The sequence below is a fragment of the Stegodyphus dumicola genome, chromosome 12 (assembly GCF_044657685.1).
Source record: "Stegodyphus dumicola isolate Sdum_Otavi_A_Nest chromosome 12, ASM4465768v1".
In the NCBI taxonomy this organism is placed as follows: domain Eukaryota; kingdom Metazoa; phylum Arthropoda; class Arachnida; order Araneae; family Eresidae; genus Stegodyphus; species Stegodyphus dumicola.
Window position 1 is genome coordinate 6,968,679 of NC_140779.1, and position 72,089 is coordinate 7,040,767.

A 72,089-nucleotide genomic window follows, 5' to 3' on the forward strand; every position below is an offset into this window, starting at 1 on the left:
GTAACACCTTAAGCCTAATCATGCTAAAAACCCTGGGCTCTGCAGCGGAGCCTATGGAGTTACGGAACAAATGACGGACGGCTCCGTAGCGGAGCCAACGGGGCGCTAAATATTAGAAAGTCCTCCACGAAGGCCACCCTCCCCTTAGGCAGATGGCTCTCGATGCTTTGGCGTCATCACATAAACTAACACGAAATCTGAACTATTAGGCACTTCAACATACCGAACTAAAATTGCTTTGTTTTAAACCGTGTGCAGATATTTCTTAAAATACTGTTACGAATTTGCTATTTAAAAAGCTAATGTTAGTTCAATTATAAATTAAATGGTTTTATTTCTCGCGCAGTGCAGCGCGTGACGAATATTAAAAGAAAGCTAAGCCGGAAAATTGAAAATACAAGAGCGCGTGCATTAAATAAATAAATATCTCTTTTTGATTTCGAGAAAGTACTGGAAAATTCTAGCGCGTGATTTTAAAATCTTATAAAAGGAGGAAAACATCTCAGTTTGTAGGAGTTGCTTGGTTTGTTGTTGTTTAGAAAACTACTGTTGTTGATTGTAGCGAATTCGCGGATTAGCGTTCTTTAGCTGTTTTGAATTACGTTCTATTGGACATTTGAGTAGTTAAAAGAAAACTACTGTGAGATATTGTAATACTGCATGATAATTTGAGAAAATTTAAGCATTTTTGTTGTGATAATAATAAATTTTTGTTCATTTTTCATCGGACTTGTGCATTCATTTCATAACGAACCCGTACGCACGCAACAATACTATTTAGATTTGATTGGAGGGCAGAAGTGTTTAATGTAAAGATGATATGCATACTTACAATGGTCTTGTTCAATGCCAAATTATGTACAAAACTTGAGTGCCGACGACGGTTAGAATATTCTCGGTTAGAATATTCTAAGCATTGGTAAAACGCGCTACTATAGCTCCCTCATCTTTGATTTATTTTCGTTCTACTAAAAAGCCCACCAGCGGTCGAGCGGTAAACTGGCTGAACACTGGTAGTTCGATTCCAATTTCGAATCCAGCGAACGGGCTGGCTGCATGCGTATTTTCGTCGTTTCTTCCATGTGTAACGTGTATACGAGCCAGTTTCCCTTAGAAAGTCCTCCACGAAGGCATCCCTCCCCTTAGGCAGATATCCCTAGTGTGCTTTGCCATAACTACATACACCACACCGTTCTACTAAAAACTAATTAGTTAACTAAGATGCGTTTGAAACACCGTATTCTGAAGGTGTTCCTGAAGTTTTGTGTTTTTAGCCCAAAAGCAGCGTTAGTCCAAATGGGTTATTAATCTCAAAACAGGATTTTGCGTTGAATCACTATAAACGGCGTATTACTTTTCAAATTCTTGCCAGCCCACCAGCAGCCGAGCGGTAAAGACGCTGAACACTGGTAGTTTGGTCCGAGGTTCGAATCCCGCGAACGGACTGGGTGCATGGGCGTTTTCGTGGTTTTCCCCATGTGTAACGTGTATACGAGCCAGTTACCCTTAGAAAGTCCTCCACGAAGGCATCCCTCCCTTTAGGCAGATAGCCCTCCTGTGCTTTGCCATAATTAAATAATCCAATGCAATCCAATCCAATCCAAATTCTTGCCAGCAAATATTATTGCCCTCTGTTATTAAATTTCTACTATTAGCTCACACTCTCCCTATATCTTGTTCAATTTTTCAATCGTTAATAAAATACTTTTTATTAATCCACTTAAGTTCAAATACATTTTTTTAAACTTGTAGTGGATGGCACTTTATGTTAATACAGTTTCTTCACATATAAAATTTTATTTTTGTATTTTAAATTTTTTTTTTTTTTTTTTTTTTGTATTTTAAAAATTTTTCTTTGTTGATCTATGTAGGAATTGACTTTTAAATATTTTTTATATTACATGTTTTTTTTAAATTAAGTAATTAAGAATCTTCACGAATGTATGAATGTTTTTAATGTGAAAGAACGACGGTATTTAGAGACATAAAATTTTGAGTAACGTAGTCATCCATCCGAATATTGGCATCTGGAAGCCGGAATGTTAAATTTCGAATTAGTTTTACTACCTATTCCATATTTTTAAAAACGTTAACGAAATTTTGATTAAGAGACGCAACGATTTGAAAGCGAGACAACATTGTAGGGAATAAAACATTTTTAACTCGAGATAGCGAAACCGTATATCGAAAATTCTAGTGGTATGCTATTTTAAAATATTTTGTAATTTTGTTGTTGTGTTGAATTTTATGTAGCGTAAGTTCGAAGAACGTGATGTTTAATAAAAAAATCTGATGTGTACACCACATGTCTTCCTTGTACGGAATATTAAATTATACGCATTTTTTCTTGCATTTCATTTAAACTTATTGGATTGAATTAAATCTACTTCGCCGACAGCGCGTAAACCACAATAGAATAAATGCATTCTTTAAAATTCACTCTAGTATTTGTTTACCATAGCGACACTCTGGTGCTAGATTCACTTAACAGTATTAATAATTCTATGACAGTTAACTTATAGAATAATTATGTAACGGAAACTAAGTTAACTGTTATATAATCCAATAATTATATAACAGTTATCTTATATATTTCGTTCATATTATAACTCATAATGCACAAAATTTATATCATTTAAAGAATAGAATTATCGAATCGTTGCCACATGTTCTATTCAAATACTATAATAAATCTAGAATGGTGTATAAAAGAAATTAAGCAAACAAAACAAAAAAGAAACAGTTTTCCACAGACGATTGTGTATTTCTCATTTAATTAATTCAGTTCTCACTTCGCGATAAGGCAAAAATACATAAAAACTCAAAATATCTGCATTAAATATTACGAAGTAAATCTCAAACGCTTATTTCCTCGAAAAATCCCAGAAACGATTAAGCATGATTTAATTGGCAATGATAAATTAATGCTTTACCTTTGTTGTTGCGAAGCTAAGTTTCTCTAGATTGGCAACAAATCCACTAGTCTGCTGTTTCAAATGTAAACAATGGCCGCCATAAGAAAAAGGCTTAGCGGCACTTTAAAATTGTTGATAATTCTAAACATATTGCATACAGATTTACTAAAGGCATAAAAACAACATAATTCAATCATTTTTAAAGCAAAAAATGTACAATTTACAAACATATAAGAGTAAAGAAACTGAGATCACTGAGCCGGGAAACAGAGTGGATATACATATAAATATATTTATAAACGTTTGGCGTGGCCGATTGAAACCAAAATACGAGGTGCACATCTACATGTTATATCAGTCCTGTATACAAAATTTCAACGTTCTGAGGCTACTCGTTTTTGAGTTATGCGAGATACGTACGTACATATGTTCGTACAGACGCCACGAAAAATTCTCTTCAGAATTCATATTAAAGCAGTTTTATAATTTTTTTTGGAGGAAAAGAGTGTTTTATTCTGTCCTTATGTACATATATCACGGAAATACATCGTTAAATTGCATTGGAAAGAGGTCAAAATGGGATATTTTTGTTGAAATATGCTGCCTGAAACTTTTCGCGATTACAATACTTCCTTTTTACTTCGTACAAGGAAGTAAAAACAAGTTAACACATAAAAGGAGAGAGAGCAAAGAGAAAAGGCCAGATTTGGAAAACCGCAAAAAAAATCGTTTTCCACCATGACAGTGCGAGGCCTCACACATTTTAGCAACATGTACGAAATTGTTGGAGCTACGTTGATGAGTAATGTCACATGCCCCATATATCCCCGACCTTCCGCCATCGGATTATAATTTTTTACGAAACTTCTTAAATGGTATGAAATTCAGTAACAAAGATGTCCTCAAATAACACTTGGTTGTGATTTTTCTGGTAAAGGCCACAGTTCTATAAGCGCGGAATCATGAGGTTACCAGGAAGAAGGCAAAATATTATTGAACATATTTGAATGATTAAATTTAATTGTACGCTAAAATACCGGTATTACCTTCTTGGCAACCCAATAGAATTAAGTTGATATTTTGCAAGAGCTGTAAAATTTGATTCATTTAAATTTCAAATTCATTTTGATTCATTCAAAAACATTGATTCATTTAATAAATCTAGTTTTAGATATCACGGCCTATTCTTCTACATATCCAGATGAGTATTTAATGAAGAGGTCTCACATTTATTCCCCGTTGATTCTTATTTTCACAAGGAAATTTCGCAGTAAATACCTATAGAGAACTTATTATTCCATTACTAATTCAGACGTCAAACAACAAAAATCAGCGTTATATTTACAAAATTTTCACAGGACTAGTTTCGATGTTTTTACCGAACCACCATCCTCAGCTGCAAAACCGCAAATGAACAAGATAGGAAAAAATGATTAGATAAGATAAGAAAGCCTGGACAAGAATAAGCATGTGGCGCCATCTCTTGATGAAACCAGAACTAAAACATAATAGATTTTGTAGAGAAGAAGAACTGGATTTTCTAGAGGCATTTCTCATTCATAAAAATCTTTCTGTTCTAGTTAACGATCCTAATTCCAATCCAAATTTGCCTTCGGCCTTTAAAGAAATTATGTTTTAGTTCTGGTTTCACCAACAGATGGCGCCACTTGCTTATTCTTGTCCAGGCTTTATCTTATCTAATCATTTTTTCCTATCTTGTTCATTTGCGGTTTTGCAGCTGAGGATGGTGGTTCGGTAAAACCATCGAAACTAGTCCTGTGAAAATTTTGTAAATATAACGCTGATTTTTGTTGTTTGACCACTGAATTAGTATTTATTCGGCGTGTTATTGTGTCTTAAGTATTATTCCATTTTTTATAACTTATTAGAAATATAAAATTTATTGCATTATGCAATGTACTCCTTAAATTTATGTTTGATAAAAATGCTTCGGATTAATTTGGATTTAAGATAAAATGATAATTTCACATTTTGCAATTTCGGACATTACGTTCCTTGCAATACTTTCAATCCACTGCACTTTGTGAAGAATTACATTATGAACATGATTCACAATAAAAGTTTTATAATAATTTTAAGAACTTTATAGTGGATTTTCTCCCTCCTTTCTGCATGCCTTCGTGGTATAACGGTTAACACACTCGGCGCCTATTTGAGAGGTCCAAGTTCGAGTCCCGGCGACAGCATTTTTCATGTCTCCTGCTTCCAAAATGTCCTGATGTTTCTACGGTGGCGCCCAAGCTAATAGGGGGACCGAAAAGTAATGTCGTTTTTGCGCATGTCGACAACAACATTTTAAGGGCAGAAGTGGAAGCAAATCCATGTCAAACACTCTTAAGGTCGACCATCCAAGAACGTTTAAAGCAGAATGGAAAAATAAGCAAAGCAGGTGTGTGAGTCCCCCATAATCTGTCCAAAAAAAGCAAAGCCAATCTATTCATCTCATGCAACGTATTGCTTCAACGGCACCATACAGAACCGTTTTTGATCGTTTGATTAGTGGAGACAAAAAAATAAGTCCTATATGATAATCCAAAACTCAAAAGGCAGTTTTAATAGGGGTTACAAAGGGTTTACATCCCGGAAATGCGCTTCTGCGTGTTTGGTGGATTATTCGCGCAATTGTTCATTTTGAATTGCTGAAACCTGGACAAACTGTTAATGCAGACCTTTTTTGTGAACAATTGGATGGAGTGAACCAATCTTTAATCGAAAAATATCAATTGTAAACAAAAAAGGCGTCATTCTGCAACACGACAATGCAAGACCGCACTGTGCAAGACGAACCCTGGAAAAAATTAATGAATTGAGGGGGGGAGGAGGTACTGCCATACTCACCCACCATACTCGGCCGATATCGTAGCATTGGATTTCCATTTATTTGGATCCTTACGACATTATCGTAGTGGCGAAAAATTTGAAAATTTGATAATGTCCAAAATGTCCTCTCGAGACATTTTACTCAAAAACCAATTGATTTTGATCGGTCCGGAGTTGAAAATCTGCACATTCGATGGCAAAAGGTTGTTGATAACGAGGGTGATTATAATTATTGATTAAAAATAAAAACTAGTTAAAAATGTATTCGTTTGAATTTAATGTAAGAAAGCGACAATGTCCAAAATGTCCTCTCGAGACATTTTGCTCAAAAACCAATTGATTTTGATCGGTCCGGAGATGAAAATCTGCACATCAGATGGCAAAAGGTTGTTGATAACGAGGGTGATTATAATTATTGATTAAAAATAAAAACTAGTTAAAAATGTATTCGTTTGAATTTAATGTAAGAAAGCGACAATGTCCAAAATGTCCTCTCGAGACATTTTACTCAAAAATCAATTGATTTTGATCGGTCCGGAGATGAAAATCTGCACATCAGATGGCAAAAGGTTGTTGATAACGAGGGTGATTATAATTATTGATTAAAAATAAAAACTAGTTAAAAATGTATTCGTTTGAATTTAATGTAAGAAAGCGACAATGTCCAAAATGTCCTCTCGAGACATTTTACTCAAAAATCAATTGATTTTGATCGGTCCGGAGATGAAAATCTGCACATGAGATGGCAAAAGGTTGTTGATAACGAGGGTGATTATAATTATTGATTGAAAATAAAAACTTGTTAAAAATGTATTCGTTTGAATTTAATGTAAGAAAGCGACAATGTCCAAAATGTCCTCTCGAGACATTTTGCTCAAAAACCAATTGATTTTGATCGGTCCGGAGATGAAAATCTGCACATCAGATGGCAAAAGGTTGTTGATAACGAGGGTGATTATAATTATTGATTAAAAATAAAAACTAGTTAAAAATGTATTCGTTTGAATTTAATGTAAGAAAGCGACAATGTCCAAAATGCCCTCTCGAGACATTTTGCTCAAAAACCAATTGATTTTGATCGGTCCGGAGATGAAAATCTGCACATCAGATGGCAAAAGGTTGTTGATAACGAGGGTGATTATAATTATTGATTAAAAATAAAAACTAGTTAAAATTGTATTCGTTTGAATTTAATGTAAGAAAGCGACAATGTCCAAAATGTCCTCTCGAGATATTTTACTCAAAAATCAATTGATTTTGATCGGTCCGGAGATGAAAATCTGCACATGAGATGGCAAAAAGGTTGTTGATAATGAGGGTGATTATAGTTATCGATTAAAAATAAAAACTAGTTAAAAATGTATTCGTTTGAATTTAATGTAAGAAAGCGACAATGTCCAAAGTGTCCTCTCGAGACATTTTACTCAAAAACCAATTGATTTTGATCGGTCCGGAGTTGAAAATCTGCACATTAGATGGCAAAATGTTGTTGATAATGAGGGTGATTATAATTATTGATTAAAAATAAAAACTTGTTAAAAATGTATTCGTTTGAATTTAATGTAAGAAAGCGACATTACTTCCCTATTAAAAGTGGTGGATGATGATTCTTCACCACCAAGGATTTGACGATTCGGTCCCCTAATCCCCAGTCACCCTTTAAAAAGGAGATTAGATGGGGTATTTTCTCCCTCCGTTCGGCATGCCTTCGTGGTATAACGGTAGGACACTCGACACGTGTTCGAGAGGTCCAGGTTCGAATCCCGGGGAGGGCATTGCACATTTTCCCTTCTCCTGCTTAAAAAAAATCTAATGATTCTGCAGTTTATTTGCATCGTTTGGGCCAGCTGTAAGAATGAAATGCCACGTGAAATTTAACACATGGAATGAAATCTAAGATTTGTTTCTTTCCCAGCAGCATCAAAACACAAATTTGATTCACACAGTTTGTAGTAAATAAACATTTATTAAAAAAATTGGAAAAAGAGGTTTTGTAAATGATAGTTCACTCTGTATGATTTCAAAATTCGTATTCATTACAGGAAGTTGCTCTAAACCGTATTATACTTGACATTATCTAAATCCATCTAACAGTTTCACGAGAAAGGACACCTTAATTATAAATAAATGATCGCACAATAAGCTTATATTTATGAATACAATTTATTAGAACGAAATACGATTAGTCTAGAATAATTATTTCGCAAGCGTTTAGGAGGCAGAAAGGATAAATCCTTTTTGATAAATTATTTGAGATGAATTAATTAGATTGATAAATAATTATACTTATCATTTTAATTGTTGTCCGATAAATTTAAGCTATTCTTCAGAAACCATATATTCTCTCGAAAAATTTCTTCAGATGTGAAATGCTATGTTTAAACTAGAAACTTTTAAGTCGTTGGGAAGATTGTATTTTTTACAAGCAGTGACAGAAGATATGGAAACTTTCAGGCGTAAACTTCAAATCAGTAACATGGGTAGATCGAAATGTCGAGGTTATTTAAAGCATTGACAATTCTCGGGTATTTTGCGATTTTTTTATAGGATTGGATTGGATTGGATTGGAATGGATTATTTAATTATGACAACGCACACGAGGGCTATCTGCCTAAAGGGAGGGATGCCTTCGTGAGGACTTTCTAAGGGAAACTGGCTCGTATACACGTTACACATGGGGAAAATCACGAAAACGCCCATGCAGCCAGTCCGTTTGCGGGATTCGAACCTCGGACCTAAATACCAGTGTTCAGCGTCTTTAACAGGAGGTAAGGCATCAATTAAATTTTAATTGGGTTAAAGCCCATACTGGTTGTTTGGGCAATGAGAAATATTGGACAATATTGAAACTGTCGATGTACAAGACTCCAGTAGAAGATGGATTAAGTAGTAAAAGAAGATGATGAAGTGTGACATTGTAGATAAATGGCGAACTCAACGGGAAAACTCTGGTAAAAATAATATGTTCATGAAGATTTTTGTTCCTAAGGAAAATATGAATATTAACAATGACATTGACTTGAATCAGTTAATTACAGGTCATGGGAGATTTCCCTTTTACTTGAAAAGATTCCATGTTCAGGATAATGATTTATGTAAAATATGTACAAAAGTAGGAGACAATGTCCACTTTATTACAGAATGTAAGTTTCCCTTAGAAAGTCCTCCACGAAGGCATCCCTCCTCCACGAAGGCAAAGCACACGAGGGCAGATAGCCCTCGTGTGCTTTGCCATAATTGAATAATCCAATCCAATTATCCGAAGTCTGGCTTTTTAGAGACATGAAAAAAGCAAGTTAAATTTCGACAATCGGTCCTGTAAAACGGAAAATAAGTCCATTTTTATTTACTTATTTTTTTGGTGCAAGATGTACAGAAATTACAAATAAGGTTGTAGAAAGGAAACTATGCTTTTAGATATTATCACGATAAGGCTGGTATTTTGTGCTTTGAACAGTAATAAATAAAGTAAAATCTAAAACGAAAAGCAAATGGGAATTCAGAATCGATTCTAGTTAACGTTTTCGAAACATTCACCAATTTAACTGATTTATTTGGACAACATTTTACCAGCCAAACATTTTCCATGCAATTTTTTTTCTCATGCATTAGCTACCAAAGAAGAGTTTCATCTAAACGATCACGATTTTACACTTAAAAAAACAGTCAGCTGATTATAAGCATCTCGTAGGATTTTCCATTTAAAAAAAAAAAGAGAGAGACTGGCATAAGTTATATCCCACAGAGGTCCCTTGTTTTACCGAATGCGATTTTTAAATGCGTCACGTCTTTAAAGGAGAAATAATAATAAAAAAAAAAAAAAAAAAAAAAACACAAAGTGAATGGGAAAGCAAGATACAGGAATGATAACATTTTGTGTTTATCCAAAGTATTTACTAACCTTAACAGCTTCAATGCTCAAAATAAACCCGGTAAAAGCTTTCTATATTCTCTTGACATTCAGGATAGATAGAAACAAGAAAGGAAAAACGATCTTCTTTGTCAATTTTGAACGCTCCTGTTAGCAGTATCTTTTGAGCCTACACATACAGAAAAAAAGCTTTCAGAGAGACTCACAGCACGATTGTAATGTATTTCTTAAAATATCATTAGTAATGTAAATTATTTCTTGCATATATGTGTAAGCAAAATAATATAAGTTGTTTATTAATACAATTACAAATAAATGTAGAATATGCAAATAATATTGTTACGAAATGTACAGGATATATTTTTAAAAAATTAATAATCAAAAAATGACAAACATTTTATCTTACAAAAGTCTTCATGCATTTCAAAAAAATCTCGAGATATTAGTAAATATTTTCATTTTTCGTTAAATTAATATTTAGTAGGATATCCTTTAGCACCCACAACAGCTTTTAAACGTCTGGGAATAGATTTTGCTATTTTTTTTTTTTTTTTTTTTTTTTTTTTTTTTTTTTTTTTGTAATTTCTGTATCACTGTTCTTCCATTCTTCTATAATGACTGTTTTGAGTTCGCTTTTCATTTTGATGTCGTGTTTACGTACTCTAACCTCCAGTTCTTTCCAAATGTGTTCTAAGGGGTTTAAATTTGACGACTGAGGTGGTGTTTTCAAAACCTGTGGACAATTATAAAGACACCACAAGACAACGTTGAGAGCCGTATGCTTAGGATCGTTATCATGATTAAAAATAAAGTTGTTTCCAATACCCAAATTTTGGGCTCATAATTTTAAATTGTCTCTTTAAATATTTAAATAAAGGGAATGATTCATTATGCCATCAATAAATACCAAACTAACCCAGTCCTGATGCTGCCATGCACCCCTCCCCCCACACATAAGAACACCTCCACCGCCATGCTTAAGGGGGCTCATACACCTTAAACCCCTCATGATCTTCGAAAATGAGACTGTTGCAAGAATTGGGATATTTTATTTATTTTAAAAGCAATTACTTCCAACCTTTTACAGCTGACTACATAATATAGTTGCTTTGGAAACTAGTAACCAGAAAGTTTGTGTTGCCACAAATATTTTTGTAATTTAATCCTCTTTGTGACAAAATATTTTGCCATGTTTCCACCTTGCGCGCACGATATTTTAAAAATGGCTGATGGTACATATTTGAAATTGGATGGAATTCTTTATATGGGCACTATTTTCTAACTGTACCAAAAACATGATAAATATTTTAATATTGAAAAATTTTATGGACGAAAACATTACGAATTTTTTTAATAAAATACATTTTATAAACTCAACTCCAAATAAAATAAAAATTTAACAAGAAATTTTTAGAATTTTAGGTTCACAGTAGTTTCCAAATGTTATAAAAGCTATATATTAAATATGGAATTAAATTATGCAACAGAATATTTTAAACTGTGCGCGCAAGGTGGAAACATGACGAAAAATGTTGTCACAAAGCGGATTAAATTATAAAAATATTTGTGGCAACACAACCTTTCTGATGACTATTTCAGAAAGCAACTATATTATGTAGTCAGCTGTAAAAAGTTGGAAGTAATTGCTTTTAAAATAAGTAAGTTATCCCAATTCTTGCAATAGTTACATCTTATGGGTTTTATGGTGTATGAGTCCCCTTAACTGTTCCAACTAATTTCTTAGAATGAAATTCTTCATTTTTTCGTCTCCACACAGTTATTTGACCATCGGAACCAAAAATATTAAATTTGCTTTCGTCAGCAAATAGGACATCATTCCAGTACGTTGTACGTTTCGGATGTATTTATTATTATTGATTTTGCGAATGAAAGCCTAAGCTTTCTGTTTTTCTCACTAACAAAAATTTTTTTACGGGCAGAACGCCCATGTAATCCAGCTCCTCTGAGAACTCGTCGAACAGTTTCAGGTGAAATTGAAGTAGAAAACTTTGCATTAAATTCTGCAGAAACTTTCACAGCACTCAAAAGTGGGTTTCTCACAAAATCTCTCATCACGTTTAGTTAACTTTCTCAGTCCACCTTTTCTTACCTTGATTTCAATCCGATTTTCTTCGTTAAAGCGTTTTATCACATACTGCACTGGAGAATGGGATGAATTAACTAATTTAGCGATATTTCGAATTGATTTACCACTACTATGGTGAAAAATTATCAATTTTCGAATGCTGTTTGTAATTTCTTTACGACTGCAACCCATGTTTCAATAATAAATAGAATATTATGAAGTAAACAATAAAAAATTAAAGCAAACGATTTTTTAAATGCCACCACAACGCAAAAATTTAAAAAAAGCGGCAAACGGTAATTCTAATTTTGATTTTATCAAAAAATATTTCAGTATACGAAGACTTTTGTGAGATAAAATGTTTGTCATTTTTTTATTAAATTATTAAAAATAAAGTTTCGCTATATTTTAAAAAATATTTCATGTAATTTTGTTACGAATAGATTATAGTTACGAATAGTTACGAATAGAATAATCTTATTATTAAAATCTCATTCAGAAAGTTTACTTTTTATTAATGCACTGAGCACTATTTCAATGAAAATCATAACTGTACGAACATTTTTGGGAGCCACTATAGTATATACATATACTTGTATACTTTTGGTGTGGCCGATTGCAACCGAAAGAGGGGAATCACATCTACATGTTACAGCACTCCTATATGCAAAATTTCAACTTTCTGAGGCTACTCGTTTTTGAGTTATGCGAGATACATAGAGTGTCTCACAAAAGTGATGGGACACTTGTGCTTTACAAAAGGAAACAGCAATAAAATAAGTTAAAAAAAACATGTAAAATTTTTTGTGGGTGTGTTTCATACTTAAATTTAGTAACAATTATTATATAACATAAATTTTTCTCAAAATATTAAAATATTAATCTAATAAAAATACAATTGTTTAGAACGGAGCAAAAAATGGCTCACGTAAGTGATGGGACACTTACTTTTCCATCAAATATTTATCCAAAAATTTTACTTTTTAAAAGGTTTTAATATTTTGTTGAATTTCTTTTTACTTTTAAAACATGATTTAATCTTCTTGGGTTTGATTCGACTAATTTTTTTTGTGATTTCTGGAGTGATTTTACCCCATTCTTCTTGAAGCACCGATTTTAATTGTTCTTTTGAAGAAATGGTGTGTTTGCGAATTCTTGATTCCAATTCTTGCCAAATATTCTGTATGGGATTCAAGTCTGGAGATTGTGGTGGTGTTTTTATTATTTCAGGACAGTTATACAGCAGCCAGAGTCTAACGTTCAAAGCAGTGTGCTTGGGGTCATTGTCCTGGTAGAATTTAAAATCGTTATGAAGGTTCAATTTTCGTGCTGAAAATTTAAAATGTCAATATATTTGTACTGATCCATTATACTGTCAATAAAATCAAGATTACTAACTCCAGCGGACGACATACACCCCCATACCATAACTCCTCCTCCACCATGTTTTACTATTGGCACCAAGTTCTGTTTGCGAAATTCTTCCCTGGGTTTCTCCACACCAAGATTCTACCGTCAGAACCAAATATATTAAATTTACTGTCATTAGCAAATATAACTTCATTCCAGTAATCAGAATTCTTATTTATGTTGGATTTTGCGAAAGCCAGTCTGAGTTCTCTATTCTTTTCACTTACGAATAATTTTTTCCTGGCTGCTCTACCGTGATATCCAGTAGATCGAATTACTCTTCTAATAGTCTCAGAATTAACAATTACTCCATATGATGCTTGTAAATCAGCAGCAACTTTAGGAGCACTCATTCTTGGATTTTTTTTTAAATATTTCGAACGATAATTCGCTTTATTCCATTGGATAGCTTTGATGGTCGGCCAGGTCTTCTTTTATCCTGAATCATATGATTCTTTTTATATCGTTTAATGATCTTGAAAACTGTTTAATGACTGAAGTTAACTGTTTCAGCAGTTTCTCTAATAGATTTTCCACGTTCAATATGCAAATTAATAACTAATTTTCGAATTCCAGGCAAAGTTTCTTTTCGTTTAGCATTCATGGCTGCACAGAGCTAAAAAACACAAAAATTCCAAAACAAACTGGAGAGAAATACTTTAGACGATTTTATAAATTATTGGCAATTGCTTTTGAGTAAAAATAAATACCCCAAATGATATTTTTATTGCTTACTTCAGACGATTTTTGTTTCATAGTACGTAGTGTTCCATCACTTGCATGTGAGCCATTTTTTGCTTCGTTCTAAACAATTGCATTTTTATTAAATTAATATTTTAATATTTTGAGAAAATGTATGTTATGTAATAATTGTTACTAAATTTAAGTATGAAACACACCCACAAAAATTTTTACATATTTTTTTAATTAATTTTATTCCAATTTCTTTTTGTAAAGCACAAGTGTCCCATCACTTTTGTTAGACACTGTATATACATAGTACGTACAGACGCCACTAAAATATCTTCAGAATCCATTTTAAATCAGTTTTATGATTTTTTGTGGGAAAAAGAGTCCCTTTATTCTGCCCTGTAAAAAAGATCGTTAAAATTACATTCGATAGCGGTCAAAATGGATAGTCTTTTTGAAATATGATACCCAAAATTTTTCTTGATTAAAGTATTGATTACAATATTTCCTTTGTACTTCGTGAAAGGATGTAAAAATTGTCAGTTTCCAAGACATTATCTTAATTAAAACGAGAGCAATTTAGATGTATAAGCACTGATTAGAATGTATTACGTATAGCAATAGCATTGATGACTATATTTAATGATCATAAAACAAAAGTCTATAATTATTTTAAAATGTGGGCGATTTATATGTATTTAAATGCATGTATAAAAATATTGCTGCAGCTCACTCTACGAATATTATCTTTGTTGTTGGGAAGTTTAGGTTCTCTAGATTGGTAATGATTAAGAAGAAAAGAAAACAAAAACGATTTTATTTTGATGTTGAACTGTAATTTTCTTTTATGATTGTGCATTAATTTATGCTGAATTCATTCTGGAATTACCATTTAAGTTATTAAATTGTCTCATACAATGACTCATCACAACATCCACAATATATTGTAGACTTGATACTTATTTTCCGTCTTCACTTCTGGTAACTTATTTCGTAAATAGCTGAAGAATTCAATGTCGAGTAAACAATAATAAACTAGTCCAACTGAAATTTTAACTTGAACATTTAAATAAAGATATCCACAATTTTAATGCACTAAAAAATGAACGACAGGGACATGAATATTTGCAAGAAAACTATCACAATAAAGAAAAGTAGAAAAAAAGTTCTTTAACTTTAGAATGTGTATAATTTCTTCACGTTTTCTGTGTCCTGGCCGCCTCGTCTGCGTTTTTTCCGTAAAGTTCTATCAGACATCGTGCAGCGCCATCTGTCGGTCGTGAGAGATGACATTCCACAATATGTCAGTAATTTTTTAGTATTTATTTCACATGTAAATTTTGAAAATGAGCAAAAGGGATGCATTTTATGTAGTTTCATTGCAATATATGATCATTAAGTATTTTTAAAAGCAGCAATATTGTCAAATCAACTTTTTCTTTCCTAGGAGTGGAACTCAAAATTCAGTTGCTTCATGGATATGCTGATATTGCAGTATGAGTATGATCACACGCAGGAAGAATGTATTTAATTTCTTACAGATTAAGTTCATGTATTTACTAAAGTCAGAATATTTATATTAGAATTTCTTTGTGTTCTTGCATTTTAATTATTCAGTCATTGCGGAGTTCTCGAGTAATTTCATAAAAGTGTTATAACATCTATTCCGAATTCTTTTGCTTGTCTAGGATTATTTTATGACACCTGAATAATACATATGTAAATTTCTTGTTTATATCGCCACTGGTAAAGCCTTTCGGTGCATAAAGTTAAAGAAATCTGAATGCATGTTTTCAGATTTAAGATGACTTTGGTTACCTTTAATGTAATAAAAAGTACAGTTGTTGTTAAAAATTTCGAAATATATGCATCTCAAAATTCATATGCATATTCTAATATCAGATTCTAAAGTTTCAAATTATCCAACAGAAGACTGAAATTTAGCTTTTCTAAATGATTGTAAATTTCGTGATATTCCGAGTCTAAATTTTGAATAAATGTTTTCAAATCAATTAAATTCTAGTAAGAAAACTAAATATTACTAATTCTAGTAATAAAACTAGAATTTAATTTCAGGATGTAATTTATGTAATTTCAGGATCGGGTTTTCGTTCCGTTTTAGAACTTTAAAAATTTTTCTATCTTGATTTTGTTTCACCGAAATGTGTGATGCTGTTCATAAAAGAACTTTCAAATATTTAGTTCAATTTATTAAATATTAATAAAATATCGTTGTTTAAAAACTACGTGAAGATAAACGTCATCGAGCAGTTTTATGTGTTGATTATCGATTATTTTATGTGTCTTTTACAATGTTTACATTTTCTTATGTATATTTTACAATGTTTACATTTTCTTATGTGTGATTTAACAAATATTAAACTTTTTAAAATAATATAATATTTTACACTTTCGTATGTTTTTCATATGATATGTTTTTGGATATTTTAACAGGTAGTGTTTAATATCTCTAGACGGATTTAAATATTTTTATTTTTTTAAATCTTTATGATATCTGTTTTATTTTTAATTAGATGCGGTGTATACATGTTGATTTCAGTTTATATATATATAATTATAAAACATTTTTTTTTAAAATATAATATAATAATGCCTAGTATTTTCGCGCATTACGCTGCTCAAAAATGATCCGTAACGAGACAAATTTAGAACCAATTTTGTGCAAAGACCAAAAATTGAAATTCGTAAGTAATAAATTTCAAATAATCTTATAAATGCCAAGAAGAATTTTGTAAATGTTAAAACCAAAAAATTTCAAACAATCAATACCCTAATTAAAAAAAAAAAAAAAATTATCGAAATTTAAAGAAAAAAGAACATAACAGAAGAGGAATTAAAGGAACTTCAATGCCATTTCGTCAGGAGGAGGAACACTGAAATCAATTGAAATCTTTTATCCACAAAAATTCTTGCTCTTCTGTATCCAGAATTAGCTGATGAACCTTTTCAATTATAATAATTCCCCGATAATTCTGACGCCAAAGCAAGGAAAAACAAAGTAAATTCTAATATTTTTTTTTTTACCTTTAAATAAAGAGAAATTCAAAGAATTGAAAAGGTACGTGAAATAATAAAATACTTTAGTGAAAAATCCAAATCAAAATTTTATCTTTAAACAAAGAGAAACATTATCCAAAAAATTTAAAACGTAATTAATTTCACTTACATTTTCAATTGATTCATTTCAGTCCATTTCAATTACGTTTCCAATTCAAGCATAGATAATGCTGTCTTTGTTAAAAAAATGATTTTAAAATTTATTACTTATGAATTTCAATTTTTGGTCTTTGTGAATTTCTTCTAAATTTCTTCTATGTTTATATGTATGGAAATATGGAATGAAAAAAATTAGTTTAACGAGAAACAATTAAAAAACGACCCTTATAGTTAGTTACAAAAATGTTGTATTCTGTTAATATAAGTAACTGTAATTTTACTCACTTTTAGATTTTGTTAGTTTTTTTTAATCAAAATTTATTAACTAACTTAAAAAAGCTGAAATGCTATAGTTAAAATCTTCGTCATTTCTTTTTGTACTTTGAAATTATTACACATGGAAAATAGCGAACATAAATTTGGAACACATTGTTATTCTTTATGACGTTCTCAATCGCAATGCTTTGTTTTGCCTCGATGTCTTCACTGGTAATCGATCGAAATCAGATTTACTCAGCAAAACGTTCAAGGTCTCTTAAATGAAGTCATCAAACGTCAAAAGAATTCCGACTGCCAAACACAAGAAGATCATACTCTAAATTATATCACACTTAAATTACAAACCATTTCTGACTGTTTTTAAAATCTTTTCACCTTTAGAAGCTCATATAATGCACCTAATGCAGACTGATAAAATTTATAGAATAAAAGAAAGGGTAATGTTAGAAAAGGCTTAACTTCTAATAGAATAATAAGATCCTGTAAAATTAACTTACAAACGTTACTGAAGTTCAGAATCTTATTAAAACATATTATGCAGAAGAATATCTATGTTTCTGGTCTTATTTATATAAAATGAAAACCTTCAACCGGAAAATATGCATGGATTTGACTTCTTAAAATGGAACGATTTCTCATTTATTCATATCATATTTTACGCTAAACCTATATATTAAATTAAAACATTTATCTGGAAGTGTATTGTAACCTTCAGTAATTTTAAATGCAATCCTCAACGCAATTTTTAAATCCCAAGCGTCTTTTTCTACTTTTACAACCGATGACGGAGGAAAATTTCTGTTGAATAACCCCAGCGGGAAAGAAAACCTTATGATTGAGAATAAAAATCCCTATTCTAGAATGTCTGAACGACATTCGTCATCTTCCTTGCAATCACTTCAATTATTAGATCCTTTCCCCTTGCAATATTTCCCCTTTTTGCTCCCTTCCAAATCCCCTGGTCCATTCATTGATGGAAGTTCCTATCCCTCTCCTTCATCAGATGATGAAATCTCTCTCGCCATTTTTTTCTGCAAGTGAGACAACTTCTTCTTGAGATAGCTGGGATTTCTTTTTCCTTTTTATTTTAATTCTATCTCTCTCCTTATCACCCATTTCTATACGAACGAGACCGACGCTTCTGATAGAATGGAATGTGATATCTGACACCTTTTAGAAGTGGAACAGAATTAGAGGAGTAATTAGGTGAACAAGAACGTGATTTCTATATTGAAATGTGAGTGATAGGAAGGATATTTTCCCCTCCAGCGAGGCATAATAAAATTTATGTTGCTTTATAAGAAAAAAAAGAAATGACACGTAAAGCTATTAGGTAGTTCTTCAGCTGCATAAGAAAAATCTTAAAAACTTCAAATGAATCTAATTTATCATTTCTTAAGCACGTCAGCACTCAAACAGAAAACTGCTGTTACTTCTTTATAACATATATTGTATCTGAAGATGTCAAGTGATAGTTGTTATAATGAACGTAAAATTACAAGGAAAACACATCTAAATTGGTCAAGATTTAAAAAAGTTCTCCATTTATTTCGGGGACGGCATAGTTCCCTTTACTTTCAATAGGGAGTTCTTTCCCCTTCCGTGTGGAAGAAGATTTATGTTAGCCGCTCACGAAATATATATTTTCTTTCAAATCTTTCTCAATCTAAAGGCATACTTATGTATGTAACCAATAATATAAACTCTGCTTAACTTAGAAGTCAAACAACCAAAATCAGCGTCATATTTGAAATTTTAACAGTACTAGTTTCAAAACTCAAATGAACTGCCTAAGCACAAATGAACGAGGTAAGATATAGCGATTAGATAAGATAAGAATGGCTAGACAGAAGTGAAGCTACTGGCGCCATCTATTGATGAAACAAGAACTAAAACATAATTTCCTTAAAAGCTGAAGGCAAAGATGGATTGGAATTAGAGTCGTTATCTAGAACAGAAATATTTTTTTAAGTGTGAACGCTTATTTATTTTGACTTGAACTTCAAGAAAATGAAAATTGTAAAATTTGTAATATTAAGGACTGTGATGATTGTTTTTGAAAGGTTCTTTAGTTTGCTGTCATCCGTGGTGTTGATCCAATAATGGGACTTCTTTCTTCTCACACATTATTTTATATATATATATATATATATATATATATATATAAAAGAGTTATTAATTAAATTACAAAATATTTACATAAGATTAACCTTAATTAAAGTCAATTGGAGAGTACACGCCTGCATATTATCGTATAGTCCTATTAAGACATACGGTGAGTGCACGCCTGCATATTATCGTATAGTCCTATTAAGACATACGGTGAGTGCACGCCTGCATATTATCGTATAGTCCTATTAAGACATACGGTGAGTGCACGCCTGCAGTAATCGTGCAGTCACCTCTGACACTGTCCAAACCCTAACTGACTCTCCCCTGCGGCAATCAATCGCCAGAGGGAGTTGTACAACGTTTTCCCTCGAATAACAGGGGGAGGGAGGTATCAGACATTAAAAGGACAATAAAGTTGACTTTATCCAGATCTGTCTAGTAGCTAGGAATATTCTACAGAATCATCTGTTCAACCTGGAAACTGAGTTTAAAAGTTATACAAAATTAAAGACAGATATAGAGAAACTTATCAGGGATATAAATAGCAGGAAGACTGAATTTGAAATTTTAGTTTGAATTACTAGTTTCGTTCTTTTAGAAAGTCCTCCACAAAGGCATCTCTCCCCACAGGTAGATAGCCCTAGAGTGCTTATTAAACCATACTATTTGTGAAAACATAGCTGTTACTTAGTACAGCTAGCTAGGACACAATTTTCATTTTTCGATGCGGGCACAGATTTATAATTTAGCTGATACATGAATATTTGAAGTCGTCGTTCTGTTTCAAACGGAAACCCCCAAACATGGCTAATCCCCAAAGTGATAAGAATGATTTATAAAAAATTCTTCCACTAAACATGCGTGCAATTCCAGTTTATCAGCTGCAGAAGGGACGCTTTCTGATTGAAATCGGCAATATCAGCTTTGCTGCCACTCTTCCTTATAATGAAAAATATCAGTATCAAAACATTCACTCTCGCACATGAACGTTATCAACTGTCTTAAAATAATCTGCTTGGGGAATTTGAGAAATAAAAGGAATCGCACGAAGCTAAGTCAAGACTACACTGGAGATGAGGAACTTTGTAACTTTTATTGAACGAAACATTTTCTGAGACAATAAGGTTTACGCATTGTCGTGATGGCGGAATCACATGGTCACTATTTCACGCATGATTCTACACCCTCGAACACTGAGGCATGTGCACTGAAGACACAATGATCTTAGTTCCTTAAGATGAGGGATCTTGCGGACATCTTGGTCCTCTTTTAACGCCTGAAGATAACACCACACGCTATCCTTAACATCTTCAACATTTCAGAAAAAAGCTTTCGGAATTTCATGCCAAACACCTTCACGTTACACTGTTTCTGTGTATTTTTGCACCTGGCAACAGGTATTAACTACGAAACAACGGATTTTACTAACGTAAATATTTTTACAAAAGTGTTATTAGAAATGAAGAACATTAAACTGTATGTGATGATTTGAACTGCGTCTGCTACGAGAACCAATCTCTTTTCTTGACACTTGTAAACAAGTAAGCAAATATATATATATATATATACAGGAGTGTGTATTTTAGAAATAAATGAATAAACAAAAAATAAATAAAAAAAAGAAAATCTAAAAATTTCAGATTTTAAATTACGTCCAAAGGGGCGTTTGTTTAACATTTTGTGTGTTAATTTTATTTATTAAATATCATGTTCTTCGCACTTAAACCATAAAATTCAGTTCAAGAGCAATGTCGCAAAATAATTTTGAGTTGAGTATATCTAGAATTTTCGATATGCAGTCTCACGCGCTGGAGATAAATATGTTTTTCTGTACAACGTTGCTACCGCTCGCTTTGAAATCCTTGAGTTTGCTAATCAAAAATTCGTTAAGTGTTACAAAATAGGAAATCAGTAACAAAACAAATCTCAAATTTGGGCTTCCAGATGCCAATATTCGCTGTAGGATTACGTCATTCAAAACTGGATGGTTCTAGGCATCTTTGTTTTATCACGATGCGAGAAACAGACATTCATTTATGCAGATTCTTTATTATTTAATTCAAGTATAATACAAGGCGATAATATTTGGTGGCAACAGTTTGAAAAGTGAAATGGACATTCAAAGTGATTCAACGTAAAATCGCAAAACGAAAACAATAGTCTATCAGAGATAAAGCCCCTTTGGACTAATAAATATAAGTGAATAAAATAAATCGAATAACTAAAAGTGAATAAAATAATTTTTTTTAAATTTTACTCAGAACTTATAGATTATTCCTAAATGAAATTCTTCATAAATTTTGTATAAATTTTATAATTATGTGACATAGGTATGCTTTGCGATTAAAAATTTATTTATTAAAAAATGAAAATCTCATAGGTTTCAGATTTTAAATTACGTCCAAAGAGGCGCTTTTTTAACATTTTATTTGTTACCTTTATTTATTAAATGTCACGTTCTTCGCACTTAACCATAAAATTCAGTTCAAGTGCAATCTCGCAAAATAGTTTTAAATTGAGCATACCTTTAGATTTTCCGATACACAGTCTCACGCGCTGGAGATAAAAATGTCTTTTTCTGTACAATGTTGCCATTGCTCGCTTTGAAATCCTTGAGTTTGTTAATCAAAAATTCGTTAAAGTTTTACAAAACAGGAAATCGATAATAAAACAAATTCCAAATTTCAAATTTGGGCTTCTATATGCCCATATTCGCAGTAGGATTACGTTATTTAAAATTCGATGGCTCTATGTACCGTTGTTTTATCACAATGCGAGAAATATACATACATTGATGCAGAGTTTTCATTATTTAATTTCTTCAAATACAATGCAGGGCTCCAATATTCGGTGGCAACAGTTTGAAAAGTGAAACGGACATTTATAGTGAACCAACGCAAAATCGCAAAACGAAAAGAAACGTCCTTCAGGAACAAAGCACTTTTGGACAAATAACTGAGATCTTAAAACATTTATGTTCCTTGCTTGGCGTCAGAATGAATTCTGCAGTCACTGCATTTGCGCCTAATTTCACAGCAATCAATGTAATAATTTACTCAAGACTTTCTGTGTTTTGCACGAGGGAAAATAATATTTCCTATTTCTGACACAAAAACAGTTAGATATTATTATAGATATATTTCTTTTTTTACTTATATGTATTTTTTTAAGTAAAAATAATTATGAGTAATTTAAAAAGCTGAAAACTTGAGCTAAAGCTGCTAAGAAAGAAATCAATAATTTATTATTACAAAAGGTATTTTTATATCATTTCTAAGGAAAAATTTAATTAAAGCTATGAAATATTAGAAAATACTTTAGTAAGTACTTTAAGATTTCCAAGCCAGTATCCAAAGTTATCCGGATTTCTATTGTATTAAAAATTATTTAAATCTGTATAGAAAAATTATTTAACTGCAAAAATTCCAAATGTTAAATTCCAAATCCAAAGTACTGAAAAAGTAGCTATTGTCATCGATAGCAGATTAATTGACTAATTAGAGAAACAAACTATTCTACTATCAATTAACAATATCCAAATTAAGTGAGAGTGTTTCGTCTGTTTTCAAATAAGGTTCAAATTAGTTAGCTTACGATCTAACTCTAATAAAATAAGATAAATGCTTAATTATTAGCTTGCTGAAGCCAAAAAGTGTAAGTAAGCTAATTAGAGTACTTAAGCCAAAAAAAAAAAAAAAAGAAAAATTATCATGAACGAAACCTGAAATAAAAATGGGTAAGAAATTCTACTTAATTTAAGGTATTCTATAAGAACTGAATTAGACGAGATCGTTATTTTAGAAAAAATACTCCCCGACACTCTTATAGTATTGTAAAAACAATAAAAAGACTGTTGATATTTGTACAAATTAATATATATAAACGAAGGCATTAATAGAAAAATGTATACATGAATGTATTATTTTAGATTAAAATTTATTTTATAATCAAACTCAAAACAAAAGCAAAAACAAAACTTTGTTGTTCCATATTCTTTTGTTAATTTAAAATTTGATTAATTTAAAAACGTTAATTTGAAAATAAAAAGTAAAATTAATATATCATTTTAGATTATATATATATATATATATATATATAGTTATTATATATAATTATTCCTTGGGTAAAAGTCTATATATATATCCCAAGGAATAATTAAATGAAAAATTATATAAATAACGTTGAAGGTTATTCTTTAAAAAACTGCAATATTTAAAAAACTGCAAATATTTCCGTCAAAAGATGGAAAAAAATTGTCATAAAAAATAACACAAATATTTGAGTACCTATCACAGTTTAAGTAACAAATTTGTTGAGTCATCAGGTTTATCAAAAATTCGGGAGACCTCCCGATTACGCGTCGGATGTGCTTCCACTTACACAACTAAAGTAAGCCGTGAGCATATATTCTTTAAGATAATTGAACGGTGCAATTAATCAGTTTTAGCAAAATTGATCTCTCTTGAAATTTCTTTCTTACTTTCTATTTATATTTAGTAATATTTGTTTATTTTTGAGATATTATTTTATTTGTATTCAGAAATGCCGTTTTTTGGTCCGGAATTATAACGCTTTCATTAGCACGATTGTGAAGAATGTATCTTTGTTAAATGAAGAATGCATTTTTGTTAAATACAGTACAAAGTCTTTAATCCGGACGTCCATAATCCGGAATTATCTATAATTCGGTCCTTAAAGCTACAAACCTTCTGCGCAATATGTTTTTAAGCATGCGCATAATACGTTTACGCATGCGCGTCTAATGTATAACGGACAGTATAAGCTAGGATAAAATTATCTAATTATCAATTTCAGTTAATGTTGCATATTGCGTTGTTTCTTAATCTTCTAATTGGATCCGGCTTACTTTTTTTTGCACATTGTTAGAGCAATTTTATAAAAAGTAAGCTGGAACTTTCGATTATGTCAAAAAGAGTTTCCAATTCTGGAGCTGCCAAAGGATCTACAAAGCGAAAGCATGTTTCGATGTCCATCAAACAAAAACTGGAATTGCTGAAAAAAATGGATAAAGGCATGAAGAAAGTGACAGAGAGGTTAGTGAAAACGAAAAAACTTTCAATTGACAAGTTAGTCGGTATTCTCGGCACAGCAATTACAAGACTTGAACAGCGGAACTTTGTAACTGAACAAGACATTATGTCTGTTTATAGAATTAAAGAGAAAGTATTGGCACATAAAACGAAGCAACTTAAACAACTAACATTGAAAGAAATGTTTAATAACGTAAACAAATAAATATTAAGTTTTTTTTTAAAATTTTGATACCCTTCAGATCATAATTGCTCTTTATTTCATAAATTAAGGTTTCATATTTTTAATTTTACAATTTATGCATGCCATCTTAGCAGATTTAAATTGATGATCTATAATCCGGAAAATCCCCTAATCCGGAATCGCCGAAGTCCCGACGAGTCCGGATTAAAGACTTTGTACTGTACTCTCTTTATCAACAATACATTTGTCAGAAAATTAAGCTTAATTTCTTGGGTGTATTATTATACTATCTATATTAATAACTAGCGGAAGTACCCGATGACAGTCAAGCTAGATTGAGAGTAATGTAATGAAAGAAGGATACCGCTGTAATCCTTCTCTAATAACGATATAAAAATACGATTCAGAGTCATACATATTTCAGTCTGATGTAATAGGAAACCCACATACAAAATTTTCGTTATTCTAATCAAATGATAGTAAAAGCTCAATTTTCAAATAATATTTTACCTATATTCAATTTTCGTCGGTTAAATGTGACAGAAAATTGATCAAAATGGATCAGAAATCAACAATGAGAACAGCACATTTTTCTTTATATATTAGAGATTTCATAAAACTTACAAATTTGTGATTAACAAACTCTAAGATTTGATAGCGAGCAGTAGCAATATGTTTCGAAATAAAGCATTTTTTTTTAAATCTCCAACGCGCGAGACTGTTGCCACTCTTCACTCGGAAAAATGAGTGCGAAAATGAGTGTTTTCAGAGATTTTAATTAATATCTCGGCTGATTACAAAGTCGTACGAAGATGAGAAAAGTCGAAATGGCATCCTACGAATTTTTGGAAATGGAAATAATGTATTTAAACTTTGGTAATGCTATTATTACTTCGTTCTATAACTCAGAAATACACTCATGTCCAAAATTATGTTTACATGCATAAATTCACGGATTTCTCAGAGACTATGACTTATAATTTAATGAATTTTCGTGGAATCATACATAACATGATGACACATAAATGCAAAGAAAAAATTGAAGATCACCTCATATGATATAAAATTGTAGCATGAAACAATAAAAATGGTAATAAAGTGTGACAAAGAGAGTTAAGAAAAAAAGGAATGATTCAGAAAAAGAATTAAGTCTTACGAATTTAATATGGAATATGATCTCCCCTGACTTGTACACACATATCACAACGTGTTTTAAGGCTGGAAATAACGTTGTTAACCACAGTTTGGGGAATTAATCTCCACTCTTCCAGCAATGCCGTCTTCAGAGCATTTACATCTCTAGGAGGAGGATGTATACGTGCAATTGCTCTTCCAAGGTAGTCCCATAAGTTCTCTATCGGGTTAAGGTCAGGAGAGTTTGGTGGCCAAGGTATTCGCTTAATGGCTTCACTTTCAAGGAATTCATCAACGAGGTTTGCTCGATGTGGACGGGCATTATCATCCATAAATAAAAAGTCAGGTCCATATGCACCCCTGAAAAGTCTTACATAAGGATCTAAGACCTCATCTCGATATATCCGGCTTGTCACAGATCCGCTGCTGAACACGTGTAGGGGCGTACGTCCATCGATCATTATTCCACCCCATACCATCACACCTTCACTACCGAAACGGTCACGTTCCACAATGTTCGAGGGATCATTTCCTGCTCCTGACTCCCTCCAGATGTAAACACGTTTAGAATCACCAGTTAAACTAAACCGCGACTCATCAGTAAAGAGAACATAGGACCATTGATGTTCAGTCCAGTTTCGATGTTCTTTACACCAATTAAAGCGATCCCTCTTTTTCTGTAAAGACAATAAAACAGATACCCTTGGCTTTCTGGCATAAAGGCCTTTTTCATTAAGCCTTCTGTATATTGTTTGCCGTGATGCAACAGTTCCAGTGGCGGCTGCAAGCTCTGAACTTAAATGGCCAGCAGTAGCCTTTCTGTTACGATGGGCAGTTAATGCCAGATACCGATCTTTAGAAGCAGTTGTCATTCGTTTCCGACCTTGTCCAGGCCTCCTTACAACACTTCCATCATTTTGAAACTGTTTCCATAGCTTAGAGACTGTCTGTCTTGAAATATTGAGACATGTGGCTGTTTCCATGATTGACTGCCCTGCTTCTAAACGGCCGATAATTCGCCACTTTACAGATTCTTCCAAATGATACTTCGAAGCCATAAGAAACCGCTTTGAGTCCCTACACACTGAAATCAAACGCTATGTTGCAGAAATTCACTCAAATATTCAGTTTGCGCAAAGCGCTTGATTCACCCTTGGATGACGTAACGCCTAGATTTGCATACCACAAACCGTTTGATTACTTTTGATTCGATAATGCTAATTAGGCTTGGTTTTCACACATTCCCTGCAAATACGGATCACATTGATTCGATATTTCATTGAATATCATCATTTTTGGGTATGTAAAGATAATTTTGGACATGAGTGTATTTTACTAACAAATTTTACGATGCGAAAGCGAGCAGTGGCAACACTTCTCGAAATAAAGCAGATGCTTATCTCCAGCGTGCGAAACTGTTGCCACTTGGAAAAATGAAATCGAATATTAGCGTTTTCGGAGTTTTTAATTAATATCTCCAATTTTAGCTATTTTAAAATTGGACATTGACCTTTTCCAGGACCCAGAAAAGAATGGCAGAAAGTTCGGTGACGATAGCTATATAGTAGTGACTGAGTTAATTGCAAACAAACATACAAACAGACATTCTTCTTAACATCTGTTACGGTGAAACACCGAAATCTGGAGAATGTCGACTTTCACCGGTGAATGTCAACATTCGCATAGTCTCTTGGTGTATGTCCGAAATATTTTCCAAATACTCTTATTTCTGACTTACACCGGTCAATGTCGACATTCACCATGTACTAATGGTGAATGTTGAACATATAACAATATTATATTTTCTTCTCCGTAATTCAGTCGCGAATAAACGCACTCGAGACTTGAAATAAGAACTTAAGAACATGAGAACCTCAAACACACAAGACATTAAAAATGAGAAAAGAAAATAATAGAAGTTAAAATCTTACTTAATTATACAGTACGTTCTAAATGAGAAAATAAAATAACAGTAATAAAAACCTTACTAAATTATGTGATTCAAATCTTATTTATTGCAACAACTTAAACTATTATGGCACTTTATGACCTCTCTTTTCGACTTTCACCAGAGCATATCTGTGATTGTCGACATGCACCGGTGAGGGTCCGAATATACAAGAATGTAGTGCAATATTCGATCTTTCTCCGAAGTATTTGGCGAATGTTGATATTCTCCGGTGAAAGTCGACATTCTCCAATTTCGGTCTTTCACGGTAACATATATATAGATACTGCAGTTTAAATAAGGATTAAATAAAGGTTTTTTTGAACGACTGATAAGCCATCCTTTTCGGTAAGGAAATTTTCCCTAACTGCGAATGTCACATACATCATGTGCGACGGAAAAAGTATTATATCCTTGCTCATTCTTATCTGTTGTTGTTCGTACTCCTCACAACAAAAGTATTCGATGCATTTTTCGCTGTAGGCGAGAGCTCTCATTTGGTTTTAGCGCTTTCCTGCGGAAAGTGCAAGGGCTGGGAAGGATGAGAGAAAAAAGGTTCTCTTCGTTTTCATAAAATATAAAAACTCCAAATATCTCCATCAAATTCATCTTTGTCAGAATATTTCTTTCTCCTCGAGCGAATGTTTTTCCCCAAAAAACTTTTTCTTGCGGGTCCCGGGAGGGTTATTTTTCTTATTAGGGATTTTTTTCCCGATGCATTTGTATGATTTTGAGGACCAGAAAAAGGGATAGATAGCTTGTAAGAGTGTTCTAGAGCAGGTTGGGGGGGAGGGAGGGAAATCTCCTTAATGCGCGTTAATGACAGGGACCGAAAAAAAAAGTCCCTAAGTTCCTTATGTTCCTCTGGGAGCTAGTACGAATATGGACAGAAGTATATCCCTCACAAATGGGAGAGAAAACTGAGCTATATTAGCGACGTTTTTATTACTGTGCTCATGAGTAAGTATTACGTCTTTAAAAAGACGACTGTCGCATTGACAATGGAAGTGTATTAAAGATACTGATATTTCGCTGACTTTTTTTTTCGCATTTTATATTTTCTTCCAGCATACTTTAATTTTTTTAAAATAATTACAGTGCAGTTTTGGAGATGCGATCGAATCATTTGAAAGCCTGTTTATATCAGTTGTTATATTATTGGTGCTTATTTTCACGCCTCTCGTAATTAATGTACATCTTTTCTTTGCCCTGCGTTGGCAACACGCTTTGGAATTGTCGTTCACAGAATTCGGTCGCTAGAATATACCTGACCTATAACTGTGTTAATAATTAACTTAGTTATGTTACAGATTATTATTAGATGTTTATGCACTGGTACTTAATTATTATATCTTTGCAGTTTGATTTGTATAAACTGGAATTCATTGACCATCGGGGATTCGAATAAAATTATAAAGTAGCATTTCGAAATATAAGCAGTAAAATTTAAATAATAAAAATATTTGAACACTCCCAAAGTAATTATTGATAAAAAAAACTGAACACATGCTGCAAGCATGGAAACTAAATTCTTTCTCATTGTTCTAATAACAGATGGCTTCTCTAGATTGCGTCATTCCTAGATCATTCCTTTTTGTACGCCTGCACAATGCTGATGACGTAACTCTGAGAACTGAAGCCTTTTTAATGTAAACCAAAATCAACCTTTCTCTTAACAAACTACCATATTGGATTGGCTTTGTTAGTTTGCAGCTCTATTTTCACTTGGATGTCATTTCAGTTCACTTGTTCTTTGTCGTACTGCTAACTACGCCGTTGTTAAAAATGTGATACTCTATATTAAACTGTGGCTTGCGTGTTAGCCCTTGATCATGTGCGATGAAAAGTATATTTTCGGTAATTGGCTCGTGTCCAGCAATAAAGATTATGTTCAGCCGGCGAGGTCGGTCTGCAAGTCTGTCATCCGAGTAGCGTCTTTCTAATTATGCAGCAGTCTATCCAAGTATTATCACATATATATATATATATATATATCTTCAAATTCAGAAGTAATGACCAGGAAATTGGAAGGCGAAGGCGGATTAAATCTTCATTTTCATTTTTAGCAACATGTTGCGGTTACGCACAAGTCGGCACATTAAGTGCGACTGTTCCAAAAGGCTTACATTTTCGATAACTTTGCATCAAAAAAAGCGGCAGCAGACAGACAGCAGTCCAGCTAAGGCAAAGCGTAGGAAAAAAGTGCGTAGTGTTCAGGATGAAATCTCAAGTTAGAATGAGTTAGTTTTGGTTCTCAATACATTCTGATTGGACAGTTAATATTGCTCTAAAATTACTATTGGCTGTTTGAGTTTTAGTTCAATTTGCATCATTAGAATTACGAAAGAATCATATGATATAGAATAGTCTCGAAATGGCGCACTGCAGAGAGGAATTACTATTTTTAGAATGGGGAAGGGAAATTTGCGTTGCTAATTTAATCTTTTATATATTCTTTATTTTTCTTACATATATGCATATGCGTTTGGGGCGGCGGAATGCAACAAAAAGGGAGGTGCACAACTATGTGTTATAGCAGCCCATATACAAAATTTCAACTTTCTGAGTTTACTCGTTTTTGAGTTATGCAAGCTATATACGTTCGCACGCACTGACGTCGCGAAAAATATCTCTTCTGAATCCATTTTACAATCCGTTTCTGAAAAAAAGAGTCATTTATTCTGTCCATATGTAGAGACAACACGCAAAAACATCATTTCGGAACAAATTGGATATTTGCGTCGAAATATGTTTCCCGAAATTTTCCGCGATTACCGTGCTCCGTTCAAGCAAGTAAAAATGACTATGAAAGGATTTCTCGACTCTTCCTTATTAACGTTCTTTGCTAAATTGAACACTTATTCTGAACAGGTTCTTTGATACCAAGTTGGCCATAAGTCAGAATAAATATCACTCTATGCAACTGAAACACAATGAGCTATTGCTAATTGAATGCAATATTTGGCTAATAGCACGTAGGTCGCATTTGTGACGTTACAAGAATTTGACACTGAGAAATGAGTCTGCATGGTTCAGCACATTATTCAGCAGCTAATTATGATACTGCAAGACTGAAACGATATCGGACAAATCATGGCTAAAAAGCGTGTCCTATTCCACCATTTTGGAGATGATTATTAATACTCATCGATCCGCACATAGTTTTATACTGAAAGCAAATAAGTAAAAATAGTTTTACTTCATATCCATCATAACAACACAAATTACAATGCTATAATGTTCAAGTACTTTTTTAATAATTTCTTGCTAAACAGAGAAGAAAAGACAATGAGTGTGTCTGAATTGAAAAATACATCTAAGTTGTTGTTTAGCACTTTTACCAAATACTTTGGTGAGGGGGAACAATAGGTTTAGTTTGCCTGGATTTAAAGTGGCAGAATGTTTTTAAAGAAGAGTTATTTTTATAACATTTTATTTAGCTCCCTTATGATATTTTGAGACACTTGTGCTTCGAACTTAAAGTATGTTGATTTTTGCTGTATACTCTTCGAAATTTGTGATTAACCTCAATAACCTGGTATTGTTCTATCTTCTTTTTGTCTTTAACTTGCTCTTTTTATTAAACGTATCCCTTTTTTTCTCACTTTTTTATTATTTATGAACGGATTAAAAGCATTTTGTACCAGCTGCAGTGAATAATTAGTAAATTTCGTCAATATGAATATTAAGCCTAACATGGAGGATATCAGCATCAACATGCAGTGAATAATTAGTAAATTTAGTCAACATGAATATTAAGCCTAACATGGAGGATATCAGCATCAACATGCAGTGAATAATTAGTAAATTTCGTCAATATGAATATTAAGCCTAATGTGGAGGATATCAGCATCAACATGCAGTGAATAATTAGTAAATTTAGTCAACATGAATATTAAGCCTAACATGGAGGATATCAGCATCAACATGCAGTGAATAATTAGTCAATTTCGTCAATATGAATATTAAGCCTAACATGGAGGATATCAGCATCAACATGCAGTGATTAATTAGTAAATTTCGTCAATATGAATATTAAGCCTAATGTGGAGGATATCAGCATCAACATGCAGTGAATAATTAGTCAATTTCGTCAACACGACTATTAAACCTAACGTGGAGAATATCAGCATCAATATGCAGTGAATACGAGTAATTAGTAAATTTCATCAGCATGAATATTAAGACTAACATGGAGAATATCAGCATCAACATGCAGTGAATAATTAGTCAATTTCGTCAATATGAATATTAAGCCTAACATGTAGGATATCAGCATCAACATGCTGTGAATAATTAGTCAATTTCGTCAGCATGAATATTAACCCTAACATGGAGGATATCAGCATCAACATGCAAGAATAGAATCAAGGAGGGTTCGTGGCTTCACCCGCTATTCTAAAATGAAACCAGCCTAACAAGTGGCGGTCATGTTTATTAGATCAAAATATTGCTCTGCAGCAATGAATCATACTTATTTCTAAGATGCCCTATAAGGTATTTTCTTCCTCCTTCTAGCATGCCTTCGCGGTGTAACGGTTAGCACACTCGTCGCGTATTCGAGAAATCTGGTTTGGAGTCCCGGCGAGGGCATGGCACATTTTTCATGTCTCCTGCCTCAAAATATTCCTAATGACTCTATCTAAAAGGTGGTGCATGATGATTCTTCACCACCTTGATTTGGCGATTGGGTCCTCTCAACCCAAGTCGCACTTTAAACGAACCAGTATATAAGGTATTTTCTGCCCTCTTCCAGCATGCCTTCGTTGTATAACAGTCAGCACACTCGGAGCGTATTCGAGGGGTCCAGGGTTCGAGCCCCGACGAGGGCATTGTTCATTTTTCACGTCTCCAACATCAAAAAAAGCTAATGCATGTATCTTGAAGTAAAAAAAGTACAAAATTTACACTGAAATGCAGCTCGATTTTCAAATTTGTGTTTCAGAGTAATAAAGGTGATATCTATAAGAAACCATACCGAAGAAATTATTAAGAAATATTGCGAAATCTAAATACTATAATTAATGTTATTGTTTCCCAATTTTTCCATTGAAAACAGATAGTTTTGATTATATTCATTATGCTATCGTAGTTAACACGTTGAGTGCCACGTCAGCCATCTGTGGCTGACACTAGATTTTCCGTTTAGGCCGCATGAGCCATCTGTGGCTGATACTAGAATTTCCGTTTAGGCCGCGTCGACCGCCGCTGGCTCACAGCGTGTAACATGATATATAACTATAAAATTTACACTGTTTTATAGAATTACACAAAATTTATTTAAAATTTACTTAATTTTGATTCATGATTTGATTTTGATTCATTGGCGCTGTTCCGAGTTTTTAATTAATATCTCTGATTTTAGCTACTTTTTTTGAAAAAGTGGACCTTTTCCAGCAACCAGAGAATAATAGTAGAAAGTTTTCTTACGATAGCTATACTAGTGACCGATCTAATCGCGAAAAAACATACAAAAAGACATACTTTTATATATATATGTAGATTTAATGCGCTCTTCTCTATAACATTATCGTAAGGTTTCCAAACCTGTATGTAATTTATTTTTATTCAAAATTTCTGAATCTTTGAGAATTACGTGCTGTAGAAAGTTATTGTACTTTCCATTGTTATGGCTTTTCTAGTTTATTTAATACAGTTTCTTTAAAATATCCAGTTTTATGACGGAAAGCTTTTACGATTGACTTGTACACAGTGCGGAGAAGCGTCTTTATGAACCATTTACTTTAAAGGTTTCTTGTACACCTGTTCTTCTGTTTAAATCCTTTTCAATCTATTCAGCGAAGTTTGCTTTCTTTTCTTCATTTCCGTCCGCATCGTTGAACTAAAACTGCAGGCAAAGTGAGTTTAGGGCTTTTAATTTGAACTTTATTTACTTAGTGTTTTGAAATAAATAGTTTAAGCCTAAATTATTTTCTCGTACCCGGTTTTCATAAGCTTTCCTTCATTAAGATAATATCATTTAGAATAAGGGTTTTGAACCACAGGGTAATTAACCCCCCCCCCACGAGGAAATTTTATAGTTTGAGAAGGGAATGAGATCAGCCTTTTATTTAGCTGTTTAGTTTCATTTTATGAATATAGAAAACTACGTTTATTAAACTGTTGGTATTTATCAAAGTTTACTATATATTTACTTTCTTGTACGGAAAAAAGGAAGTATTGTAATCACGAAAAATTCCGTGTATCATATTTCAACCAAAATATTCCATTTTCACCACTATCGAATGCATCTTAACGCTGTTTAGAGCGGCATCTGTACATAAGGATAGAATATAAGACTCTTTTTTCCCAAAACGAGTTGCAAAACAAATTTAAAATGAATTGAAATGAGATTTTTTCATGACGTCTATACCTACGTACCTACGGACGTACGTAAATATCTCGCACAACTCAAAAACGATTAGCTTCAGAACGCTGAAAGTTTGTATATAGGACTGCTATAACATGTAGTTGTGCATCTCCCTCTTTGGTTGCAATCAGCCGCAGCAAAAGTATATCAATATATATTTGTTTACATTTGAAATGTAGCAGAACAGTGAATTAAGTCATTTTCTACCCCTTCAGTATTTTTTTTCCAAAGTTGGACCAAAAGTATACTTTCAGTTTTGTGCACCAAAAATCTGCCTTGTCGCCCGCTGGCCGAATTGCTTGTTTTTGCGTAGAAACTCTAATTTTAATTGTAAAAATTATTTTAATTGCATTTGGGTTTTATGTTTTTTTATATTTTTAAATTTTTTAATGAAGATATTTTGAAGTTTTATGTATTTTTGCCTTGTCGCGATGTGAGAACTGAGTCAATTGAATGAGAAATCTAGCTCTAATGAAATTCGAGGAAATAAGTTTAAATCAAATGTAGCAAAAAAAATGCGCATAAGCTAATAACCGTTCGAGCAAATCATGTGGTACGCCCAACAGATTTTTTTGTCATTTAATTTATAAAAGACATAAAAAATCATGTGAATCGAAATACACTCAAGAGCCAAAACATTATGACCACCTGTCAATAACGAGTTGGGCCACCTTTGGCGCGCAACACCGCTTCAACCCGCCTTGGCATGGATGCCACAAGTCCTTGATAGATGGCGGGAGACAGATTGTACCAGATGTTGTAGCAACGGTCACGCAAATCCGAGATATTGCGAATTGGTGGTCTTTGACCTCTGAGCTGCCGTCCCATGACATCCCAAATGTGTTCTATCGGATTGAGATTCGGTGAATTAGGTGGCCAGGACATTAACTGGAAATCAGCATCATGTTCCTGGAACCACTCCAACACAATTGGAGCCTTGTGACACGGGGCGTTGTCCTGTTGGAACATTCCATTTCCAACTGCAAAAACAGATGCCATCCGCAATGATGTTCAGATACCCTGTAGCATTCATGATGTGCTCTACCACAACCACGGGTCCCAGAGACGCCCAAGAGAACGTCGCCCAGAGCATAATACCGCCACCACCGGCCTGTGTATGACCTACTGTGCATTGAGGGAGCAACTGTTCGCCGGGAAGACGGCGTAACCTGACACAGCCATCGGCGGGATGAATGACAAACCGTGATTCATCTGACCAGGCATCTCTCTCGCACTGATCCATGGACCAATCAGTCGCGATGTTTCCGGGTCCAGCGCAGGCGCAGTTAGCGATGACGCTTGGTCAGCAAAGGCACACGAGTGGGACGTTTGCTGCAGGGTTGGTCGCCAAAGTTTCGCCAAAAAATCGCCGAGTTACCATAATCCAAAGATTAATCATAATTTCTATTGAAATATAATACCTGAAAATATTCGCGATTACAACACTTCCTTTACTTTCTACAAGAAAGTAGAAAAGGAGGATGTAAACTAATTTATCTTTACGCAAGTATGATTTTAGCTTTTCAGCAAGAACATTCTCAAACTGCAGACAAACAATTAATATAAAAACAAAATGTGCCAAAACCATTCCAAATATTTTCTAACATATTGGCATGGCTTTGAGATTTTCTATATACGATTAGAATAACTTACATGCCTAAAACACTGGACGGAAACAGGAATTTCATTCGTTATAAGAAACAAAATATATAGCCGTCAGAGTGAGGAAAGTGAAAAATCAGCTACGCCTTCTCTGGGTCTCGAACCCTAAATTTCGTGGGACGTTAGCTAGCTTGATGTTATAATTCTTTGTTTAACCCGGCGGAAGTCGCACCATGAAAAGTTACTAGAGCGGGCGCGTGGGGTATCACATACACCAATATTTAAAATACGATAAAAATAGTTTTATTTCATTTTAAAGCTGTTTTTCTTGTTCTCGTGTATTATAAATACGTGAATAATAATTGGGTTTCAAAAAATTAATTTCAAAAATAATCTTAGAGTTAAAATTAAGATGAATGAAAATAATAAAAACAAATCATGCCTCTAAGTTTCATTGCACCTCTGATACACCATGCTTATTTTATTTCTTCACACTTTGAACGAAATACATTCATGTTTTCTTGGCACAGAATGTTTTCACATTTTAAACATTGCATTCACGTTCTTCTGTCCTTGGCGCGAGGGCAAAAAACTTGTCACATCTTTCATATTTAGTTGTTTCGAATTTCATGTATTCGTTTTAATTCTTCGTCGAAAATTCTGCTTTTGTTTTGCATGCAGTACGTAACTCCTTGGAAAGGTATTAATCTCTGATCTTTGTTCAATACTTTTTTTCATTAATTGTAATGCTAAGTCCTTCAAAAACAGACTTCTATTTCTGGTTGGTGGATTACCAGTCGAATGTAATATAATTCAAGCATTTATTACAGCAACATTCAGTGCAGGAAAGAAAATTACCATTGGCCACCTCCTCGTTATTCTGGCAATTGAATAATTGGCTGACATTTCATCCCCCATATCCACAGCTCCTTTACTCATATTATTAAAACATATAATTTCTGACGTTTTATTTTCTCCAATAGTATCATCTATAGTATGATCGTTATATAATGTTGAAAGCATAAGAACAGTTTTTCCTTTTTTCGGAACATCAGGAATTAATGTTTTGTCTTTTTCGAAACCAAAACATTGTAGAAAATATTCCTAGTTTCATCTTCAGTTTCTGAAATGCAATCTTCATCGCTTTCAAATATTTCTAATAAATTTTACATGCGTTGCATCTCCAGTTCATAGGGACTCATTCTTTTTACCATAATGCAGTTAGAAATTTTTAAGAATTTAATGTCAAGTACTTTAAAATCACTTGCGAGTAGAAATATTTACTGTTACACTCTAGAAATAAATTTTTGAACTAAATATTCACTCAGAAAAACACTTACGCGGGCAGGCGCGTGGGGTGTGTCATACCCCAGTTCCAACAAAATACCGATAAATCTTTTGCTGAAACACACAGGCAAAGAAAAAGCGGTTCTGAAAGTCAACCATAACTAGAAACTCAGCTACTGAAAGCATCACAGAATTTCAGTTTCACAAGTTAGGAATATTCCAATTTTATGTAGGGTTGGGGTATGATACACCCCACGCGCTTTCCCGCGGGTTAAAGCAGGAGATTGGGAAATATGAGCAATGCCTTCGTCGGGACACAAACCTGGACCTCTCCAATACTTGTCGAGTGTGCTATGTTACACCACGAAAGCATGCTGGGTAGAGGAAGGAAATACAGTAAGATCCTGCTTAACGCTGTTACGGTTTAGCGCTCTTTTATTTCAACCCGGGGATTCCACGAAATCGCTCGCAGCATACGGGGATTCCCCGAAATATTATGCAGCGATAGGTTTCAAATACATATCCGAAAGAGCGTACTTGTATTTCTTGTTTGGTGTGGTATTGTACAGACATATTTTGAAGGGGTAAATGTGGAAGATGTCGAAGAAATAATTCAAAAAGCAGCGGCTAGTCTTTCTAATGATGAGCTCAAGGAATTACTTGAAACAAGAAGAAGAAAACAAAATTGTTGACAGCAATGATTCAGAAGAAGAGCAAAAAGAACTTTCGATGGCGTTTGTAAAAAGGAGTTTGTCTACCATAACTGAAATAATGGATCAATTCATTGAAAATGATCCGAATTTTGACAGGAGCTCAAAAGTAAGGCGTGGTGTTAGAGATGCTCTATCCGTTTATGAAGAACTTTTAAGAGAACAACGCAAAAGAAAAAGGCAAACAACATTAGATGCTTTTGTCACAAAAAGGCAGAACACTGAAAACGCGGAAGGCTAACTAAATATGACTGAGAATTTTATTTGTTTTTTTTAAGAATATTCGTTTTGTTATTTATATTTTGTTTTTATTTTTGCAAGAAATAATAATGTGGTATTAATTTGGGCTTTAAGAAATAAATGTTTGGTTTTATTTTTATTAAAAAAACATACTTTTTAAATTTAATACCTAACCAATTTCCTAGCCATCTTCCCCTAACCCCAATATTTACATGTATAGATAGCCTCGTTTAGCGCTGTTTCGCATTACGCTCTACTTTGATGGAACGTATCCATCCCCCGCGTTACTCTACTTACTCTACCCCCTCTTTTAAAGGGTGACTGAGGATTGGAGGATTTAATTGCCAAATCTTGGCGGTGAAGAGTCATCATCCACCAAGTTTTAGTTTGGGCGCCAGTGTAGAGTCATTAGATTATTTTAAAGTAGGAGAAAATGAAAAATGAACAATCCCTCGGCGGGGACATGATCCTAGACCTTTCGAATAGGCGCCAAGTGTGTTACCTTTACACCACGAAGGCATGCTAGATGGAGGGAGAAAAACAACCATATAAGTCGGATTTGTTACAGAAAGATTAACTGTGTTATATATGTTTTTTATTAAAAATAAAATATTATATTCGTTTTCCATAACCAAATGAGGAAAAACCATCAAAGTAACTTGAAATCTCAGCTCGGTATCTTAGTACCTGAAAGTAAAAAATGGATTACTCTTTTTAAAGTTAAGGGGAAAAAAGAACAAAGATATAGCACAGCTTAAGTTTTCTGTCATTTACACTTTTTTCCTATGCCGTGCCTACTGTAAGATCAATTTATTGACAAGAATCGGAAGGCAAAAGCAAAAAAGAATTTTGCAGCGGAAAATTTCCCATTTCGGAGACACTCCACTAGGGAATACTGGACACTGGTCTAACCAACCAGAAAATTGGAAGCAGCAGCAAAATGTTTTTTGCTTCTCTCTCATAGATACCTGCAGCAGTGGAAGACTGAAAAACAGCTTCAGGCCCATTCCTTTTCCTTGACTTCACCGACAAGGTTGAGATTTTTTTTTCTTATATAAATATATGTGTAACTACAATTGGGAAAAAAACTCAAGATTCGCAGTTTTATCTAAAGTCAGGAAGCTCTCATCTGAAACTGCGTTTTCTTAAGCGATTAAAAAGGGAAATTTGGAAACTAAATCTAAGATGCTCTTTCTGAAAAGAATGAATTTCTTCTCTCGTTTTCGGAGTTGATCAGGCAATAATTAGTATTTATTTGTTACCTATAAAGGTGGTTAAAATGATGCCTTTAGTGTTTATGACTATCCGTTTTGGTTACGGTATTTTGATAACATATAAGGTATTTTCTCCCTCTTTCTGCATGTCTTCGTAGTGTAATTGGTAGCACACTCGGCGCGTATTCAAGAGGTCCAGGTTCGGGTCTCGGTGAAGGCATTGCTCATTTTTCATGTACTTATGCTTCAAAATATCCTAATGTTTCGACAAAAAAGCTAATGCAGCTAATGTTTCGACAAAAAAGCTAATCCTAATGTTTCGACAAAAAAGCTAATCCTAATGTTTCGACAAAAAAGCTAATCCTAATGTTTCGACAAAAAAGCTAATGCTAATAAGCAAAAAGCATCACATGACTTCACATGTATCGAATATTAAATTATGCCCAATTTTTTCTGTATTTCATTTAAACGTATTTCCTCGAATTTCATTAAATATAATATATCTCATACAATTAATTACAATTAATTCAGTCGCGACAAGGCAAAAATACATAAAATCTCAAAACTTAAAAATTGAAAGATATAGAAAAACATAAAACACCAGATACAGTTAAAACAATTAAAAAAAGCAATTTTTACAATTAAAATTACGCTAGAAGCAATTCTGCCAGCGGGCAAGAAAGCAGATTTTTCGGTGCACGATGTTTCTGAAAATTTCCTATTGGTCCAATTCGGCAAAAAGACACTGAAGGTGCGGAAAGACTTAATTCACTATTCTGCTAAGTTTCAAATGTAAGCAAATATGGCTGCTATGGTAAAAAAATAGGCTTAGCCTCACTTAAACCAGTTTTAAATTTGCGATAATTCTACAACTATTGCATATAGATAACCGGAAGATAAGAAGAATATAATTCAATCATTTTTAAAGCAACAAACGCACAATTTACCACAAGAATAAAAAAATTGAGCTCACGGAGCCGAGTATATATATATATACATATATATATATATTTATACCCTTTTGGTGCTGCCGATTGCAACCAGAAAAGGAAGTGCACAACTACATATTACAGCAGTCCTATATACAAAATTTCAACGTTCTGAGTTTACTCGATTTTTGAGTTATGGGAGATACGTACATACGTACAGACGGCACGAAAACAAAAAATTCATTTAATCAGTTAAATTCATTTTAAATCAGTTTTAGAATCTGTTGGGGGAAAGAGAGCCCTCATTTTGTTCTTACTTACAGATGTCACGCAAAAACATCGTTAAATCGCATTCGAAAGCGGTTGACGTGGATATTTTTGTTGAAATATGGTACCCAGAATTTTTCGTGATTACTATACTTCCTTTAGTTCGCAAAAGGAAGTATAAAAGTGAATAACTTTATAAAACACTATCGAGGTAAGATGTTTTTACATTTGACACAGTTTTTATGTAATATTTTAATTACGCCAAATCTGAAAAGAATATGTGTGTTTTACGTTCCCTCAATATCAAATACAGATACAGTTAAAACACCAGATACAGTTAAAATTCATGCTCATGAAGTTATTTGTTTTAATTTATTTTAAAGAAAGACATTTTTCTTGCTTTTCCCGTGTGTAAGGTGTATATGATCCAATTTTCTTTAGAAAGTCCTCCACGAAGGCATCTTTCCCCCTAGGCAGCTGGCTCTTGAGGCTTTGCCGTAATCACATAAACCAAACCAAACCAAAGAAAGACGTAACTAAAAGCAGATAGATGTTTAAAATTTGTAAATTGGAGGTGTAGCTGATTTCCTGTAAGAGAACATATGTCTAAATTATTTCAAGAGCTCAGTTAATTGGAGGTTTACCATTCTCAAGTCTGGTTTGTTTACAAAATAGACTTAGATTGAATAAGAATTTAAATAATGAAGAATCTGCATAAATGTATGTATGTTTCTTGCATTCTGATAAAACAACGGTACCTAGAACTATCTAGTTTTGAAAAGCAAGCACGTTTAGACCCGAATATTGACATTTGGAAGCCCAAATTTGGAATTTGTTTTCCTATTTATGTAAATCTTTAACAAACTTTTGATTAAGGGGACTCATGCACCTTAAAACCCTCATGATCTTGGAATATGTGACTATTGCAAGAATTGAGATATTTTATTTATTTTAAAAGCAATTACTTCCAACTTTTTACAGTTGACTTCATGATATAGCTGCTTTGGAAACTAGTAACCAGAAAGTTTCTGTTGCCACAAATATTTTTGTAATTTAATCCTCTTCGTGACAAAATATTTCGCCATATTTCCACCTTGCACGCAGGATATTTTAAAAATGGCTAATGGTACATACTTGAAATTGGATGGAATTCTTTATATGGGCACTATTTGCTAACTGAACCAACAATCTGATGAATATTTTACTATTGAAAAATTTTATGGACGAAAACATTAAAAACTTTTTTAATAAAATACATTTTATAAACTCAACTCAAAATAAAATAAAAATTTAACATGACATTTTTAGAATTTTAGGTTCACAGTAGTTTCCAGACGTTATAAAAGCTCTATATTAAATACGGAATTAAATTATGAAATAGAATGTTTTAAACTCTGCGCGCAAGTTGGAAACATGACGAAAAGTGTTGTCACAAAGCGGATTAAATTATAAAAATATTTATGGCAACACAAACTTTCTGATGACTATTTCAGAAAGCAGCTTTATTATGTAGTCAGCTGTAAAAAGGTGGTAGTAATTGCTTTTAAAATAAATAAGTTTTCCCAATTCTTGCAACAGTCACCTATTCGAACATCTTATGGGTTTTAAGGCTTATGACTCCCCTTAACAAACTCTTTGATTTAAAAGCGAGCTATGGCAACACTATAAGGAAAATAAACATTTTTTATCTCCAGCGCGCGAGATTGTGTATCGGAGATACTAAAGATATGCTCATTTGAAAATTATTTTGCGATATTGTTATTTAACTAAATTTTATATTTTAAGTACAAAGAATATGATATTTAATAAATAAAGGTAACTCACAAAATGTTAAAAAAGGCCCTTTAGGGCGTAATATAAAATCTGAAAATTTCAGTTTTTTTAGTCCAAAGGGATTTGAATCCCGAAGGACTATTAGTTTCGTTTTGGCATTTTGCTTCGGACGGATAAATGTCGGTTCACTTTTCAAACTGTTGCCATAAAATGTTAGAGTCCTGCATTATATTTGAAGAAATTAAATAATGAAAATCTGCGTAAATGTATCTATATTTCTCACATTGTCATAAAATAACGGTACATAGAGTCATCGAATTTTGAATAACTTAATCCTCCAACGAATATGAGCATGTGGAAGACCAAATTTGAAATTTGTTTTATGATCGATTTCCTATTTTTTAAAACTTTGACGAATTTTTGATTAACAAACTCAAGGATTTCAAAGCGAGCAATGGCAACGTTGTGCCGAAAAAACATTTTTATCTCCAGCGCGTGAGTCTCTGTATCGGAAATTCTAAAGATATGCTCGTTTTAAAACTATTTTGCGATATTGCTGTTGCACTGGATCTTATGGTTTAAGTGCGAGGAACATGATATTTAATAAAGAAAGGTAACACACGAAATGTTAAAAAACGCCCCTTTGGACGTAATTTAAAATCTGAAATATTTCAGATTTTTTTTTTAATTATTATTTTTGTCATTCAAGACTTTTTTCATAATGCATCTAACTTAGAAATGTTCCACTCATTACGCAAGATGGCAATATTGGTGCAGTGAACTAGGAGAACCAATTGGAACAATCTTCTATTACACAGGTTAGTTTTCAGCACTGAAATATGATTCGTGTCTGCGTTCTATGATGACCAGTGTTTCCAGCAGACGTTGAATTTCAAAGCTGTTAGAAAAGAATGAGTTTAGAAATCCAGAGAATTCCTACTCCTTCGAACTCGAAGATCATCCAATTTCCTTCATATAACATACAAAATTGTGTCTACTTTCCTTCTCAATTTTTTACTAGATCAAAAGTCTCTCTAGACTTCCCGAGTAAAATATATCGGGAAATAAAAAATTTGAGAGGCGATAAAAGAGAAAGAAATGCATGTATACAAACTTGGCTATGAAATCATTCTTTCGTTTGAAGAACTCAAACATATGAATTCAAATTTTAAGAAACATAGTTCTGTTTTTCTCTTCTTCGAAATCGTTGAGAATTTTTATCTTTGCAATTTTATTTATTCTGGGGTAAGCGTAATATAGCTGAAAGTGGCGAGAGGATGATTTGATTCTGAAATATGAAGAAAGAGCCAAAGTTAAAATACACTGAACAAAGGAAAACGATATTCTGTTGAATAATTCGTTGAAGGTTATTGTTTCTCTTTTTAAAAATGCACATACGTTATTCAGAATAATGAAATAATGCAGATGCAAAAGATAAGTTCAGAAAGTTTTGTAACTTAAAAGATAAACATGAAATAGGTATTTGAAAGGCTACCATTTTTATTTTTTAAATATTCTAACTCTGCTCATAGCAGAAAAATATGTTAATTTCTCTCACAGCGAAAGGGCCGATCTCCAAAGAATGCCTTCCAAAAATAATATAGAAAGAAAAATTGATTACAATTAATTGTAAAATCTCGAAGTAGCCTTAGGAGATACATGCATTAGTTAGGGGGGGGGCTGTATATCTTAGAAACCAAGATTTTGGTAACAAAAACTCATTTTTGCTTACTCGGGATGAAAGTGTTATTTCTTATGTTCGCGAAACTGTTTGAATTTTATTCCTACGTTCATTTAAACCGGAGTTTTGATACTTTATTTAACACCTTGTCCTCGAAAAGCATACCGGAAGTGCAAAAGACATAAATAATTAAGAAGCCGAAGTTGGGTGTGCCAGAGTGGTTTACTTTTATTTTCGAGGCTTAAGGGAACTCATACACCTTAAACCCCTCATGATCTTCGAATATGTGACTGTTGCAAGAATTGAGATATTTTATTTATTTTAAAAGCAATTACTTCCAACTTTTTACAGTTGACTTCATGATATAGCTGCTTTGGAAACTAGTAACCAGAAAGTTTGTGTTGCCACAAATATTTTTGTAATTTAAACCTCTTCGTGACAAAATATTTCGCCATATTTCCACCTTGCGCGCATGATATTTTAAAAATGGCTGATGGTACATACTTGAAACTTGACGGAATTCTTTATATGGGCACTATTTTCTAACTGAACCAACAATCTGATGAATATTTTAATATTGAAAACTTTTATGGACTAAAACATTAAAAATTTTGTTAATAAAATACATTTTATAAACTTAACTCAAAATAAAATAAAAATTTAACATGAAATTTTTAGAATTTTAGGTTCACAGTAGTTTCGAAATGTTATAAAAGCTATATATTAAATATGGAATTAAATTATGAAACAGAATGTTTAAAACTGTGTGCGCAAGTTGGAGACATGACGAAAAATGTTGTCACAAAGCGGATTAAATTATAAAAATATTGGTGGCAACACAAACTTTCTGATTACTATTTCAGAAAGCAGCTATATTATGTAGTCAGCTGTAAAAAGTTGGTAGCAATTGCTTTTAAAAGAAATAAGTTATCCCAATTCTTGCAACAGTCACCTATTCGAACATCTTATGGGTTTTAAGGTATATCCCCTTAAAACTTTATTTAATTGCATTTTAAAGATCAAAAAGTATTTTTATGATGGGAAAAAAATGTTTTAGCATATTTTCAAGCTGTGTGTTATGAATTCACTAACGCTTTTTCGCTCGTATTTTGATTTTGTGTTTACATTGCTGATAAGCGTTTTTTTATTTATTACTGAGTAATATTCATTAATTTTTATAGGTATAGATAGATATTGGTATAGATTAGGTATAGATATGGTAAATTAGGTATAGCTATTGGTTACTGCAACTGCAAACGAGTATGAAAATTTTGATGTTAACCGTGTCGACAATGCAAAACATTCCCTAATTTGGCTTTAAAAGCTACGAAAAAAAAAAAAAAAAAAAAAAAAAAAAAGAAGTCAATTCTCAAAAAAACAAGAGGGTATTGGTTATATATCAGAGGAATTTTACGTTTACAAACTGATAAGAAACAGCGAATCAGGATGCTGTACCATGAAAGCATAGTAAATTCTTAAATTAATGTCTTTTTACAAATTTATTGTCTTTTTAAAAAATTTTAAGCGATATTAAAATGTTCATACCTTCAAAATAAAAATTTCTTAGAACTAGCATTTGTTGACATTTTTATGTGTATACTGTGTATTGTCGCCAACAAAGTCTGCTTGGCGAGATTTGCGCCGGCGAAACGGAAAAGTACCGAAGTTTGTTTCAGGTACGATAAAAACTGACCCTGATATTTAATTTTAAAAGTTGCAATTTCTGATGTAATTTTCAACCTACCTGGAGGTATGTATGTTATAAAGTTATTCTCCCGCTATCTTAGCGTGCCTTCGTGGTGTAGTGGTTCTGAACACTGGGCCGGTATTCCAGAGGTCCGTGCTTCGATTCCCGTCGAAAGCGATTGTTCATTTATCATCTTGACTGCTTCCAAAAATCATAATGTCTTTACAATATTTAATTTAGAATTATTTGAGGAAATAAGTTTAAATGAACTGCAGGAAAAATGCGTATAACGTAATAGGCCGCGCAAGAAAATCCTGTTGGTATCCACATAAATTTTCTTCTTATTAAATTCCTGCTATTAGGTCACACTTTCCCTATATCTTGTTCAAATTTTCAACCGTTAATAAAATACTTTTATTCATTCACGCAAGTTTAAATACATTTTTTTAAACTTGTAGTGGATGACACTTGATTTTAATACAGTTTTGTCAGGTATTAATGTCAATAATGTAATAATGTATGCTACATATTGATTCCCGTTTTATGGGACTAAAGATATACTGTTGTTTTTAAATTTATTATAATACTTACAAATAATAATCGTTTATTAGGAATTCTCACGCGCTGTAAAAATTAATTTTATAAGAACTTATAAATAATAGTACGTGACTGTGATAAAAGGGATTGTAATATTTAACAAAAATTAAATGGCAACAGTAAAACAGAGTTATAAAAATTTTTTAAATGTATGGAATTAAAGGATTGTAGTTTTATAGAATTGGATGAAGCTGATGTAATGTCCCATTATGTAGCAAAAATTCTTCCCATATTTCTATGTTAACATGATAATAATATATGTTTAAAATATAAAAATATAAACCTTTTAAATGTTCCTTGCTTTACAAACGAAGAATGCGCAAAGAAAGTACAATACAACGTAAGCGACGATTTAGAAGAAAAAAAAAAAAAAAAACATAAGCGCCAAGAAAAGCTTCAAATGAAAATTCTTCGGTACTACTTTGGTAGACGGTTGCACGGATTTTTGGCGATTTACATTGGCGCAATTGTTGGCGCGGTTTTCACAGTCGTCAGCCATTTTGAAAAATGCTGTTTTTACGTATTTCACGCATAGTAAAGTATTCGAAACTTTAAAAAAATAAATATCGTTAAAAATAATGGATTAATTTTTCGTTGAAAACGTTGTTTTTATTAAGATGGCTGGCAAATGTAAATAAATACATTTACTAAGAGTATAAAATGCTAAAGTAAGGTTTAAATTATTACTTTCATATAATGGAATAAAAACATTGAGCCAAAATTTAATTGGAATAAAATATTACTTAAATTGAATATTGTATTAAAAACATCATACCAACGTTTAAAAGAATTAAAATTTTTCAATTACTTAAATTACAATCCTTTAAAATAAGTTTTATAGGATATACTTATTTAACATTAAAACATATGTGGCAATAAATATCTCGGGAATTTTTTTAAAAAGTGTATTAATTTTTTAATAAAAATTGAAGTATACAATAACAAAGTAAAAGAAAAATATGTACTTACATTTTTTAAGCATTTTACCTTACGCATATTGATAAGTACCAGGAAAAAAAAAAAAAAAAAAAAAAACACTTCATCTGTTATCCACATCTCTCGCACTTCATTGAAGAAGCAATTAGCGAGGTTTCCTCCAAAAATTTTAAATAAATTTCCTCTGACCCTTATAAAAATAAATAAATCTTTGATTAGGAAATAGAGGTTCGCCAAAATAAGGTCGCAAACGGCAATTTTTTTATGCCGATACCAATAATTCTTGGTAATTACCAATAACAATATTCATCTTCGAAACGGAGACATCCATTCGCTTTGAAATCTGAGGAATTCGAAGAGATGAATAATAAAATTTTAAAATGGCACGGTAATGCACAAATATTCAGTAACCAATCAGGGAGCTGATTACATCACGCCTAGAATTAAAGTTATTTAAATAATCATTCGTGATAAAATTATATTTAAAAATGCAAAATTAAATTGTGTTTTAATATTTAACAGCCATAAATAAAGTTTAAAACATTAGATTAAATTTATAGATATTAAAACCAATTACTTTTAAAATAATGTGACGTCATTCATTACATTATTCACAACATAAAATTCCATAAAATGTCGTAAACAATAAAATTTTTATTCAAAATAAGAATGCAAAATTAAATTCATTTTTATTATTTAGAAGTCATAAAAAATATTTAAAACACGAAATTTATGCATAATAAAACGCATTATTTTTTAAATAAAATGACAACAAAGTATCGGTTACCATAAATAACGTGTCTAGCAATGGGTTTACGCTCGCAAAAGATATATCGCTCGCCAAAAAAAAATCGCCAAAATCCGTGCAACCGTCTACCAAATTAGCACCAATTCTTCGAAGCAGGTCAACCATACATATGTCGCCTGTAGTCGTGTTAAATCATTAGATGGAATAGCCCACTAGCGGCCGAGCGGTAAAGTTGCTAAACACTAGTAGTTCGGTTTGAGGTTGGAATTTCGCGAACGGGCTGGCTGCATGGGCGTTTTCGTAGTTTTCTCCATGTGTACGTGTCCTCCACGACAGTATCCCTCCCCTTAGGCCCTCTAAGCTTTGCCGTAATCACACACACACACGTTAGATGTAATATTAATTGAAAACTGGACTGCTGGAAATTCACTGGAAATATTCCTTGCAATAATGAAGCATTACAAGAGATGGGTAAAATTAGAAATTATAGACCACCACCAGCTTCATAAATTAAAAACGAAAATGTTAATAATGTTTTAAGGAGACCCATACACCTTAAAACCCATAAGATCTTCGAATATGTGACTGTTGCCAGAATTGGGATAACTTATTTATTTTAAAAGCAATTACTTCCAACTTCTTATAGCTGACTACATAATACGTTTGGTATCTACAAGTTAAAACGTTTGGTATCTGGTAGTAGAGACACTAGTACTGCTATAGCAACCAGCTAATACACAAATGAATTTTGATGGAATTGAAGCCGAATTAATTGGATTCGTCTCCATGCCCAGCAATATATAACAATTGCTATTATTGCCAGAGAAGATCAATGGGACTTCTGCATGTTTTGTACCTCAAAATTACCGTAAATCGTGATCGTTCCAACTTTCTTTAACATTGAATTTATAAAATAAACATGATCTTACTAGCTGCCTACCTTGATGGCGCAGTACGCTTTATGGCCAGCGGGATATTATTTGACGATGTAACAAGCTAGAATGATTCATCCCGAATTTGCTCTTTTTAGAGCTTAAAGAAACTCGTTGCATCGAATTAGTGTTAATCGATATAGCAATAATCGGTTCGTATATTGAATTTAAAAATATCTTTAGTTTAAGGGGACTCGTACACCTTAAAACCCATACGATTTTCGAATATGTGACTGTTGCGAGAATTGGGATAACTTATTTATTTTAAAAGCAATTACTACTAACTTTTTACAGCTGACTACAGAATATAGCTGCTTTCTGAAATAGTAATCGTAATGTTTGTTTTGCCACAAATATTTTTATAATTTAATTCGCTTTGTGGCAAAAGTTTTCGTCGTGTTTCCACCTTCCGCGCACAGTTTAAAACATTCTGTAGCATAATTTAATTCATATTTAATGTATAGCTTTTATAACACTTAGAAACTACTGTGAACCAAAAAATCTAAGAATTTCATGTTAAGTTTTCATTTTATTTGGAGTTGAGTTTATAAGATGTATTTTATTAAAAAATATCTGTAATATTTTCGTGCATAAAATTTTATAATATTAAAATATTCATCAGATTTTGGGTTCAGTTAGAAAATAGTGGCCCATATAAAGAATTCCATCCAATTTCAAGTTTGTACCATTAGCCATTTTTAAAATATCATGCGCGCAATTTGGAAACATGACGAAAAATTTTGTCACAAAGCAGATTAAATTTTAAAAAAATATTTGTGGCAACGCAGACGTTTTGGTTACTAGTTTGGTTACTAGCATATTATGTAGTCAGCTGTAAAAAGTTGGAAGTAACTGCTTTTAAAATAAATAAGTTATCCCAATTCTTGCAACAGTCACATATTCGAAGATCATAGTGGGCTTAAGGTGTATGAGCCCCCTTAAGAAAAAGTAACTAAAATAAAATTTTCTTTGTTGACCTAAGTAGGAATTGTCTTAATTTTTTTTATATATTACTTGTTTTTAGTTTTGTGTTAAAACTAATACATCGAAATTAATGTTTTATATATCATAGTATAAAAATTACCGAAAGATTTTCAGATATACATACAAGCTTATTTTATTACAAAAGAGTTTCTAAATTTAAGAAAGGTAGAGGGGGAAATATACGGGAAAAAAATCAACATGTATAGTCAGTCTTTCACGGACACGCTCCGGAAGTTACGCTCGGCAATTTATATATACCTCTACCTATGGCAGTATATATTAAGGAGTTTAATCAGAACTTCCTTCAGAAAAACACTTTTGAGATGATAATCACTTTGAGGGGAAGCAGCCAACAGAGTGCCATATTACTTCCGCCTATTTGGACGAGATTTCTTATCCTCTGAATCTTAAAAAATGTAAGGACGCAAAGTTAGCAATAATGTATCCCGACTGCCTGATACATTAATCTCGTTGGCAGGTCTCATTACGTTACACGATACGCAATATAAATGTCCGCAAAGATAGGGCAGCTTCTGCTTATTTATAAAGAAGAATGGATTTTATAAGCATGGCTAACATTTAATCACCGGAATGGTATTGATTTTATTTACGAAGAATGACCGTTAATTTAAATTGATTGCAGCTTTGAGTTAAAAAGTACTTATTCCGGTAAAGAGGAATTTTGTTTTGGATGGAAAAGATAAATTTCCTTCCCTCTGAGCAATTGCTGAAAGAAATCTAAATTAATGAATGAAATGAATTTTAAATTATTCTTCCTGGATTCTTCTTGGATTTTAATTAACTGAAATTAAACAAGCATTTCCCAGTTTCTCACCTGCAAATAATATATAGATTCGTATATTTTTTACTCCTATAAATATATTTTTACAGCTTCTGATAGTAATTGCTTAAGATTTAACCTTTTTTTGCTGTCATACAAAGTGTCTGGATTTCAGAGTGCGACCTGGCGACCTCTCGCACAGGCCTGAAATTTAATACAACATTAAAACAGAAGGATGTAAATAGCCCTTTTATTTAATACAATTCTTTAATAAAACAACTGATTTCTTGCGGTGATAACTTACAAGGTAAATTATATTAGCTCATAAGAATGAATATATTAGCTTATAAGAGAATGCTTGGTTAGTAAATATTGTTGATTGATAACGTAGCGCCCTGAAATTTCTGAAAAATGTTCATTCGAAATCATAAATTCTTCAGTATTAATAATCAGTGCAAAAGTATTCAAATGTAGCAGCTAATTTGGGACAGAGAGAGTATATTAAAACGCTGGAATATTCCTCAGAGATATTCTTACAACTGTTCACAATATCACGCAATATAATCAGTAGTTATCTTTCAAACTAATAAAAACGTTAAAATACAACGCAATACGAAACGTATCTGAGGAGAAAGCTAACTCGGATTTAGAGGAAATTACAACTCGCAACTGTAACTGGTCACTGAACTGAGGCGTTCTATCTTTGTTAATAATTACAAGAAAAATATATTATTTATCCAAATGTCGTCGTTCTTCCGATTCATAAGAAAAAAAAAAAAAAAAAAAAAAAGCTGAATATTTTGTTGAATATTAAAAAAGCATACATCCACCAGTTACGGTTACAGGTAACATAATAGTCAACTCAGTTACAATACTTCATACGGTGATACAGGAACCGGATCAAAATGTTGCCGAACACTGGTAGTTAGGTTCGAATCCCGCGAACGGGCTGGATGCATGGGCGTTTTCGTGTTTTTGCCCATGTGGTAAGGTGTATACGAGCTATTTTCCTCAGCAAGTCCTCCACGAAGACATCCCTTTCCATAAGCAGATAGCCTTCGTGTGCTTCCTGTAATTAAATAAACCGAACCAAACTAAACAAACATACATTTTTTTTTTTCATAACATTCTACAAGAATATCTTCTCTTTTTCTGCTTCCGGTAACCAAGCTAATTTGTCTCGATGATTTTTATCAATGATCGTTTTATATTAGCTACCTGAGCGGAACGATATTATTGTTGTAACCTTATAAATTGCTGTTAGTATGGAGACTACGCTGTGGAAACTTCTTTGATGATATAACTGCGCTCTTAAATTCTTCCTTCAAAATACCTTTTATTTTTCCTGTGCTCTTAGCTTGTTCAAGTGGAAGTGCATGAACTTCGCATTAATTAGCTGGCAACTTTAAGAACGTTAACACTCACCCACTTCAGCGGTCCCAGATTCCGGCGGAACCAGAAAAATAAATGACTCCCCAGGAAACGGGCTGAGGAAACCTAATCAAAACTTAAGGCGCGTGGTCATTGTCTCATCCAATTTATTCCAACTTTTGTGTCAGGCCAATCCTAAACTAATTTTCCCTTAATTTGTTGGGAGTTTTTTCACGCCGAATCTCAACTTCATTCCTCACAGGCATTCCAAAGGGAGACAGTAATTATTATCTTGTATAAGAATGCACGTCAAGAACTGAAGACGTCTCTCCTGTCTCTTCCCAAGGGTTTGGGGAATTTTAGGAAATTAGGGGCAGTTTCTTGAGTAAGTTTCTACAAAGAGTCCTCTGTTTATTGCTTCTGGTTTTACAGGAAATTATTCATGTTGGGAGATTGTTTATTGAATTAGATACGAACCGGAAAAAAGAAGTGTATGGGAAATAAGATACGTAGATTATCAGTCTTCCTCTAATATTGCAATTACAAAGACGTGCAGAATAGGAGGAGTAAATTTCATTTATGCGTGGGTTGATTGGTTACTTGAAATATTATTTATTCAAACTTTACTCACACGTGAGTTTATACTATTGCGTTCGTACCGGTTTGCAATAGATTGGATTAACAAGTCCGGTGATAGGTTAATAAAATTTATTCTTATCAAAAGAAATACTCCCTCCGTCCCAAATTAGTTGCTACATTTAAATCGAAAATTTTGTCACAAATCAGTTTTATATTTCAAATAGGTGCAGTCAGTCATAAATAACTTTCGATGCACATGAACACGAGTAAAATTATACGGTGTAGTACAGTGAATATAACGCCGTATACTAGGATTTCATTCTCAGATTTACTTTTCAAAAATGTGACACTTATTTTAGGACAATTTTTTTTCGAGGTAAATTTACAGCTTTCGCACGCTCTTAAGCCGCGCCCCATTTGGTAAGAACCCTACCGCCAGTATATCAAAAAGATGGTGTTTATATGATGAAAGCAAAGCCTCGAGGTTTGTCTCCCTAAGGAGAGGAATGCCTTCGTGGAGGACTAAGAGAAACTGGCTCATATACAAGAGACAGATTATTGATTGGTTTGGTTTATTGATTATGGCAAAGCACACTAGGGCTATCTGTTTAAGGGGAGGGATGACTTCGTGGAGGACGTTCTAAGGGAAACTGGCTCGTATACACCTTACACATGGGGAAAACCACGAAAACGCCCATGCAGCCAGCCCGTTTGCGGGATTTGAACCTCGGACCGAACTACCAGTGTTCAGCGACTTTACCGCTGGTGGGCCGACAGATCACTGAATTCCCAATTCATTAGCTAGAAGATAGTCTTATGCGAATATCCCCCCCCGGTGGTCGATGTAGAGAGCTCTGCGAAGCTACTGGCTAGAATTTGTACCTACGCTGTGTCGGTCATGGGGATATAAAATTTATGAACCTAGTGGTTCTGGAGGCCTCGGGAAGGTCCCTCATTGGCCGGCCTGGTGGTCTGGCATTAGAATGGCTCTCGTAGCCGGGGGAGCGTCCCGGGTACGCTGGGTAATGTCCCTCTGCGATAGGCAGCCCAAGTGACTTGCAAGTAGCAAATAAACGACCGACGTCGTCGTAAGGCAAGAGTGTCCTTCCATCCAAGGAGCGGGTATGGAGGTTGAACCTTCGGAACCCATCTGAGGGGTTGGGCTGTGTAATGCCGTCAAATGGCCTAACGCCGGGCGAGGCACGTAAGAAAACTGTTGATATGTGATTACTGACGGAAAAGTCTTTACAAAATGGGGCGTGGCTTAAGGGTGTGCCAACCCTGGACATTTTTAACCTAATTTGGTACTGATTAGCGAATGCTTGGTCATGTAGTTGACTGATAACGTAGTACCTTGAAATTTCTGAAAAATGTTGATTCGAAATCATAAATTCTTTAGTATCAATAATCAGTGCAAAAGTAGCATCTAATTTGGGACAGAGAGAGTATATTAGAACGCTTGAATATTCCTCAGATATATTCTTACAAGTGTTCACAATATCGCGCAATATAATCAGTAGTTATATTTCAAACTAATAAAAACGTTAAAATACAGCGCAATACGAAACGTATTTAAGGAGAAAGCCAACTCGGATTTCTCAGTTCACGAGGAAATTACAACTCGCAACTGTAACTGGCTACTGAACTCTCTGTTCTCTCTTTGGCCTTTTTTTATAATTTTCAACCGGTCGGGAGAAATTTCTAGTAATTTCTGCTTCTCGAGAGTTCTGGAAAGCAATAAGAGGATGTAATTACGGTTACAGCGAACATAGTTACAAAATACCGAGATATACTTATCCGGCATAGCTTTCTCTTAAAATTTGTCTTGCGCTACATCGCGCGGGGAAATACAACAATTTTAATTATAGTTCCACTAAAATTAGCTATTTAAATACAAAATTCATAACAGCATTTCGAAATGTTGTTATTTATTTATCAACCGCGTTAAAACCTGTTAATTACTGCTCCCGTGCTGATTTCCAAACGCGGATATAAATAAGTATGAAGATTATATGCAAATATTTCTAGATAGAGTTCTAAACTAAAATTCATATATTTACCTTTGACGTTCCATTACTAATAGACATGGGTTGCTATAATTATGCTTCCAATAAATAATTACCATTCATAAAATATTCAATAATTCTTTATTGGAAATTCTCTTTTCTTTCGGAACATAAGAGTTTGATAGATTCATCTCTTCCAAACTCTAAGTCGAATTTTTGGATTTCAGCCGTGGTTGGAATTTCTGTGCACGTATCTCTTTATATTCTCTTTCACGTCATACATTTTAACTGGCATATCGGTTGAACTACATAAATCGTAGAATTTTAATATTCGGCATTGTAAAAATGATGTATTTTTTACAAAATAAAGGGTTTAATTGAAAGTTTCGATCAATTTCATTTGAATGCTTCTATGAATCAGCCTAAAAATTAAATTGCTTTAACCGATAGGAAATCAAGCAGTACATTTGTGAAGTTGTTTAAAGTTTTATTTCGAGTTAGGAAACATGAAAAATGAACAATATTCCAGTCGACATTTTAAACTCTGTCGAATGCTATTACACCCTGACGGCACGATATAAGAGAAGAGAAAATTCTTTGAAGTTTCATCCACCTTACGCTCTCTGTGATTTGTCCGGGTTACCTCGGGGGATGAGAAAACCATCACGCTTACTACGTATACTGCGTTTGCGTAAAGGTTTTTGCTACAACGTATGCGTAGAGGTTTTTGCTACAACGTATGCCTTAATCAACTGTAAGCTGTTTGTTTCACGACGTTTCTCAAATCACTACAACTGTTTTTCGCTGTAAGCACATATTCTTGTCTTTTTTTGCTAATAAATTTATCATAAACCCTTAGTGTCTATTATTTCCTTTCGGCTAATAACATACCTGTGTTTAAAGAATCCATCCAGGCCTTTTCCCTGACAGCGCCATCTATCGGGTCTTTCTGGAACTAAGTTCCTTTTCCTTCTCCAAAACAGAACTCCATTACCTCATGATTGTTTTAGTAAAATATCAAGTGATTCTGAAAGATAAGTTTCTGAAATCCCAATTTTAATTATGATCACCATGTATCGCAAATATGAAATTCGAAGATATACGTTTAAATGAGATACAGCAAAAAATGTGTGTAATTTAATAGGTCTTGCAAGGAAGTCATGTACAATGTGTCCACATCAGATATTTTAACAGTAGGATTAAATTTATGTTCTTTTCCAGGAACTGCGTTGCATTCTGTTAATAATAGAAGGAGCTTATGTCATTTCACTATAATTTGAAATGCTCTTTCTATGATTATCTATCTCAGTTTTGTGTTTAAGCAAATTATTTGGCATATGATTTTCCTAATTGTGATGTTATCAGTGGCTTTGATCTTTTGGTCCTGTGTTATCTATCACGCACGGAATTCTTATGGACAATTAATCTCTTGTATTTCTGAAGAATTGCGTGAGGACGGTTGTCTGGACGAATTTTAATCTTCTCTTTGGCAGATAAAACTCTATTGTGGTCATTTACATTGATGAAGATCAAGTGACCCGCTCTGAAAAGCAAGCAACTTGTCACGCTATCCTCCAATCGTGTAATCCCTTTTACACACTACCGTACCCAGGATAAAAAAAAAAAAAAAAAAAAAAAAAAAAAAAAAAAAAAATACTCTTAGTATCGAAATCGGCGAGTCTTTCGAAGTAAAATAGGCAAACAAAAAATAATTAAATTATAATGAACAGTAAGTTCAGAAGTTTAGCTCACGAAGAAATATCGTAGAAGTCTCACAGGTTTTGTATCAAGTGTAAAATTAATGAATTTTTTCTTACAAATCTTACAAATTTTGACCGAAAGATTCCAAAGAGACAGTTTACTCTTTTTATGATAGTTCAAACATACCCTTGTAGAGTCATTAGTTTAATTGGAAGCAGAAAAGATGAAAAATATGCAACCGCCTTCGCCAGGAATCGAACCACGGACCTCTGGAATACCGGCCCAGCGTGCTACCGTTACACCACGAAGGCACGCTAGGGAAGTGGGAGAAATACCTTATATACTCCCCTTTTTAAAGGCCGACTACGGTTTTAGGGGATATAGTCGCCAAATCTTGGGTGCGGAGAATCATCATCCACAACCATTTTTAGTTCGAGCGCCACTTGTAGAGTCATTAGTTGGTCTTTAGTAACTCTGACGCCTGGACGACGGGAAGTGGGTCCCCTATGGGCTTTGGTTCGTTGAACTGCCCGGGGTGGATCCGGCGTTGGGCTTGGTCTCTTTATGCGCCGCTCTCGTGTGGCCTCTTTGGCTGCTATAGATCTTGGGGGGGGGCGATGCTGAACTGATTCACCCTATGGTAAAGGTACAGTGCTCGCGTATTCCGTCATCTGTAGAGTCATTAGGTTAATTGGAAGCAAACAAGATGAAAAATAGCAAACGCCTTCGCCGGGAATCGAACCACGGACCTCTGGAATACCGGCGCAGCGTGCTGAACCACTACACCAGGAAGGCACGCTAGAGAAGTGGGAGAAATACCTTATATACTCCCCTTTTTAAAGCGCGAGTAGGGTTTTAGGGGACCTAGTCGCCAAATTCTGGGTGCGGCGAATCATCATCCACAACTCTTTTAGTTCGGGCGCCACTTGTAGAACCATTAGCTTATTTTGAGTCCGGAGAGATGAAAAATTAGGAAACGCCTTCGCCGGGTATCGAACCACGGACCTCTGGAATACTGGCCCAGCGTGCAAAACCACTACACCACGAAGGACGTTAGGAAAGTGGGAGAAATACCTTATACCCTGTTAATTTAATGATATGGTACTTCAAATAATAATTATGCACTTTCGAAACATAAGGATTAATTGCTTAAATTCTCAAAAAAATTTATAATTCTTCAAAAGTAAAAGACACAACCAATAATGAATTTTATTTTACTCGTAGATGTTTGATATATTAACTTTTTCTTTTTAAATGTTAGATATCTGTATGATAATTTGATACGTCTTTGTAATAAAAATATAATGGTGTGCAATAAGCCAGAAATTCTTGATAACGTGCAGGATGAAATGTATGATCTGAAAGAAATATAAAATTAAAGTTACTTACCCCCGAAGGAGGACACTTCACATAATGTGAACTAAGTAATATTTATTATAACTTGACTTCATAAAATTTTGAATTAATACCAGCATAAATTAAGTAAACATCGCCAGACAGAATCTTATTAACCGTGATCGAATAGCGGCTGAAAGAAATAGTCCTACCATTCTGAAGTCTAACCTTTCGTACAAGTGACGCGTAATATTACAATGAAAGTGTATCTCAGTACATCGTCTTTAAACAGAGTTTCATGATAAATAATATCAAATTTTATAACGGAGGAATTTGAGTTCACTGGTTATTCCAATGTATTTTTGAAGAAGCACAAGGCGGATATTCATATCATCCTGTAAGTGGAACACGTGCACATGAAGTTCTTCGAGGATATTTCAATTCAATTTTTGAACAGTTGTAAAACCTTGTTAATTTACTGCAGGAGTCAGCATCTGGATAATTTTAGTTGATCTTCAGTACAAATTTCTTTACTCGACGAAATACATTACTCTACACACAATATGGAGATGGCAGTCAAAATAGAACGAAAAAAACAAACATGGCGCACACGTCAGCCGGGGTCGAGATAGCCAGAAGAACGACCTACACCTTCGGAGCCCAACAGCAGAGGAAGGGGAAACCGGTTGTAGTCGTAAATTTCGCTCTGTCATTGAGCGATTGCAGTGAACAGACTTGATGTTGAATAAATGTGGAAGCTTGCCTGCACACTAATGTAATCCAATAGTACATATAAGTATTTTTGAATCCAATTATAGCCACATCATCGATGCTATTCTTTAGATACCGAACATCACCTGGAGGCACTGTAACGTTTGCCGCACATCCAAATGATGGAAATAGTATGACCAGTTGTATTTTTTAAATATTTATTTTGAAACATAAACAAGTTTCCTTACTTAAATAAAAGGTAAATATTAGAGATCAGTTATAGAAAGGAAAAGACAGTAGCTTTCCAATCGCATGAGGAGACATACTCTTCCGGCGTTTTTCAGACAAAAAGCACTTCTTTTTTTTTTACTTTTTTCGTTTGCGACCACGAGGGGGAGTTCCTTAAGTAGTTTTTCCTTGATAACTTTCCGGCCATTTGGGCAGCTCCCTTGGCAGCCCCCTTGGTTCTTTCGCAAGAGAAACAGGCAATTCTCTAACATTAGCCTGATGTTACAGTACAAAGATTGTTTCCTCGCAAAATACCTACAAGAAACATTACTTGGAATTAAATACAAGTCCAATATCCGGAATAATGCAACAGTTACTCATGGCATAATTTATTTGCTACAAATTTTTCAATTGTTCGGTAAATTAAGAATAATATACCGAATATTTTGTAGAGTTTTGGAATTCTAAGTTAATGTTGGAAGTGAAGAATCTTAAAAACTGATAAGCAAATAATCGCTTTAGTTCGGTGATAAGAAACAACAAGTTAGAAGGGTAACTAATCCTTTATTATTCCAATAAGATTTAACAAAACTCTGCCTGGGAGTGTACAAGCAAAGCCCGCACTTGGACTCGAACTTAAAAGACTAAGAATTAAACTAAAACTAAGATTAACTAAAAGAAGTATAGCCGAAGCTATCAAGGTTCAAAACGAGTTGGCCCCCTTAACTTATTTGACTACGAAGCTTAGCAAGGGCCTGAGTACGGCCGAGCGTAATAACAGCTTTGAGAGAGAGACTGGCCAAAAAGGCAGACGCGCGTAAATCAGAAACTCTGATTCTCTCTAACTCAGTAAGTAACTTCGTGGTTTAAATACCGCTCCTCCTCATTAAATATTCAGCAAGATTCCAAAACTACGTTCTGGCCGGAAGTAGTAAGTTGAATTTAAGAATTTGACAGGAAAGGAACTTTAACTTAAAATTTAACTGTTCATAAAATTAACATAATCTTTACAATTTAATTAATTACTATATTATTATATTCATTAATATTTAATTAATTAATTCATATTTAAATAATTACTATAACCGATTTGCAGTTTCCTATTTATAGACTTATAATAGCCTTAATGAAATGTTACAAATGATCACAGTAATATAAATTGAAACTATCCGTTAAAAAAAATACAAAAACTTCCTGTATTCAGCGACTTTTCAGCTCCGGCCGCTGTTGGCCAAATATGTGAGATGGGAAAGATGATGAATAAATGAATGGTTCTGTTTGTAAGAATCTTAACTTCTGATTTGTAGACACGTGGTTTTATAAAATGGTGTTTGTACCAGATCGCATGGTGTATGCACCATACAGATACCATAGAACAATCGCCAGTCAAAATCATGAGAGAAATCAATATTTTGTTGATTGAGAGATAAAGATATTATAGATTAGGACTGGGACTACTTTGAGTGATAGTGAGAATGTAGACTTGTGATAGTCATGTGTGTAATGTATCAGTACTTCAAAGAGGTTTTAGTATTTACCTAAGAGTGAAAAAAAAAATACTCGTTAAGAAGTAGATTGATAAAACATTGTACTTGTACCATTTCAATGTACGAATACTTGTGAATAAGTAGATTTATAATACATTGTACTTCTACGTGCTTTATAATGCATTTTTGTAACAATATGGTACAAAATATTGGTCAATCAAATATTGGTAAATGTATAGTGTATAGGTATAAAGAGCAGGTATTGGAAGCATAACAGTAGTTTCATAAGATTATAATGTATTTCTTCCGCTTTTCTAGCGTGCCTTCGTGGTGTAGTGGTTCTGCACGCTGGGCCGGTATTAAAGAGGTCCGTAGTTCGATTCCCGGCGAACTCGTTTGCTAATTTTTCATCTTGCCTGCTTCCAATTAATTTAATGTTCCTACAAGATGTAATAATTTTTTATATAATGTTTTTAACTCAATTATGTTTTAGTGCTTTATTTAAGAATATATTAGCATTTATTCAAGAATGTTCTGTGTATTTGTATTATGTAATTGCTCCACATATTTGAATCCATATTTTATATTTGCGTTATGTATTGGTTGTATTATGCAAGATGGGTAAGAGATTCGGCTTCCTAAGTGCTTTAATATCTTCAAAGACCTTAAATTGCTGAGTTGGTTATAAAGTATTTCTCTCACTTCCCTAGCGTGCCTTCGTGGTGTAACGGTAACACGCTGGGCCGGTATTCCAGAGGTCCGTGGTTGGATTCCCGGCGAAGGCGGTTGCATGTTAGTAAAAATCCTTTCCTTATTTCAATATAACGGATATTGAACCTTGTAGGAAGAACAAAGCTAAATTTTCAGAATGAACAATATACTTTTATTTGAATTTTAGAACAGAACCAAGAAAATAAATGCTGCAGCTCTTAACTATTAAAATTTTATACTCTTAACTACTACAGTTAAGCTCTTACAACTATTAAAATACTAAAAATCTTAAACTCTCCAAACAAAATATATATAAAAATCTTTCGAATTCTGTTCTTGTTGCCACACCGTAAAATGCAAGTTCTTGTCCTATTATTTATATTTCACGTTCTCTTTAAGTCACGATCTTTACAAGTCATGATCTTTACAAGTCACGATCTTTACAAGTCATGATCTTTACAAGTCATGATCCTTACAAGTCACGATCTTTACAAGTCACGATCTTTACAAGTCATGATCCTTACAAGTCACGATCTTTACAAGTCATGATCTTTATAAGTCACGATCTTTACGAGTTATGATCTTTACAAGTCACGATCTTTACAAGTCACGATCTTTACAAGTCACGATCTTTACAAGTCACGATCTTTACAAGTCACGATTTTTACGAGTCATGATCTTTACAAGTCATGATCTTTGCAAGGTTTTTCATATTTTCTGCTTCCAATTAACCTAATGACTCTACAAGTGGCGGCCGAACTAAAAGGGTTGTGGATGACGATTCTCCACACCCAGGATTTCGCAACTAGGTCCCCTAAAACACTAGTCGGCCTTTAAAATGGGGAGTACATAGGGTATTTCTCCCACTTTCCTAACGTACCTTCGTGGTGTAGTGGTTCTGCACACTGGGCCGGTATTCCAGAGGTCCGTGGTTCGATTCCCGGCGAAAGCGGTTGCATATTTTTCATCTCTCTGGCTTCCAAAAAATCCTAATGTTTCTACATGGTAACCAATTCTGTATGGATTATGTAATATTCTGGGACGGCAGTGAGCTCGGCGGATTTCAGGATTTCAGTCAGAATGTAAAACGAATTGGAATGCTCACAACATTAAGCTGTTTATTTGTGCTATAAATATCTGGAATAACTTGTGACCTTGTGAATGTTAGTTACGAATGAGATTAGTTTCGATCGCAGTTTAGTTATTCTGTTTATTATGCCATTAAAAAGCAATTACTTGTGCTCGAGTGATTTTCACAACACCACTTTGAAAGATTTCGAATTTCACAATCAGACCTGTTCTGGAAATTGCTGTTTTAAGTACTAGTATTTTTTCCCAAGAACCAAATTGTATTGCCAATAAAGGACATATGTGGATATATTGGATTAACACTCCAGAAAAGCGTGGAAGAGAAAGCTTACAATCATAAATGCTCATATTAAAACACCCACGTCTTGCAAAACCCACACAGCAAAACGCCCAAGTGAATTGAAGCCCTAAATGGAAAGTAACTCAAGCAATGAAGCCCACACAATAAAAGCTCACATATGAATATATGCTTTTAAGTTGGAAAATACGCATAGGTAATTAATCGATATTACCCCACAAAATAGTTTGGAACAATGCGGTATTTTCGACTCTTCCAGCTGATAATTTTTCTTAATTTATAATTTTTTAAATTTTAAACATGCTAGCTAGTAAATTAGTTAATTATACACTATTCTACTTTGTATATAAATTGGAATCGTGTGGAAAACGACTAACAACGAGCAAAATGTTACTATTTTAATACCAAGTACGTCTGGTAGATATTTAATTAATTGCGAATTATTGTGCTTTTTTACTTCCGTGTACGAAGTAAAAAGGAAGTATTGTAATCGCGAAAAGTTTCACGCAGCATGTTTCAATGAAAATATCCATTTTGACCACTGTCGAATGCAATTTAAGAATGTTTTTGCGTGATATCTGTACGTAAGGACAGAATAAAAGACTCTTTTCCTCCAAAAAAATTATAAAACTGATTTAAAATGAATTATGAAGAGAATTTTTCGTGGCGTCTCTACGAACGTACGTACGTATCTCGCATAAGTCAAAAACGAGTAGCCTCAAGAACGTTGAAATATTGTATATAAGACTGCTATCACATGTAGGTGTGCACCTCGTATTTTGGTTTCAATCGGCCACGCCAAAAGTATATAAATATATTTATAAATATATCCACTCTGTAACCTGGCTCAGTGATCTCAGTTTCTCTACTCTTATATCTTTGTAAATTGTACATTTTTTGTTTTAAAAATGATTGAATTATGCTGTTCTTATCTTCCGGTAAAGGTTTTTATGCCTTTAGTAAATCTGTCTGCAATATGTTTGGAATTATCAACAATTTTAAAGTTGTTTAAGTGCCGCTAAGCCTAATAATTTTTTGGTGGCGGCTATTGCTTGTTTACATTTGAAACAGCAGACTAGTGGATTTTTGCCAATCTAGAGAAACTTAGCTTCGCAACAACAAAGATAACGCCTTCATTTATTATTGCGAATTAAATCGTGCTTAATCCTTTCTGGAATTTTTTCGAGGAATTTTCGAAGTGTTTAAGATTTACTTGGTAATTTTTATTTGAGTTTTTATGTATTTTTGCCTTGTCGCGAAGTGAAAACTGAATTAATTGAATGAGAAATACTCAATCGTCTGTGAAAAACTGTTGCTTTTTTGTTTTGTTTGCTTAATTTCTTTTATACATCGTTCAAGCTATATTATAGTATTTGAATAGAACATGTAGCAATGATTAGATAATTCTTTAAATGATATAAATTTTGTGGATTTGAGTTATAATATGAATGAAATATAATACTTTAAGTGAATCTGCCGCCAGAGTGTCGCTATGGTAAACAAATACTAGGGTGAATTTTAAAGAATACATTTATTCTATTGTGGTTTATGCGCTGTCGGCGAAGTAGATTTAATTCAATACAATAAGTTTAAATGAAATGCAAGAAAAATGCGTATAATTTAATATTCCGTACAAGGAAGTCATGTGGTGTACACATCAGATTTTTTTAACTCAGCCTCACGCGTGAAAGGAGGAAGAGTTAACATTTTATTAGTTTGAAGACTTAACGAATAAATGTTATAAATTCGTAAGTTTAATTATTTTAATAAGTTGCATATGGAATATAAGGTTAAAGTTTGGATTAGGAGTTTTGCAATCACGGTGTTTATTTCAAATAATATTTAACTTATGGAAGTAAAGTAGAAAAAAACCTAAAATCTAAAAAATATTACTTCAAGTACGTATGATATCAGAAATGTCTTTTAATAGATGTAGTAATGTTGTAGATGTTCGTAAAACATATCATCTAGACAGAATGCGGACAAAATGTCTATGTGAAAAGGACTAAATTGCAAATACATTACTCGAAATTCCATTTATTATATAATGCAATGCAGAGTAGGCATGCTTTTTCGTGTAAAGACATATTCATGTGAGATTAAACCCACGTTGACTTCTAATGTGTGGGAGACTATCAACGTGAGTTTATTTCTGTCTGCTTTTTATTTCCTTGTACGAAGTAAAAGAAGTACTGTAATCGCGAAAAATTTGGGGGTATCATGTTTCAACGAAAATTTCCATTTTGACTGCTATCGACTGCAATTTAATGATGTTTTTCCTGACATTTGTATGTAAGGACAGAATAAAGGATTCTTTTTCCCCAAACGAATTATAAAACTGATTTAAAATGGATTCAGAATAGAATTTATTTCGTGATATCTGTAACGGTAATTCTGAACAGATTTTTTCGTGGCGTCTGTACGGACGTATGTAAGTATGCATCTCACATAACTAAAAAACGAGTAACCTCAGAATGTCGAAATTTTGTATATAGGAATACTATAACATGTAGATGTGCACCTCCCATTTTGGTTGCAATATGCCGCACCAAAAGTATATAAATATATTGTTACGAAATGTAAAGGCGCGATAAGATAGCTTCCCTGCAAAGCAGTTTTAGGGTTGCCACATTGGGCGACAAATCGCTCATTTGGCGACAAAATTGGCGATATACCACGGACAGTTTGAGAACCTTCTGTAATGAATTCTTACCGGTTTAGTCCAGAATGTTCCCGAACACAAGCCGAAAGCTATATAAACCCTGCTGGTCTGCAGTCAGTAAGTGTGTGCTTCATCGAGAGAAAGTGTGCTTCATCGAGAGGGAGAGTGTGTGCCACGTCTAGCGAGTCAATCCCTGCGGAGTCGATCGAGTTGACAGCCGGGCAGCGAGTGCCGAGTGGGTCGTCGAGTCCACAGAAGGAATGTGTTAGTGTATCGCGGTTAGTGCATCGTCGAGAGAGCGTGTTGAGCTCCGGGAAAGACTGAACCGAAGAGTCGGGAGCTGTGCTCGTATGTCGTATGTCGTCGAGTGCATCGCGAGTTGTAGCGTGGAGAGTCTCGAGAGTACGTAGAGTTCCGAGAACGACCAAGCAGAATAGGGAGCTGTACTCCGGAAAGCAGATTCGGCTGCTTTGCAGGAAGCTGTGTCCACCGTGATAGCCTGATAACCTCAGGGCTGTGTCGCTGATCGTGTCCGCGTGTTTATCTCTTTCGCATCGAAGTCGCCCCAAACGCCCGAGCATTCAGACATCGGCTGGACCCCCGAAACGCCTGAATAATTTCCTACCCAGTGCTTTCCCCCATCACGTTGCTGCATTACTCATTGCTTTCAGATGTTGTTAAATCACATGTCAATCATTCTTTTGAAGCTACTAAAAGTAGCTTCCTTGTTTCCTTTGTTCCTTCGTTTCCTTTGTTTACTGTCAGTGTTTAGCATTTGATGCTCGAAGTTGCAATCCCGTCCCGACGGGGAACTTCACACAGTGTCAAAGCGTCGAAGAAAGAAGTTCTCGCTTTACTTTTTATTGTTAGCGCTGTAGTATTCAACTTGTCATGGGGGAAGGAAAAGCATTCCAGGAGAAATTCTTAGATACGGGCATTTTCGATGTTTGGGAAATTGAGATTTTGCCCTCTCTCGATGCGAAAGAGTTATAGTAGATCTTCGACTGTAAAACGTGTTTTGGAGCTGTCCTGACAATACTGGTAAATAAAGTGTGTTTCGATATTTCATGAAGTGTCGTCGTTATTCACTCCAAATCTAAACGAACGCCGTACGAACGTAAAAGGAAGAAAATAACGCAACAACTGGTGTCAGAATAATCAGAAGAATTAGAAAAAAAAGTAACAATATATATATATATCCACTCTATTACTCGGCTCACTGAGCTCAGTTTCTTTATTCTTATATTTCTGTAAATTGTGCATTTTTTTGCTTTAAAAATGATTGAATTATGTTGTTAAGGTTTTTATGCCTTTAGGTAATATGCATGCAATAGTTGTAAAATTATCAACAATTTAAAAGTTGTTACAGTGCGGTTAAGTTTAATTTTTCTACCATAGCAGCCATCTTTGTTTATATTTTAAACTTAGAACAGAACAGTGAATTAAGTGTTTTTGCACCTTTAAAAGTGTCCTTTTGTAGAGTGGGATCAAAAGTAAACTTTCAGTTTTGTTCACCGAAAAAAATCTGCCTTCCTGTCTGCTTGCCGAAATGCTCGTTTTTGCGTAGAAACTCTAATTTGAATTGTAAAACTTGCTTTTTATTAATGTTTTAACAGTATTTGGTTTTTATCTTTTTCTGAATTTTTCAATTTTTAATGAAGATATTTTGAGATTTTACGTATTTTTTCAGCGGCGGGAACTGAGAACTGAATTAATTGAATGAAAACTCTATTTCTGGTGAAATTCAGAAAAATACGTTTAAACGAAATTCAGGGGAAAAAATGCATAAACTTTAATATTCCGCACAAGGAAGTCATGTGGTGCACACATTAGATTTTTTTATGTGTAGGCTTTCTTTATATGTGGCCAGTTTCCGTTACGGGCCTTTTGAAATTCATGAAGCCACAAAAGAAACCCACGAAAGCCTACGTATCTCTGGGGTATCTACGTATCTACGTATCTACGTATATCTATACGATCGTATCTACGTATACGTATACGATCTACGTATCTACGTATATCTACGTATTTTATTATTATGGGGATTCTCCTGTAAACATCTTTCATGTCGTCTTCTCTCTAGAAAGCGACATTTTTATTATTTAACCCTTTGGATACTTACGGAACATATATGTACCACTAAAAGTTAAAAAATGACTGCTGGTTTAAAAAGTACTTAGAATATCCTGCATGTTGAATCATCTTCCAATACCTGGAAAACCGAGACGTCGCCGCACTCGTACACATATGAACACAGAGAAAAGAACAAATATGAGTTGTGCAATGTATAATGCTGGGTTATGCAAAGAACGCTTTACCCTGTACCATACGATGTAAAACCTGTTTCATATAATAAGGTTCTCCAGAATAATAGGCGTGTTTATAATCGGTCGATCGCTGCGTGTGAGACATATGTATCCCACCATTAACTATGCCTGGGACATAGTTAATGTACATATGTATACACCATTAACATATAATCACCATAATCATTAACATAATATACCACCATAATCATTACCACCATAATCATTACCATAATCATTAATATACATATGTATCCACCATTAACTATGGGACTCATATGAGTCCCAGCCTTTGACTCGAAAATATTTTACCAAAAAAAAAAAAAAAAAAAAAAAAAAAAAATGCTAAACTTACTTTGTTTGTGACGTATTTATTCACTTGGATAGAAAACGGGGTTAATTTTTAACTTCATTGTACCAAGGAAAAGAAAGTATTGTAATCGCGAATAACTTCGTTTATCATATTTCAACGAAAATATCAATTTTGACCGCTATCCAATGCAATTTAATGATGTTTCTGCGTGCCATCCGCAAGTAAGGACAGAATAAGGGACTCTTTTTTTCCCCAAAAGCTTATAAAACGGATTTAAAATGAATTCTGAAGGGGAATATTTCGTGGTGTTTGTGCGTATGTATGTACGTAGGTACCTATCTAGCATAACTCAAAAACGATATTGGTGATATACCATGGACATTGGACTCAGAACGCTGCAATTTTGTATGTAGGACTGCTATAACATGTAGGTATGCACCCGTATTTTGGTTGTATTCGGCCGCACCAAAAGTATATAAATATATATATATATATATATTCACTCTGTTACTCGGCTCAGTGATCTCAGTTTCTTTACTCTTATATGTTTGTAAATTGTACATTTTTTGCTTTAAAAATGATTGTATTATGTTGTTTTTATCTTCCGGTTAAGGGTTTTATGACTTTAGTAAATGTGTCTGTAATAGTTTTAGAATTATCAACAATTTAAAAGTTGTTTAATTGCAGCTAAGCCTAATAAATTTTGCGATGGCGGACATGTTTGTTTACATTTCAAACGTCACAAAATAGCGGATTTGTTGCCAGTGTAGAGAAACTAAGCTTTGCAACAACAGGGATAACGCCTTCTTTTATTATTGCGAATTACATTATGCTTAATCTATTCTGGAATTTATTCGAGGAAATAAGTGTTTCAGATTTACTTCGTAATTTTAAATATAGATATTTTGAGTTTTTATGTATTTTTGCCTCGTCGAGAAGGGAGAACTGAATTAATTGAATGTGAAATACTGAATCGTCTGTGAAAAACTGTTTCTTTTTTGTTTTGTGTGTTTAATTCTTTTTATACATCGTTTTAGATTTATTATAGTATTTGAAAAGAACATGTAGCAACAATTAGATAACTCTTCAAATTATATAAATTTATATGCATTCTGAGTTATAACCTGGATGAAATGTAACACTGTTAACCTAGCGCCGGAGTGTCGCTATGTAAACAGATATAGTGAATTTTAAAGAGTACATTTATTTTATTGTGGTTAACCCATTAGCCGCTGGTGTTGCGTTGACGCAACGGTCAAAATAAATGCGTATATAAATATAACTACCTAAGATATTTTATACCAGCAGATGATTTTATGTAGGGAATATTATGAAGATTATTTCTGCAAAAAAATATTTGCCTTCAACAATCATTTTGTTTATAATAATTAATCTCATACTTTAAGCAAAATTTAAGCAAAATATTCGACCGCGTATTTTTGCTGAAAATATTTAACGAAAGAATTGCCCTCTTTATGAGTGATCTATTTTTAATCAAGGTCACCGTTTATCAGAACATTACATCAGTCACATGTCTATGTTTGCGTTGACGCAACGTCAGCAGGAAACGGGTAGTCAATCTCCTTTTTCACTCATTCCTTTCGATGTTCTGGTTGTTTAAAAATGCCTAGAACGAGGTATCTTACATTAGGGGAAGCCTTTCAAAGATTTTTTGATGAAGAAATAGATGATGATAATGTTAATAATGACCAGAATGAAACTGATATTGTTGTTGTTCCCCCAGAAATTGCAGAGGCTAATGAGGAAGAAGAAAGGAATGGCAATGTTTTAAATAATGATAATGATATTTTACCAAATGATACTGCTGGGGAAGTTGAAATTCACGTAAGAAGTAAGTTTCAGCCTTCTAAAAGCAGTTATAGTCATACTAAAAAGTTTAAAGAGCAGAAGACTGAAAGCTTGTAGTGGATAAAAAAGGAACTGTTAGTTATGTCTCAGGAAGAACATGAAGAAAGAGATAGAAGAGAAACTATAAAAGACAAAACACAAGGTAAAACTAGCACACAGATTTTCGATTTTCTTTTTGGTTTAGACATTTACTTTCTTCTAGTTGAACAGACAAATATATAGGCTCAGAAAAAAAATGCCCAGAATTTATTGCATCTGAAGCCTATATGAGAAGATTTATTGGAATATTATTGCTTACAGGATATCATTCTTTACCTCAAGAAAAAATGTATTGGTCTTTTAATAAGGACATTTCTGTTCCTGTTGTACGAGAATCGATATCACGTTTGCAGTACAGGAATATGAAGCAGAATTTGCATTTGAAAATAGTCAAATTGACAATACTGATAAATTATATGAGGTGAGACTGTATCTAAACTTACTAAATATCACCATTTTTTACTACTGAGACTTTTATATTACAGACAGGAGAATGCATTATTCCTTTTTCAAACTCCTATTGAGAGTGTAGAATTAGCCAGAAATAGATTAGCAACAGGAAGACCTAGTAAATTTAGCATTCAAAAACCATTGCATGGAGATAGTAGACATTTTATCGTAAAGTCCGTTGATAACAAAAGACTTTGTTGTAAAGAGTACCATAGCCAGACTGTGTATAGATGCAGAGTATGTAATGTAGCTTTACATCATGATTGTAAACAAGCTTTTCATGCTTGAATCTTTCAATTAAAATAATCTGTATTTGTAAAAGAAATACAATGTATATTTTAATATTAAATTAATTACAAGTAAAGTGATTTGTAGATTTATTAAACGTTATACAGCTAAAAAGTAATCCTGCGCTCCACTCAAAAGAAACATCACACGAGTACAATCCTATTCACTAAACATCCGTAGTCTTATTCCGCTGATGTTGCGCGAACGCAACACTCGGTTTTTCCACAGGTAAGAGCATTTTTTTTTATTTTCAATGTAAATTTATGTTATAAATGCTTAATTTAATATTTGTTATTAGTTTCATGAGAAAAGAAACATTCCTTGTAGTTTTGGCGGTTAATGGATTAATATTTCGTGCAAGGAAGTCATGTGGTGTACACGTCAGTTTCTGTTTTTAATTCCTACGTACATATCTCGCATAACTCAAAAACTAGTAGCCTCAGAACGTTGCAATTTTGTATGTAAGACTGCTATAACATGTAGGTGTGCACAGGTTAAATAAATTTATAGAGTGTTATAAAGGGTTAAATAATGAAAGCAATCCTTACTCTTTCTTAACTGAATCATCTGAAAGTTACTTCAGGTGGGCCAGAATACTGCTGCATATATTGATATCGTTCTGTACATTAGCAAACACAAAGCCGGTTTCTTGATCCTTCAACAAGTTTATGTACATAGAAAGGATACGTTTTATGAAATTTTCTGTTTATAAATAAAACAATGCCAAAAGTTAGTTTCATCTTCGCTATGATTTTCAGCTGCAAATGTGAATCACTTTCTTCATGTTATAACATGTTATAACAATTCCATACACTTTCTTTCTACATAGGGGTTTCTACATGTTATAACAATTCCATACACAAAATTTCAACGTCCTACAGCTACTTGGTTTTGAGTTATGCGAGATACAAACATACATGCAGACGTCAAGACAAAATTTGTTCTGAATGCATTTTAAATTCCATTTGACTGTCCATTTTGGAAAATACAGTCCTGTATTCTGTTTGTACAAACAGATGTCATGCAAAACAGTCCTTTAAATGAATTCCTCAAGAGGAGTTTAAACGGATATTTTCGTTGGAACATGAAGCCAGAAATTCTTCGCTATTACAGTACTTCCTTTATTTTGTACAAGCAAGTAAAAAAATCTGATGTGTACATCACATGACTTCCTTGTACGGAATATTAAATTATACGCATTTTTTTAAAATTTCATTTAAATTGATTGGATTGAATTAAATCTACTTCGGCGACAGCGCATAAACCACAATAGAATAAAAGAAAAGAAAATTCACTCTATTTGTTTTCTATAACGACACTCTGAATGCACAAAATTTATATCATTTGAAGAATTATCTTATCGTTGTCACATGTTCTATTCAAATACTATAATAAAGCTAGAACGATGTATGAAAGAAATTAAGCAAAGAAAACAGAAAAGGAATAGTTTTTCACAGACGATTGAGTATTTCTCATTCAATTCATTCAGCTCTCACTTCGCGACAAGGCAAAAATACATAAAACTCAAAATATCTGCATTAAAAATTACGAAGTATATCTTAAACACTTATTTCCTCGAAAAAATTCCAGAAAGGATTAAGCATGATTTAATTCGCAATAATAAATGAAGGCGTTATTTTTGTGTTGCGAAGCTTAGTCTCTCTAGATTGGCAACAAATCTACAGTTCTGTTGTTTCAAATGTAAACAAATATGTCCGCCATGTTATTTAAAACTTAACCGCACTTAAACAGCTTTTAAATTGTGTACAAATATTGCTTCCAGAATAACGAAAGGCTTAAAAACCTTAACCGGAAGATAAAAACAACATAATTCAATCATTTTTAAAGCAAAAAATGTACAAATTACAAACATATAAGAGTAAAGAAACTGAGATCACTGAGCCGTGTAACAAGAGTGGATATATATATATAAATATATTTATATACGTTTGGTGCGGCCGATTGAAACCAAAATACGAGGTGCACATCTACATGTTATAGCAGTCCTATATACAAAATTTCAACGTTCTGAGGCTACTAGTTTTTGAGTCATGCGAGATATGTACGTACGTACAGACGTTCGTACAGACGCCACGAAAAATTCTCTTCAGAATTCATTTTAAAGCAGTTTTATAATTTTTTTGGAGGAAAGGTGTCTTTTATTCTGTCCTTACGCGCAGATATCACGCAAAAACATCGTTAAATTGCAT